General features: G+C 50.4%; 3 protein-coding genes across 3 annotated transcripts; all 3 read left to right on the forward strand.

The window, feature by feature from the left end:
- Nucleotides 1–1,213: 1,213 nt before the first annotated feature.
- On the forward strand, nt 1,214–10,478 carry LOC137143528 (butyrophilin subfamily 1 member A1-like). Its single transcript, XM_067533345.1, has 4 exons — nt 1,214–1,280; nt 1,335–1,682; nt 3,931–4,235; nt 10,157–10,478. Exons 1-4 carry the CDS (start codon nt 1,214–1,216, stop codon nt 10,361–10,363), a joined length of 927 nt encoding a protein of 308 aa, XP_067389446.1. The 3' UTR covers nt 10,364–10,478.
- A 3,133-nt stretch (nt 10,479–13,611) lies between these two features.
- LOC137143527 (E3 ubiquitin-protein ligase TRIM39-like) lies at nt 13,612–18,655 on the forward strand. The gene is made up of 4 exons (XM_067533344.1): nt 13,612–13,629; nt 14,113–14,133; nt 14,237–14,295; nt 17,958–18,655. Exons 1-4 carry the CDS (start codon nt 13,612–13,614, stop codon nt 18,520–18,522), a joined length of 663 nt encoding a protein of 220 aa, XP_067389445.1. The 3' UTR covers nt 18,523–18,655.
- Nucleotides 18,656–35,133: 16,478 nt separating this feature from the next.
- LOC137143526 (zinc finger protein RFP-like) lies at nt 35,134–45,147 on the forward strand. Its single transcript, XM_067533343.1, is given in 9 exon segments — nt 35,134–35,865; nt 36,193–36,288; nt 36,981–37,211; nt 37,606–37,628; nt 38,223–38,335; nt 40,111–40,131; nt 41,533–41,559; nt 44,411–44,692; nt 44,695–45,147. Coding segments are annotated over 9 exon segments (1,485 nt in total). The 5' UTR covers nt 35,134–35,445; the 3' UTR covers nt 44,967–45,147.
- Nucleotides 45,148–70,414: the final 25,267 nt, after the last annotated feature.

The raw sequence follows: 70,414 nt of genomic DNA on the forward strand, positions 1-70,414 counted from the left end.
TCTGCTTATTTTGTGTCCCCTTTCTCAGTGTGTCTGTACATGTGATATGTAGCTCTGTGGGTTTGGGATTGTAATCGATGCCATGGGGGAGGGTTACCCAATCTCCTTCAGGATTTACAATCCATGGGGTGGAATTACTTCTGGGACAGGTAACAGCTCCAGAGAAGTGCCACCCCTCGGAGAATTGCATCAGCTGGGTTTGACCAGGTCCCAGAAGCCCAAGAGAACAAAGATTTTTGGTATAAAAGCTGGATTTGAACTGACCAGAGGCCGAGATCTTGGGCTACAAAGTGACATGAGCTGGTAACCAAGAGGACAAAGCCTTGGAGCAGAGGTCCCCAAACTGTGGGAGAGGGGGTGCAGCAGGGCCTGGGCCAGCTCTGCTCCCATCTCCGCTCCAGCCCCGCCCAAGCTGTGGCCCCAGCCCCTGCACCCCACTCTTGGCCATGGCCTACTCTTGGCTGCAACCTGTGCCCAGATCCCAGGACCTGCTCCTGGCCAGCCCCAGCTCCCAGCCATGGCCAGGGTCCCAGCCCTGTTCACAGCCCTGGGCCCTGCAGTTCCCATTCTTGGCCCCAGTCCTTGTGACTACAGCTCCAGCCTCCACCCTGGCCCCAGCCCCAGCATGGGCCCTGGTTCCCAACCCCCAACTGCAGCTTTGGCCCCGGTCCCAGCCCCAGCTCCCATTTGCAGCTCCTGGGGGGGTGCAGACCAGTTAAGGGGGGGGTGGCACGACCCCAAACGTGTGTGGACCACTGCCTTAGAGAAAGGTTTGAAAGACTTCGGAACCTATCAGAGAGTCCCATGGGCCAGATGAGAATCCTTTGGTACAAACATAACATGCGTTCAGCCCTTTGATTGGTTTATGGTACGTCTCCTCTGTCAGACTTTTGTCCTTTAATGTTCTCTGCTGTGGAAGAGCCGTTTGGTTACTAGTAACCACTGGCAAACATGGTTCATAGCCCTGGGAGAGAAAGCAAAGTGCAGGTGCTGGACTTTGGTCAGGTCTGCTGGGAAAACCACACTGAATTGCACGGGGGCTGCAATCCAAAAATCCCAGTGTGGAGGGAGAGCGACGTGGGTCCCTGCCCATAGAGAGGTGATGGCTGGAGGCCTGAGGGGACAATCCTTGAGCAGACCACGGAGGGGGTCAGAGGTGCAGTTACCCCAAGCCTGTGACTCTCTGCACACACAGACATATCTGGGGCACTGCATGGGTACGTGGTGCTCACTTCTAACGCAGGGCGCTCTCTTACTGCAAGTCTTGCTGCTGAATTCATGCCACCCCAGCCCCTCCCCGATTTAATTTCCATTTATCATTGCACATTTCACAGCACAGTTCACAGTGACAGGACCTGACCGTCCAATCACTGCCTATGTTGGTGGGGAGGCCATCCTGCCCTGTCACCTCTCCCCCAGGATGAGCGCTGAGCGCATGGAGATGAAATGGTTCCATTCTGAGTTCTCTGCAGTCGTGCACCTGTACCGTGATGGGCAGGATCAGTATGGAGAGCAGATGCCGGAATATCGAGGAAGAACTGAGCTCTTGAAAGACGACATCGCCAATGGGAGAGTTTCCTTGAGAATACGCGATATCCGGCTCTCAGACGCTGGGCAGTACATGTGTTTATTTCAGTCCGGTGTCTCTTATGAAGAAGCTTTATTGGAATTGCAGGTGGCAGGTCAGTAATGTCTGCTGATGTTTTAATGTGTTAAACAGGGTAATAAGTGGAGTCAGAGGGTTCATGGCGAGATGCACGATTTTTCTCATTATGGTGGGTCGCTAGCTCTTCATAGAATCATAGAATATTAGAGTTGGAAGGGACCTCAGGAAGTCATCTAGTCCAACCCCCTGCTCAACCTCCTTCTCTGGGTAAAGTTGATTCTAGTTCACTGTTTAACATCAAGTTTTTCTAAGGTCTCTGAAATCCAGGCTGTGACGCTGGCTGAACTAGGGGAACAATTTATGATATTATTTAACATCAATATTTCAAAATTACAATAATTCATGATATATGCCATGTCAGATACGTAACAAAGGTTATAATTTGCAAAGTATGATGATATTGTTTATGTATATGTGTCATATTTGTATTTAAAGTTACGGATATGTTTGATGTATCTGTATTTCAACTTGTGCTGTGTTTCGGGGCGACAAAACTTTTAACGGTGAAAAGTTCCAGAGGGGTAGCCATGTTAGTCTGTATACAGCAAAACAATGGGAGTTCTGTAGCACTTTAAAGACTAACAAATTTCTGCGGGCATAAGCTTTCGAGGGCTGCAACCCACTTCGTCAGATGCATGCAGTAACAAAATGTTTTGGCAGTGAATTAATTTAAGGCTTGTCTACACATACATATGTACTGGTTTCAATGACATAGTGCAAAACCCTATGTGGACACTCTTAAATGGCTTGTATTAATTTAGCTTGAGTCGATTCCTTCTTGATTAAAGAGTGTTCACACAGGGGTTTGCACTGATTTAACTAAACCACTTTAACTAAACTAGAGCAAATTTGTTCATAGAACATGTTACGTGTATAGAAATACACAAGATCTTTTTAAGGGACAAGGCAATATGCCTCGTTTATTATGAGAAAACACAATTATGTTAATAGCTAATATCTAGTACCTACAAACACAAACACATAGACAACAAATGTTCTGCAGTTCGTCAGGTATAGTTACCAGTCCTGATCGTTGCTGGAGATCATAGTTTGAGTGCGAAGCTGGTGTTCGCAGCTCGTGGTGGCTACCTGGCCAGGGAAACCGGGCATGAAGGAGAGCAGGGTCTTTGTCGGGTGCGCATGAACCAACACTCTTTGATGCTATGCAGAATGTTACCCAAAGCTCTACAATCTCACCCATTCTTTTATACATTTTAATTTTGATGTGAGTCTTTGAGTCCTGTGTCACGCTGCCTCAGGGTTCCTGTGTGATCATTGATCACCAGCCAATTGCAGACATGACTTTCATCTTGTCTTGATTTTACTTTGTTCTTTTCTATATGGGGTGGATCCTCCTTCTTGCTTTTTCAGGGATTTGTTTGCATTCTTCAGCCATTAAGGTGGTACTTGCATTTCATCATCAGGACAGGCTGGCGTTGGAGACTGATCCTGTCACACACTCCTTTCATTCACACATCTCGTTCACACACCAAAATGAAATTACACAGTATACACCTAGATGGAGTTTCATGAAGAATGTAAAATGGAGTACATTATTCAAGACGGAGTTCCAATTTACAATATGGAGGCCCATCGAACATTGGTTACAATGTAATAGGACAAGTTAGTAAAAAGAGTTACTTTAGTTACAACAGCAAAGAATAGATACACAATATTAAAGAACAGATACTCTAAAAGCAACTTATAATGCCTATGAAGGAATGAGCTACTTAATTAGGAAAATTTCTATACAGACAGTTTCTATCATTGCTAATAATAAAAGCACAAGTGACTGAAAAAGTGGAAGGACAAAACTGAAACTGTGGAGTGACAAGAAGCAAGTGACTTGAAGACGGCTTTGTCAGTGGAAACTAATCCAACGCAGGAGCAACTTTCTTAGCGAACAAATTAAAGTGGCTCTACCAAGCATCTCTTAATACGCGCACAGCACAGTTTTATGAATGAATCACTTAGCGTGATTTTATGAATGAATGAGTGTATGTTATTGACATAGTAAAAAAATTCATTTGTACAATAAATTCAATTCAATTTATCTACCTGTAGCCATACAAACAGTCCAGACATTAACATTAATTCTACTGTATGTCAAATTAGAATCTGGCCAGTTTAGCTAATCAACCTCACCCAGGGGCTCACAGTCAATTACTAGTTTAATAGGAAATGGCTTTGATAATAGTGGAAAAACATTTTGCTCATTAGTGGGCTCTGTAGGATCATCACAAGTCCATTCATTTCTTCCACAGGTTTGGGCTCTGCTCCTGCCATCTCTGTGGAAGGACATCAAGATGGAGGGATCCGGGTTGTGTGTCGATCATTTGGATGGTTCCCAGAGCCCAAGGTGCTGTGGAGAGATCTCCAGGGGCAGCTCTTACCATCAGCCTCTGTAAACATATCCCAAGAGGCCAATGGCCTGTTTCAAACAGAGATTGCCATTGTTCTAACAGAGGAGTCCAACCGGAAAGTGTCCTGCTGTGTTAGGAACCCCCGACTCAACCAGGAGAGGGAGTCAGAGATTTCCATAGCAGGTCAGTGCCCGTCCAAGCCACACGTGGATAGACTGAGATGGTGCAGACATTGGTGGAGGGTATTTAAAATTGTATCTTCTCATTATTGGCCTGAACCTTCAAGGTGCCGAGTGCTTCTTGTAAATCCTGAGCAGCCTCAATTCTCTGTGGCTCCAGCAGGAGCTGAGGGTGTTTAGGACCTTGCAAGCTGGGCTGCCATTGGCCAGATTCTCAGAGCAGCTCCGTATCCGGTGATCATCTCTTCTCAATGAAGGTGGGGGAGGAAATTCTCCTTTGTCCCTGCAGTGCAGTGAGGACTATGCTGGAATTGCAAGGTGTCAATTTAAGAATGGGGGTTGGGGTTGGGTTTTCTAGGACCTGTTTGCAGGCTAGAGGTGGGCTCTGCAGCATGGGAGCAGAGTCAGGATTTGTCTATAGGAACAGTTAGTTCACGGGAAGCTGGGGTGTAAATCTGCCTCACTGTCTGTGTGGACCCTGCTACCTGCACTAACAATTCCATAGTGTGCTTTGATCTTGATTTTAGGTATTATTATCTACCAAACAACTTTCTTAATACAGAATATTTCATCTCTATAATAATAAAAATGTTGCAGTAGTAAAGCACTAATCATCTGAGGTCTCAAAGTGCTGCACTGCTGTTTAGTCTATGATATGCGAAACTGAAGAACAGGGAAGAAAATTGGCAGCATGTGACCTCCCGAAGAAAGAGAACCTATATGCCCACCATGCAGATAGAAGTAAGGAATTGTTTTCATCCTCTCTGTACAAGTACTACTGCGGAGAACGATTTGGAGGACCCATCTGAGGGAATGGATCAGAGGGAGACCCGTTTGATCAGAAGGCAAGGGATGCATTGTCCTAGGGATGGGGGAAGAGAAGGGTGATGGTGGTTGGGGACTCCCTCCTACGAGGGACGGAGTCATCCATCTGCCAGCCGGACCGGGAAGCTAGAGAAGTGTGCTGCTTGCCTGGAGCTAGGATTAGGGATGTGACGGAGAGACTGCCAAAACTTATCAAGTCCTCAGACCACTACCCCTTCCTGCTTCTCCACGTGGGCACCAATGATACTGCCAAGAATGATCTTGAGCGGATCACTGCGGACTATGTGGCTCTGGGAAAAGAGATAAAGGAGTTTGAAGCGCAAGTGGTGTTCTCATCCATCCTCCCTGTTCAGGGAAAAGGCCCAGGTAGGGACCGTCGCATTGTGGAAGTAAATGCGTGGTTACGCAGGTGGTGTCGAAGAGAGGGCTTTGGATTCTTCGATCATGGAATGCTGTTCCAGGAAGAAGGATTACTAGGAAGAGACGGGATTCACCTAACGAAGAAAGGGAAGACTATCTTCGCAGACAGGCTGGCTAACCTAGTGAGGAGAGCTTTAAACTAGGTTTGACGGGGGACGGAGACCTAAGCCCGAAGGTAAGTGGGGAAGAGGGACACCACAAGGAAGCAGAAGGAGGAGGGTGCAGTAGGGGAGGCCTCCCGATTCATACTGTGAAAGTAGGCCAATCGGCTACTTATCTCAAGTGCCTGTACACAAATGCAAGAAGCCTGGGAAACAAGCAGGAGGAACTGGAAGTCCTGGCACCGTCAAGAAACTACGACATGATTGGAATAACTGAGACTTGCTGGAGTAACTCACACGACTGGAGCACTGTCATGGATGGGTATAAACTGTTCAGGAAGGACAGGCAGGGGCGAAAGGATGGAGGAGTGGAACTGTATGTAAGAGAGCTCTATGATTGCTCTGAGCACCAGTATGGAACTGGAGATAAGCCAGTTGAGTGTCTCTGGATTAAGCTTAGAAGCAAGAACAATAAGGGTGATGTCGTGGTGGGTGTCTGTTATAGACCACCAGACCAGGAGGATGAGGTAGATGAGGCTTTCTTTACTCAACTAGGGAAAGTTTCCAGTTCACAGGACCTGATTCTCATGGGGGACTTCAATCACCCTGACATTTGCTGGAAGAGCAATACAGCAGAGCACAGACAATCCAGGAAGTTTTTGGAGAGTGTCGCAGACAATTTCCTGGTGCAAGTGCTGGAGCAACCAACTAGGGGCCGTGCTTCTCTTGACCTGCTGCTCACAAACAGGGAAGATTTGGTAGGGGAAGTAGAAGTGGGTAGCACTAGGCAGCAGTGACCATGAGATGGTCGAGTTCAGGATCCTTACAAAAGGAAGAAAGGAGAACAGCAGGATACGGATCATGGACTTCAGAAAAGAGGACTTTGGCTCCCTCAGGGAACTGATGGGCAGGATTCCCTGGGAGGCTAATATGAGGGGGAAAGGAATCCAAAGGAGCTGGCTGTATTTTAAAGAAACCTTATTGAGGGCATAGGAGCAAACCATCCCCATGTGCAGAAAGAATAGCAAATATGGCAGGCATCCAGTTTGGCTTAACAAAGAAGTCTTTGGCGAACTTAAACACAAAAAAAGATGCTTACAAGAAGTGGAAGCTTGGTCAGATGACTAGGGAGGATTATAAAAATACTGCTCGAACATGAAGGAATGAAATCAGGAAGGACAAAGCACAATTGGAGTTGCAGCTAGCAAGGGACGTGAAGGGGAGCAAGAAGGATTTCTAAAGGTATGTTGCCAACAAGAGGAAGATTAGGGAAAGTGTGGGCCCCTTAGAGAATGAGGGAGGCAATCTAGTGACAGAGGATGTGGAGAAAGCTGAGGTACCCAATGCCTTTTTTGCCTCTGTCTTCACAGACAAGGTCAGCTCCCAGACTGCTACACTGGGTGGCACAGAATGGGAAGGAGGCGAACATCCCGCAGTGCTGAAGGAACAGGTCCAAGCTATTTAGAAGGATTAGACATACACAAGTCCATGGGGCCGGATGCAATGCACCCGAGGGTGCTGAGGGAGTTGGCTGAGGTGATTTCAGAGCCATTGGCTATTATCTTTGAAAGCTCGTGGCAACAGGGGGAGGTCCCTGAAGACCGGAAAAAAAGCAAATATAGTGCCCATCTTCAAAAAAGGGAGGAAAGGTATTCAGGGAACTACAGACCGGTCAGCCTCACTTCAATCCCTGGAAAAATCATGGAGCAGGTACTTAAGGAATCTATTTTAAGGCACTTGGAAGAGAGGAAGGTGATCAGGAACAGTCAACACGGATTCACCAAGGGAAAGTCATGCCTGACCAACCTGATTGCTTTCTATGATGAGGTGACTGGCTCTGTGGATGTAGGGAAGGCGGTGGATGTGATATACCTTGACTTTAGCAAAGCTTTTGATACTGTCTCTCACAGTATTCTTATCAGCAAGTTAAAGAAGTCTGGGTTGGATGAATGGACTATAAAATGGATAGAGAACTGGCTAGAGCATAGGGCTCAACGAGTAGTGATCAATGGCTCCATGTCTAGCTGGCAACTGGTCACAAGCGCAGTGCCCCAGGGGTCGGTCCTGGGGCCAGTTTTGTTCAACATCTTCATTAATGATCTGGAAGATGGGGTAGATTGCACCCTCAGCAAGTTTGTGGATGACACAAAGCTGGGGGGAGTGGTAGATACCCTGGAAGGTAGGGATAGGATACAGAAGGACCTAAACAAACTGGAGGATTGGGCCAAAAGAAATCTAATGAGGTTCAACAAAGAAAAGTGCAGAGTCCTCCACTTAGGAAGGAAGAATCCCATGCTCAGCTGTAGACTGGGGACCGATGAGCTAGGCAGCAATTCTGCAGAAAAGGACCTGGGGGTAACAGTGGATAAAAAGCTGGATATGAGTCAGCAATGTGCCCTGGTTGTCAAGAAGGCTAATAGCATATTGGGCTGCATTAGGAGGGGCATTGCCAGCAGGATGCGGGAAGTGATTATTCCCCTCTATTCGGCATTGGTGAGGCTGCATTTAGAGTATTGTGTCCAGTTTTGGGCCCCCCACTACAAAAAGGATGTAGACAAGTTGGAGAGAGTACAGTGGAGGACAACAAAAATGATTAGGGGGCTGGAGCACAGGACTTATGAGGAGAGGCTAAGAGAACTGGGCTTGTTTAGTCTGCAAAAGAGAAGAATGAGGGGGATTTGATAGCAGCCTTTAACTACCTGAAAGGGGGTTCCAGGGAGGATGGAGCTAGGCTGTTCTCGGTGGCGGCGGATGACAGAACAAGGAGCAATGGTCTCAAGTTGCAGTTGGGGAGGTCTAGGTTGGACATTAGGAAAATGTTTTTCTCTAGGTGGGTGGTGAAGCACAGGAATGGGTTACCTAGGGAGGTGGTGGAATCTCCATCTTTAGAGGTTTTTAAGCTGAGGCTTGACAAAGTCCTGGCTGGGATGATATAGCTGAAGTTAGTCCTGCTTTGAGCAGGGGGTTGGACTAGATGACCTCCTGAGGTCCCTTCCAACTCTAATATTCAACGATTCTATGATATGCCCATATTACCTGTCGTGGAAAAGAATCACACACTGCTACATTTTAGAGTTGGATCAGGTGCAGCTTTAATTGTGACACACACAATCACATAACCATAGCTATGGGGAATACTATAGCCATAGGGAAAACCCAGGTGGCTATAGGGAAGTCAAGCAGCATGTCTGGATGCTGGGCAGATGTACTTCCCTGGCTACCGGATACAAAAGACTTATATAGGGGTTGCTTAGGTTTGTTTACATGTTGATCGTATAGTGGAATTTGATTAACAATTTATACTTAACAGAAAAGACAATCACAATGCACAGTGGGGCACACCAGACGCCCTCACAGGAATGCCCAATGAGTCACTTGGGTATACAATGTAGTTTTCAGGGACCCTGGTTAACTCCCGAAGATGGGTGGTGACACAATACTTGTTCAAATGCTAATTTGTATGGAGTAAGTTTCTATGGGGCCAGTAAGACACAGGGGGGCAGGTACTGGTACTTATCAAAACAGGTGAAGTCTGTTCAGACTTCAATAAGGCTTAAGGCTCATAACAGAGACTTGCCTCTTGGGTGTGGTTCAGAGACCTCTTGTGTGACTTTAACATCTTTATCCTAATTTCAGTTTCAGGCTACAACTTCAGGCCAGGCCTTCTATGACCAGTTTCAGACCAGGCATTCTAATAATCAATTTTATGATTATTTCTTTGATTCCACATACCTGATTGTTATGTTCACAGCATACACACCGAGAGTGGAAAACAAAACATAAATACTTTTCCTGGAAGTCTGCAATGTAACACTGCTTTACTTCGAAGAATCCAGAACTCTACCACACCACCGCCAAATACACAGAGAGAAAACGCAGGATGCTCCTTAAAACGGAGAAGCAGAACTCAGCCCACCTTGCTCTGGGCTGGCTCTTTGCAGACTGACTGCAGAGGACCCAGATGCACGCTCCCTACAGAGCCCCTTAGCCTGCAAGCAGGACCAGAAATCCCCTCAGGATTTAAAGCGACAGTTTGTAATTTTTACAGAATTTAAATACACCACACTGACCACTTAGCAAAGGACTCTCTAGTCAGCCATTGCTCCAGGGCCCAGGGAACAGGAATCTGGAGCAATTTTTACTCAGAATTTCAAAGCCCAAGTGTTGTTTTTATTAAAATCCTTCATTCACATATTTGGGGTCAGACTCTCTCATGTAGCTGAGCCTCTCTGAGCTCAGGGGAGTCGAGGTGTCAGGAAGCTGGTCACAGCTCTGATCCTGAGGGCCAGTCTGCACCGGCTGCAGCCTTGGGGTCAGTCAGAGCAGCCTAGGGAAGTGAGGGAACGACGTAGGCCGGGTGAGGATGAAGATGGATGCAGCATAGCAGAGCTCCACCCTCCCCCTCCCTGTCCCCAACACACCTCCTCCCATGAGTTAACCATGGTCAGTAAAAAGACTAAAGCTTGGACTTTCATTGGCTTAATAATAAAGCACAAGGGAGCCACATCTCACTGTGTATTTTCCTGTGAGATTCTTGTAATTGTCCTGGTCACCACTGTCGAGTGTCCTGCCTTCATTCTGCACGTGTTTGCTTCCAACTAGTCAATGACACTTTCTCTTGCAGAGCTGTTTTTCCCGAGGGTCAGTCCCTGGATGGTGGCTCTGAGTGTGATCCTGGCTCTCCTGGCTGTTCTCATTGCCCTGGCCAGTTACTGCTTCTGGAGGCAACAAAGAGCAAAAGGACTTGGTGAGAGGGAGAGACAGACAGACAGACACAGATTTAAAACCAAAAGCAGAGACAGGAATTAAGGGGTTTTTTTTTAATGTCTGGAGGAGTTTCAGGCAGTGGGAGCTGGGCTGAGGGTGAAGGGGGAGCTGAATAAATTGTGACTTCACATTTGAACCGAGAAGTGTCAAGTGGTTTCATCCCACCAAGGCACCCGATGGAATGTGACTCTGAGCTATTCCGTGGGGTCAGCCCCGCTCCAGCTGAAACACAAACATGAGGCTCAGTGAGCTGGGCTTGGAGCTCCGACACGTGTAACTTCGCTGCTTGCAGGAAAACCAGAAAGCAAAGTAGGAGGAGAGAAGGGGCTTCTTAGGGCCCAATTCTGCCCCCCAGTCTGTGCATGGATCCCCTCTTGTCCCCATCTAGGTAAGTAGAAGCTGTGGATAGGCAAAATAGTGGCTGTGCAAATGGAAAGGGTAACAGTTACCTTATCTACACTAAGATTTGCCCAGCCTGAGATCCTGCTACAGGAACAGGGCAATGAACTCTCTCCTGCAGTGTAAGTGCTCAGCTGGAGTTTTTTTCTCTGTTTCATCCTGCTCCCCTCCCCCTCCATTTCCGTGTAGCTCGTTCCTCCCCCTGCCCAGCGCAGGGTGATTGTTAAAGGGTGGCAGGGAAGTGCCATTTGCACCATCGCTCTGCTCACTCTGCTTGTATGTTCTGCCCCTTCCCCCGCCCTGGGCCTGTCGTGTCTGGTTAGACTGGCAGCTCTTCGGGGCAGGGACTGGCGACTGCTCCACATCTGTGCAGAGCCCAGCACTGGCCTGGCCTGGCCTCTAGGCACATAGAATCATAGAGTTGGAGGGGACATCAGGAGGTCATCTAGTCCAATCCCCTGCTCAGAGCAGGACTAACCTCAGCTAAATAATCCCAGCGAGGGTTTTGTCAAGCCTCACCTTAAAAACCTCTAAAGATGGAGATTCCACCACCTCCCTAGGAAACCCATCCCAGTGCTTCACCACCCTCCTAGTGAAAAACTTTTTCCTAATATCCAACCTAGACCTCCCCCCCTGCAACTTGAGACCATTGCTCCTAGTTCTGTCATCTACTGCCATTGAGAACAGCCTAGCTCCATCCTCCCTGGAACTTCTTTTCAGGTAGTTAAAGGCTGTTATCAAATTCCCCCATTCTTCTCTTCTGTAGACTAAACAAGCCTAGTTCCCTCAGCCTCTCCTCATAAGTCTTGTGCTCCAGCCCCTAATCAGTTTTGTTGCCCTCTGCTGGACTCTCTCCAACTTCTCCTCCTCCTTCCTGTAGTGGGGGACCCAAAACCAGATATAATACTCCAAATGCGGCCTCACCAGTGCCGAATAGAGGGGAATAATCACTTCGCTCGATCTGCTGGCAATGCTCTTACTAATGTAGCCCAATATGCTGTTAGCCTTCTTGGCAATAAGGACACACTTTTGACTCATATCCAGCTTCTTGTCCATTGTAACCCCAAGGTCCTTTTCTGCAGAATTGCTGCCCAGTCAGCCGCTCCCCTGTCTGTAGCTGTGCATGAGATTCCTCTGTCATAATTGCAGGATGCTGCACTTCTCCTTGTTGAACTGCATCAGATTTCTTTTGGCCCAGTCCTCTAATTTGTCTAGGTCACTCTGTATCCTATCCTTGTCCTCCATTGTATCTATCACTTCCCCCAGCTTAGTGTCATCTGCAAACTTGCTCAGGGTGCAATCCACCCCATCCTCCAGATCATTAATGAAGATGTTGAACAAAACCAGCCCCAGCACTGACCCCTGAGGCACTCCACTTGATACCGGCTGCCAACTAGACATCGAGCTATTGATCACTACCCGTTGAGCCCAATGATCTAGCCAGCTCTCTATACATCTTATTGTCCATTTATCCAACCCATACTTCTTTAACTTGCCGATAAGAATATTGTGGGAGATTGTATCAAAACTTTGCTAAAGTCAAGGAATATCACATCCACTGCTTTCCCCACATCCATAGAGCCAGTCATCTCATCATAGAAGGTAATCAGGTTGGTCAGGCATGACTTGCCTCGATGAATCCATGTTGACTGTTCCTGATCACCTTCCTCTCTTCCACGTGCCTCAAAATGGATTCCTTGATGACCTGCTCCGTGATTTTTCCAGGGATTGAAGTGAGTCTGACCAGTCTGTAGTTCCCCAGATCCTCTTTCTTCCCTTTCTTGAAGATGATAGCCAATGGCTCTACAATCACATCAGCCAACTCCCTCAGCACCTTGGATGCATTGCATCTGGCCCCATGGACGTCTGTATGTCCAATCTTTCTAAATAGTCCTGAACCTGTTCTTTCACCACTGAGGGATGTTCACCTCCTCCCCATTCTGTGCTGCCCAGTGCAGTTGTCTGGGAGCTGACCTTGTCTGTGAAGACAGAGGCAAATAAAGCATTGAGTACTTCAGCTTTTTCCACATGATCTGTCACTAAGTTGCCTCCCCCATTCTGTAAGGGGTCTTCACTTTCCCTGACCTTCTTCTTGTTACTAACATACCTGTAGAAACCCTTCCTATTACCCTTCACGTCCCTTGCTAACTGCAACTCCAGTTGTGTGTTGGCCTTCCTGATTTCACTCCTGCATACTCAAGCAGTATTTTTATACTCCTCCCTAGTCATCTGACCAAGCTTCCACTTGTAAGCTTCCTTTTTGTGTTTAGGTTCACAGAAGACTTCTTTGTTAAGCCAAGCTGGTGATCTGCCATATTTGCTATTCTTTCTGCATATTGGGACGGTTTGTTCCTGCGCCCTCAGTGAGGTTTCTTTAAAATACAGCCAGCTCTCCTGGACTCCTTTCCCCCTCATATTATCCTCCCAGGGAATCCTGCCCATCAGTTCCCTGAGGGAGTCAAATTCTGCTTTTCTGAAGTCCGTGGTCCGTATCCTGCTGTTATCCTTTCTTCCTTTTGTCAGGATCCTGAACTCGACCATCTCAGGGTCACTGCTGCCCAGGTTACCACCCACTTCTGCTTCCCCTACCAATTCTTCCCTGTTTGTGAGCAGCAGGTCAAGAGGAGCACGGCCCCTAGTAGGTTCCTCCAGCACTTGCACCAGAACGTTGTCCACAACACTCTCCAAAACCTCCCTGGGTTGTCTGTGCTCTGCTGCATAGCTCTCCCAGCAGATGTTAGGGAGAGATCTCCTCTTTTCTTGGTGACTGCTGGCTCTTTCATTTATCAGTTTGTTCCAATATCTCCTCTTCACATCTCAACCTCTGATCTTTATTTCCTGAAAAGAGCCACTCCAGGGCAGGTCTCTTCCCTGCACCCTCTGTGGTAAAAATGGATGCAATGAAATCAGTTAGTTTCTCAGCATTGTCCTTATCCTCCCCAGTTGCTCCCTTTATCCCCTGCTGAACCAGGGACCCATCAATTGTCTACAGACAGATTCTGGTGGACTGAAATGATTCCCTGGTATTTGTATTATATCTCAGGTCGTTCACTCTGCTAATTCCATTCTAGCCTCCTAATTCCCATCACACACTTCACCTGCTGCACTGCACGCTCCTTTCTCCTGGCTCACAGGGTTAATATTTGCCATGTGCTGAGGGATCCCTGTTTGGCTCTAACAACCTCTTGCACCTGGCCAGGTGGCCGGACGGGGTTACTGTATTTCTCCCCTCGCTGATGCCTTTGTTGCCCTGAGGGTGCCAGGCTCGGTTGCTGACGTAACCTCCAGGCTGAGTCTAAGGATTTTAACTTCCCTGCTTTAAGGCCTTTTTGACTCGCTTCCCCTGGTGAGAGAATGTGATATTGATGCGTTTCTCTTTGTTTTCTTTTTAGAGAAACTCCAGGCTGAGCTCAGTAAGTTCCATTCCCCCCAGTATCACCTTGTCTGACATTGTCTCCTGCTCTGCCTGTCTGTGTTCAGGGGCGTTCTCACCCCTCTGTCTGTGCTTGGTTGCAGGGTGGAGAATCGCCCAGCTCTACGCAGGTACTGTACATCCCGCTGATATTTTATCCAGGGTGAGACCCCTCCTCCCCCTGGGGGCTCTCTGCTCCCATCCCTGCACAAAGCATTTTCCTATGACATTCAATAGGCTAGAAGCAGCAATGTCACTGGGGCAGATGGAAAGGGGCAGACGACACCCGGGTTTATTGCAGAGCAGGTACACGCCCCCTTTGGGAAAGGGCTGATTGGTGAGGAAATCCTGACCCTGCTGTCAGCTGTCCAGGGCGGTAGCTGGTTCTGCAGGACGGACATTCTCACCTGTCCATAACTGGCACTGAGCTGCCCAGCTCTCTCTTCCCAGGATTTCCATGCTCAGACCAGTCTTTAGCCCACAATTTCCTTCTAGCATAACATGCCCAGACAGGAGCTGTTCTGTATCTGTGGGTTTGAGGCGAGGAAGGCCCTGTCCCCATTGCAAGAGTATGTGGGGTTTTATAACCAGCTTGACCCAATTACAGCAAATTGTGCACACACAGCACCTTTTCTGCCTCACAGCTGTGGCTGAGCTGTGTGTGTGTGTTTGTTCCCAGCATGCTGCCTGGCTGTGTGTGCACACTGGTGTATGCTGGGAGACTCCAGGGTATCTCCACCAAGGGTCAGAGAGTCCAGGGGTCCCTGCACTCTGGGGTATCTTACCACACAGAGCTGGGGGGGAAGGCAGGCCGGGGGTGACGGGGGAGGGACACCCAGGAGAGTCACACAAACACCACTGGGGGGCCTGTTAGGGTTTCCACATCTGAGGTCCAAAAAACCGGGACATCTGCCTGCTCCACATACCCCGCCTGTCCCCTCACCCTGGCACTGTCTGCCCAGCCCACCCCGGGAGAGCGCCCAGCGCCCACAGTCTCCTGCCCTGGGGCTGCCCCAGGTACCAACCATGCCAAGCAGGAGGTGACCCTTGGCAGTGACCCCCCACATCCAGTGCTTGCGTGGTGGTGAATGGGCCCTGCTAGCCCGGAGCTCCCCATCTCACTCTCTGCTCCCAACCTGCCCGTCCCCAAGGCTCCCAGACACTCGGACCAGGCTTCCTCCACGCCGGCACCACCACCCCACAGCTCCCCAAGTCCCACAGCCACGGACACACCTGGCACTTGTAGACACTTCCTACGTTAGCCCTGATCATCCCCCTGCCTGTGACACTGAACTGCTTCCCCTACGAGGTCCCCTCAGCGCTCTGCAGCCTGGGGAGAAAACGCTGGACATTTCAGGCCAGTCTGGCCAGGCGCAGGGAGAAAATCGAGTGTTTGGCTTTGGGAAAGTCTCATGTTGTAAACACAAAGAGTTCGTCTACATGGCCCGCAGCAGCAAGTCTCAGAGCCAGGTGACAGACTGGGGTTTGCACCATGTCATTAAAAATAGCTGTGTAGATGTGTCTGGGGCTGGAACTTGGGCTCTGGGGTGTCTGACATGGGGTCCCTCGATCACTGCCACTGTAGATGCCCCTTGGTGTCTAAATACTGACACAGGCCCTGGGCCAGAGTGTGAGAGTGAGAATGACTCTGCAGCCCAGTGGGTCGGGCCCCACTCGGGAGCCCCAGAGCCCAGACCCCTGCTCCAGTGACCCTGTAACTATTGATCCGTTACCATAGTGACGGGAGGGGTGACAGCCCCTGGCACAGCCGTGTCTCAGCTGTGTTGGTGCCCGGTGCAAACACCCAGTGTAGACACTGCGCGGGTGTGAGCTGGGATTGGCACCCGGTGCAGCTTCTCCCAGATGGAGGGGGCAGTAAGTGGGGAAATGCCCCCAACCCGCCCCACTGCCCCAGCCAAATTAGCAATGACCCCTGATCCCCCCAGCACCAGTTACACTCCCCACTCCCCCACTACCCTGCCCCCTCCCAGTGAGCCCAGCCCAGACACCCTTCCTATGCCCTGGGGGAGGGGCTGGGCTGGACAAGGGAAGGGGAGGGGAGGGGAGGGGAGGGGCCGGCTGTGGGGTTTGCCTGGCTGGAAGGTGGGGCCCGTGGGGCTGGCCACCATGGAGAGTCCCAGCTGTGCCCCCTGGGGCAGGGCTGCCCGGCCAGCGGGTGTGTGGGGACGGCACCGACCTGCTCTTAGCAACAAACCAGCCACACACGGCCCCAAAGCAACAGAGATTTCCTGGGGCCTGCCCCTCCCTCACCCCTCTCTGCCCCCTGGTGCCCACCCATCTCCTGCTCCCCCTCGGCCCCCTGGCTCCTGCCCCTCCCTTTCCCATTCCTCACCTCTGGGCCCACCTGTCCTCTGCCTCTATCCTCCCCCGTACCCCACTCCCCCATACCCTTTCTGATTCTCACCACCCCTGCCCCTCACCCCCCTTTGCCTCCCTGTCATGTGCCCTTCCCCTCCACCCACCTCTTTCCTCTGGAACCCACCCTTCCTTTGCCCCCTGCCCTCCTGGCACCAGCCTTTCTCCCCCAACCACCCTTTGCATCCTGGTGCCCACCCCTTCCTCTGCCCGTCCACTCCCTGATGACCCCCCCGATCACCCCATAGCACAAGCCCCTCCCTTCGCCCCCCCATGCCTGCCTCTTCTCTCCCCTTGCCACCTTCCCCTTCCCCATCCCCCACCAGCCACTACCCCTCCACTCCCCACCCCCCAGTCTCCTGGTGGCAGCCCCTCCCTTCATTCCTTTGCCCCCTGGTGTCACCTCTCTACCCTCACCCCCATCTGTTCCCTGGTGCCCACCCTTCCCTTGCCCCCATTGGACCCCCTGCTGTCCGTGCCTTCCCTCATCCCCTTTACCCTCTGGGTCCCACCCCTCCCCTCATCCACCCTCTTCCACCCTGGTGCCCACCCCTCCCTTCGTTACTCTCTGCCCCATAAGGCTGCCCTGTGCCACACCCTCTCTCTGTCCCCCTGTGCTCCCCTGCCCATCATCCCCCCCATTCTATCCCCAGTACCTGACCCGCCCCTCTCCCCCGTCCTTGCAGCCACCCCAACATTCACCCCCTCAGCCCTCCTGGTGCCAGCCCCTCCCTCGCCCTCCTTGTCACCTTGTCACCTGCGCCTTCCCACCTGGTGTGCACTGCTCCCACTGAGATCCCTCTGCCCCGCCTGCCTGCCCCTTCCCTCACCCCCTCTAGTGTCCTGGAGCCAGCTCCACTATTCATTCCCCCTCTGCATCTCTGGGGCTTCTCTTCCCCCTAACCCTCCTGACACCCACCCCTCCCATCACCCCACGGCACCTACCCCAGCCCTCGCTCCGGTGATCATCCCTACCCTAGACACCCCCGCTGCCCCTGGCTCGTGCTTCACTCTGTGCTCCTGGTGCCTCCCCATTCTCTTCCCCCTGCTCCTGATGCCTGCCCCACTCCTCCTCCCCCCACCCCTGGGACCTGACCCTCCTCTTCACCCCCCTCTGTCCTCCTGGTGCCCCACTTCCCTTCCCCCCACTGATCTTGTGTCAGCCCCTCCCCTTTGCCCCTCCTCTTCCTCTGCCAGCATCAGCCTGTCCCCTCCCCTGTCCCTGGGCTGCCCTCCCCTGCCCTGCCCCCACTGACACCTTCCCACCCACCCCACCCCCGCTCCTGCTCTCCTTCCCCTCAAGTTCGCTCCCATGGGCAGAGGGGCCCTGACTCCCCTTAATGGGAAACAACCCCCCCCCCCCCAGCGATTAACGGGGATGCAGGTTAATTTCCCTTTGATCCCCGTGACCAGCCCCTGCCCTGGCCCTGACTCTGTGACTCTCTCCCCAGTGGACGTGACTCTGGATCCAGACACAGCTCATCCCGAACTCGTCCTGTCTGAGGATCGGAAACGTGTGAGACTCGGAGACACACGCCAGGATCTGCCCAACAATCCTGAGAGATTTGATACTGATCCCTGTGTGCTGGGCGCTGAGGGGTTCCCAGGCGGGAGGCATTACTGGGAGCTGGAGGTGGGAGACAAAACTCACTGGGAAATGGGGGTTTGTAGAGAATCTGTGAGCAGGAAGGGGTGGGTCACAGTCTCACCTGAGGATGGATACTGGGCCCTGTGGCTGAGGTATGGGGAATACAAGGCCCTCACCTCCCCCTCGACCCCTCTCCCGGTGAGCGTCAGGCCCAGCCGGGTGGGGATTTTCCTGGACTATGAGGCGGGCGAGGTCTCATTTTACAATGTCACTGACAGGTCCCAGCTCTTCACTTTCACCGACACCTTCTCCGGGACGCTTCACCCTTATTTCTATCCTGGTCGCCACCATAATGGGGGTAAAAACGCGGCTCCCCTGATCATCTGCCCGGTCCCAGCCCAGGCCGGAGGGAATCTCTGTCCCTGACAGTGACACCCGCGGCAGAGACTGTCCCCTCCCAGCGCTGAGCAGCCCCCAGGCCTGTGCCCAGGGGAGGGTCTAAAGGGCATCACCTGCCCCCCCGTTACCCGCCCCTTAATTCTCAGCACCAGGCCCATCAGATGGGGGAGGGGGGAGGGGAGAGGGGCAGAGAAGGGGGTGGGGGGAGCCAGTGTGCTGGGCTGTGGGGTGGGGCAGCGTCAGGGGTGGATGCTGGCGGTGGGGATGGGGAAGGATCCTGCAGCAGAAGGAAGGGAAGAGCCCAGCTGAGATGAGGAAGACTCGGGGATATAATAAGGTGAGAAGGGAGAGGCCTCCCCCAAGGAGGAAGATCCCCCTGCAGAAATGACCGGGAGGGACGGGGGAAGGAGCCCAGTGAGTGGGACGGGGCCAGTGAGTGAGGGGAAGGTCCCGGCATTTCCTGCCCTGGGGCAGTCTCTGCCCATGGCGGGGAGTGAAATGGCCACAGGGGGCAGTGCAGGGGCAGGGGCAGGGGTGAGAGCACCGGGGCCCTGCTGTACGGGCCGCTCTGCGCTGCAGCCTCAGCCTGTGGGGGAGCTGGTCCCAGCGGGATGGGGGGAGGGTGGGGAGTGGGGAGAGCTGGGGGAGGGGATTTGGTAGCTGGGCCAGGGGAAGGGCAAATGGGACCCGCTCAGGGGAAGGAGGCCAGGCAGCTTTTCCTCCCTCCCCATGTGTTTGCCCCTCTCCAGTGCTGTGCGACAAACTGCTCCGTCCTGGCACAGGGTGATACTGGTAGGAAATACGGACAGACAGCTCGTGTCTTCTGCTGCCCCATCACACGTTGCTGCCCATCATCTTTCCCCATCCCCCAGCCCAGGGGTAGCAGATGGTGACAGACGGGATCAGTCACTCCTGTCTGAATTTTCTGCCTCTGTGAAATCTCAGTGTAAAATAGGGAGAGAAGGAGAAAAGAGAGATTGTTCTAAGTTAGAAAATGTTGCTATGCAAGGTGTAAGTATAAGAATATTATAAATTACATTTCAAGATTATTTCAAAAGCATTTCAAGCGTCTAAACATATGTTTCAAAATGGAATTATTTACCTTTATGTTTTTATTCTTCTTTCAAAACAACATTAAAATTCACCTCTAAATATCATTCCTTTGTATTTCTGCTGCGTGATTTCAGGAAATCCAAAATATTTCTCCTAACAAAACTGTCAGCTCTCTCTCTCTCCTTACTGTCTTGACTGGTTCCCTCTGGAAGGCAGGGCACATGCGCCTTTGAAAAGTAATAGGTGAAAAAAGATGACAGACTTAATTAAGTAAAATATTTCAATGAACTCACACAAGATTCCATATTAATATCCCAAGAACTTCTGCTAGAATTAATTGTTGTGATTTTAATCTTTCTAGTTACATATAATTGGTAATTAAAATATGACCCTCCCTTTCCTGTTCTCCTCACATCAATTAACAAAACACAGCCCCCACCCTCAAATGCTATTTTCCTATACACAGGAAGCTCTTCTACCTTATCCTTTCTCGTTTGTTTTTCTTTAGAAATATTATTTCCAGGCAATGTGCTGTGAGTATCCATTTTTTATTTCAATGAGCTCTTTGTGGTCTTGTTATCAGGACACAACAAATGTCGTTTGGTAAAGAAAGAGAAAAAACTTGTATTCCTTAAATGAGTCAGCACAAACTAACATAATTGTATTAAGGACCCAGGAACTTAAAGACACTTCTCATGCTGTTTGGTGAAAACTTCATCAGGAAACTTTTCTTCTCAGTCATACATCAGTCCAAAGGGTGATATTTTTGTTGTCATGTGACGTTTAGAGCACCCAAAAAAAAAAAGTTGTTCCAGGAAATTCATCCCAATTGCTCTGGGTTCTGTCCTCCAGCTTCTGGAATTCTCTGTAAAAATAGTGATGAATTGGTCTAATTCCTTGAAATTAGTGACTGAACCTAATTTCTTGAAGAGGTAGTTGAACGGAGGTATAAGGGGAGGCACATCACATGGCATTCCTACAAATGCTTCTTTTTTTTTTAACCTGGATGCAGTATGAACAGTTTCAATGCAGTTCAATTTTGAAGATTTATTCAAAATATTCAATTCATGGCAGAGCACCCTCTACTTACCTTCATTATTTGAAAATCCACACCCTAAATTACCTTGTGATGGATTCATTTGGCTTTTCATCCTGTCTGCTGGTTTCTAAGTGGCACAAGTTGGTGAAGGTACGTGTTTTTCCCAATTTTCCCACACAGGGAAAGGTTAAGCTGAAAATAGGTAATTTTTCCATAAACTTTCCTTCAGAAATACCTGTGGTCCTTTCCCTATATTCCACTGAAATTATGGGTCAGTTTTGGGGTTTTCTTATCCAATCTGATTGCATTATTACATGGGAAAATCTGTTGGTAAGCAGGTTAAAGTACAAACTACTTGTTGGTATATGAAGTGACATAAACTCTGTTGTCACCAACAATTTACAGCACAAACAATTTACAGACAATGGTGGGGATGTTCATTTGTAACTATCTGACTGTGGATGGGCTCCCCCATCAGCTCCTGGAGCCCCTGGCTGGCAGGCCCGCTTGGGGAATTAAGCAGCACATACAGTGCACCCGGCTACCTGCCCCAAGTGTCTTTATTAATCTTTATGCTCCAGGTACATCGCAGCACAGCAGCAGTTATGTGGAGCCCCTTCCTGCTGCCTGGCTCAGCCTTTTACACCAGACTCCCGACAGGCGCAAGTGATCCCCTCGACCCTTCCAAACCCAACCTGCCTCCGTCCCTCCTCCCCTAACTACACCCGCTGCCCTGCCTGGTTTTTTTTAAAATGTGTTTTTTAATAATAGTTAATGTCTCCACACAGTCACAGTCTAAGTTTGGGTCCTTTTCCAAGAGTAAATAAGTACAGGCCAAACGTCTGCACCTGTAACTTGCATAAATACGCTGTGCCAGCACCACGAGCCATAGAGGTCATTGCTGCTCTGTGCCCTCCGTTAGTACACATGTGCGCTGTGATAGCTGATTAGCGGCCTTATTGTGCAGCAATAATAAATCCAGACAACGATGAACAATAATCTGGCAGGGGACATGTCACTTGCCCATTTTGTGAGGACCTGGCCAGGATTTTGCACAGCTACACCCCCACCCGACCCAGAAAGGGTGTGGAACCTGCCGCCTGCTCCCCTCCCCCGAGGACAGCCACACCCCTCATGGGAGGATGTGCAATGAGGTCGGTGAGAAGCTGTCCCCTGAGAGCCAGGATCTCTTTGCGACTCAGTCCCCTGGCCCCGCTCAGGCAGACAGCGAACCAGATTCCTGCCCTGCAGCAACGGAGCCGATTCCCAGCCACAAACCCAGACTGGGACCAAGAGGCAGATCCTCAGAGGGAATCTCGGCATGTCAGTGTGGAGCTTTAATGTGTTTGTGCTACGCGGCCACGATAGCTTCCATCCTGCGGGCCCAGGGCTGCATCCATTTTTGGCACATGTGAGCTAGGAGGTTTCCAAATCTCCTGCCCACCCCCTCCCTCCTCGGCCCAGGCTGTCCTCTCATCCCCTGCTCCCCACACTTTCCAGGATGGCAGCTCCTCGGCCTAGGCAATCGGCCTCTGTCACATGTTAAAGCCCCAACCTGTGATCATTTTTCAGCCCACACCATGGAGGGCACCTGCCAACCTACCTCTCTTCTTTTCCCCTCCCACATCTGGTGGCAATAAGGAAATGAATCACTTAAAAGATAGTTTTATAAAGGCAATTTTTATAACAATTTCTATCAGTGACAATAAGAGCACAAGTGACAAACAGCAAAAGGATGAGGAGCAAGTGACTTAAAGACAAGTAACTTAAAGACAGCTTTATCAGTGATAGCTATATTTATAGCGAAGGGTGGTTTTCATAGCAGGCAAATGAAAGTGGCTCTATCAAGAAGCTTTTTCAATGAGCACAGTGTGGCAGTTTAATGAATGAACAGGGTTTATGAATGAGCATGGCTTTATGAATGAAGGCAGTTTCATGAATGAAAATCATTAATTTAGTAAAAAAATAATTTTAAAACCAATTCTGCGATATAATTTCTTTTGATTTCATGACTGTTTCCCTACAATTCCCCCAGCCTCCAAGGCATGATGGCAAACCCAATCAGCATACACACGGCACAGCCATAAATCCCAGCCTAGCCCTCCCCATGCACACACCACTTACCACCGCTGAGGTTCCCCAAGGCTGAGAAGCATCTCAGGGAAGGAAAGTCAGAAATCCATAAAAAAAAAGTCACCCAGGCAGGACCCTCTGCTGTGTGACACTTCTCAGGGCAGACTCTCACTAGGGTAAGCCGCCTTGACTTCAGCGCCTCCTGGGACTGACCTCAAAGCCTTCAGCACCCCTGTTCCACACCAGGAGCTTCCTGCAGTGAGTCCGCCTGAATAGGACTCCTGGGGAAAGCCTTATACACCCCCAGAGGGGAACGATGCAGCCCCGACGTCTGCAGTCAGCAGTGACTCTCAGCCAGGGGTGTAAAACAGAGGGTTTATTAGTGGTCCTGAACACAGCCTAGCAAAGTTCTTTGTTAGCACAGAACCCAGAAAGTCCCAGCTAAGTCCGTCTGTGTCAGACCCAGAGTGCAGAGCCCTGGCTCTTTCCCCGCAGTCCCAAACCAGAGTGTCTTGCTTCCCACAGCCCACCCTCAGTCACACCCAGTTGCACCTTCTCCATCCTTTCTTGACTTTCCTGAGCAAAACTGGTCACCTGCCCCCACCTCTCTCCTTGTTCTCCAACTCGCTATAGCCAGCTGGCTTCGTGCAGAGGTTGCCCCCACTCCCACCAGCCGTCAGTTGCTAAGATACAAAATACCCAGCCATTGTCAGGGGTCAGGCAGCTAGCCGGCAGTCACACTTGGTCCTCTAGGGGTCTCTGCAAAGAACAATCACCCTTGTCCCACCACCTGGTTATTCGTGCAACACACAGGGCGCAGCGAGGCATGTACACAATATTCACACAAAACACTAAGAAAATCCCCCATTTTATCACAAAATCCTCTTTGGAATCTGAACAATAACGGCTTGTGGGTTTGTTCCTATTCCCCAGCCACAGCAGTGGCCAGACCCTCAAGGACACGGCCTTTATCAGTGGCTGAGTGGCTGCTAACCTGGGGTGGGGGGAAGGAAAATGTGGGATGAAACATTCACAGACCTCAGAGCAGCCTTCAAAAAGTAAACCCACAAAACCAACGGGGGAGGGGAGGCTGCACTTGAGGGCAGAAAGGGGGAAGAAATGGAGCTGTCCAGAGAGATCCTGGGAGTGGCCAAAAGCAGCATTGCAGGCCAGGGACAGCGCTGCCATGGCACAAGACACTGGAGAAAGACAGAGCTGCAGAGACAACTCCTGGAGGCAACGCAGAGCCAGAACGCTCTGCTGCAGCACAGGCTGCTGTTAGACACCAGGCAACGCGGTGCCTCAGCCAGGACCCAGCCATGTTCTGCAGCCCCTGGGCAATACAGGGTCCTGGGAACACCAGCAACTCCTCCCTGCTGCACCCCCAGCAGTGTCCCCAGGCACCATTCCCGGCACAGGCCCTAGCTCAGGGCAGCCAGCACAGCTGCCTTTGGCAGCCCAGCTTTCTTGGGCATCGAAAATCCTGATAACGTCCAGCCTTGCCACTCAACGCTGGAAGGCCCAAGAACAAGAAGAGGCAGAAGCCAGGTGTCTGCTCACCTGGGACTCGAAGGCACCCCCGTTTTGTGCTGCCCTCCACTGCACTGTGTCCCTAAGTTCTTGCTTCATTATTGTTTTATTAAAGGTTCGTTTGTTTGTTCTATAGGTTGTTGTTTAATAATAAAAACTATTAACAATTCATTACTAAAGAGCAACCTACTGACCTGTTGGACTCTGTAAAAATCTAAAACGATTGATTAACCATTTATTAAAGCATCTATTAATCATTAATGAATCCCTTATAAACGATTCATAAATGGAACCTTAGGAGAAAGTGTGACCCAAGGAAAACGTGTGACCCACATAATAACGCAATGGGGTGGCCCCACACTACACTGGGGCTGGGAGGCAAGTGATAATTCCCAGCAGGTCTACCCTGCCCCGCTCAGTCTGAACTGCCTGCCAGTTAGAGTCAGAGGTTGCCCCAGCCCCATTGAGGAAGGCATTTACATGGGAGCAGAAAGAGAAGCTGGAGATGGGACCTTTCTTCTTGCTCCTCCCAGAAAGAAAGTTACCTCCTGCTAGGGTCACTTTTTCCATCAGTTGGAGAAGGGGACGTGCTTCCCCAGCCTCACTCTGCTCAGTGACAATATTATCGCAGGGCACAAACCAAGAAACCCAAACCAGCCCCCAGAGCCCTTGTCTGTGTTTGCAGGAGCAAATCCTGAGCCGCCTGCAGCATGTGAGGGAGGAGAGAGAAGAGCTCCAGGACTGAAATCCGACTGGGACAAGGAGAGTGGGAGGCTCCTGGTAGGTGCCCTGCCCTGCCCAGAGCAGACTGGGGAGCAGGCGGGCAGAGCTCTCACCGTGGCTGTGTCTGTTGGCTGGTGGTGACAGGTCTCTACAAGGCCGGGTGCCCTGAGCAGCAGCCTCTGGTGAGTCGTGCTGGAGAGGCCGGTGCAAAGGGCAAGAGTCTAAGGAGAGATTCTGGGGGAAGCAAGAGAAATTGTGGAGAGACCCTAAAGTGGCCGAGCTCAGGGCGTTCTGGCTGCTCGGCCTGTAGCTGGTTTCATGGGGCAGAGACCAGGTGCCACGGCTGTGGCAAACCCCCGGCTCCATCCCCAGGAGGAGCTCACCTGGCCAGGCTATTTACAGGATCCTGTGACTGTGAACAGTGGGTCTTCTGCTGGGTCTTCATCACTCGCTGCTGGGAGGAGCTAGGGAGAGACTTGCCTTGTCGCTAGTGCAGGAAAAATCCTCTGGGGACAGGGACTTCCAACCCGACAAGCAGCAGGGGAATAAAATGTGGTAAAAATAACAACTAAGGTTAGGGGCAGCCAGGGGCCCAGGAGGGGACAGCAGGTGTGAGAAACACCAGGAGAGTTTACAGCTCTTCTGTAGAGAGGATCAAGCCCCATCTGTGTGGTCTGCAGGCAGTGCCAGGATCTCAGGCTCACACTGCAGTTCCCATCCAGGAGGCTGCACAGAGCCCAAGGTGGGAATCTCTAGTCTCTCAGTATTTATCCAGGATCATTGAATCCAGCGGGTCTCTTTTGCCTTCTTCTCCCTTATTTATTTGGTGGAGACGTTCTTGGTGTGAAATCCCCATGGGAAGATGTTGCTCACCCTTGTAAGTTGCAGGAACACTTTGCTGATATTTTTTGCTGGCAGGTGAAACAGAAGTTCTGGAACTTCCCAAGCCGAATGTGACGGAGTCTGTGAAGATGAGTATGGTGAGAAGGCGACAATCCCAGGGTGGAAGGCAAGTGTCTGGCTTTTATCTGGAAAAAAATTTGGGTTCTGCATAGTCAAGGGTGAAGCCAGATTCTCTGTGCGTGTCTGACTTTTTCCTGTGTCTCTCACTGCCCCAACATCAAACTTCTCCACTAGTAATTTCACATGCAGGATCTTGGGCAGAATGTTTCTGGAAAGTTTGGGGCAAATCCAACAAGATACGATGGAGAAATAATGGGTCAGATATTGAGCATAGAGCATCACTTCTGGGACGCTTCCCTGACATTATTTTTGGCTCACGTTGCCCAGCATGTCTGCAGTAAAAACACCAGGGAATTTTAAAGGAGTTTTAAAAATTGAACTGTGTTTCCACAGTAATACACTATCTCTCTGGTCACTACACAGGCCTTGTCCACACACAAATTACACTGCTTTAACTCAACTAGTGTCGTTACAACAGTACAAACCGCTGCTGTGGATGCAGTTATATTGGGGTTTGTCCAGGTGGGAAAGTTACACCAGCATAAGGCAAGGTGAGAATTGAAACCACTATAGTTACACTGGTACCATTCCCCTGGTCGATGCTTTTATTCTACAGTGAGTGTCTACAGGAGGAGTTATACCCGTGTAACAAAAGCCATTTAACTACACCGGTGTAATTATTCCAGTAGAGCTGATGAAACTTTCCCATGTAGAAAAGCCCTCCCTATAAAGGTCGCTTGTACAGGTATAGCTATTCCCATAGGGAAAGGAAATGAGAGATACCAGTATGAGGGGCTCTATAACAAGAGAACTGTGTCTGTGCAGGGTTGCACTGATCTCTCTCTTTCAGTAGAAAAATCACCCCTGAAATAGTTACACCAGGATAAAAACTTCACACAGACCAGGCCTAACTAAAGGTGCATTTTTTAAACTGATTTAGGACAGGTCCACACTTCACATTTCAGTGGCACAGCTGCACCGGTGCAGTTGCGTCACTGTAGCACTTCCGGTGAAGTCGCTCTAAGCCGATGGCAGAGCGCTGTCCTGTTGGCTTAATAGCTACTGCCTCTCGCCGAGGTGGAGCTGTGTCGTGGGAGAAGCTCTCCTGCAGCCATAGCGCTGCCTACACCTGCACTTAGGTCGGTGTAGCTGTGTCGCTCTGGGGTGTGTTACACTGAAGTGATTTTGCAGCACAGACCAGCGCTGAGTTAAACCCGTGCAAATCCCTGTGTCGATTCTTTGTTGAATTGGTTAGAGTGCCTTGTAGTGAGCTTCATTCAGTCCCACTATTTGATGGCGGTGGGGACAGGGGAGTGTTGCCAGCTCCAATGGCTTCATCGTGGGTGTCCTGATAGCTGGTGTTTATGTTAAAGTCCCAGTTCCTGGAACCCTGCGATCAGCTGAGACCCTCGGCTTAGTTTTGTTTGTAAATGAAAGTTCCCAGCCCTCCTGGTTACAGAGAAAAGCTAAATAATGTGACCCTAGTGGCTCAGAAACCATGGCCAACACCAAGTCCCTCAGACTTGCTGGGATTAAAAGGACATTCCCTAGCTGTTTTCCAAATCTCAGGACTTGAGAGCCAGTCCCATGATTTCAGGGGCCTGGCTCGTGACGCTGAGCACTGGGGCAGGGCCACGCTGGCTGCATGGCACAGGCTGGGGGCGGCAGCGTTAGCCTGTCAAAACATTCATGGCCAAACGAACCTGGCACAAGCGTGTGCGGATCCCTCTGGGCCAATTGCAGCTGGGATGTGGGGGGTGTGAAGTGCATGGCGGGTAAGCGGCAAAGCTGTGTAACTTGCCCTGCTCGCACTCGGCGAAAGGGCAGAACGAGGGTGACTCGCTCGGCAAGGGGCTGCGGGCAGCGGAGGGAGAGGCTGGGAACAGGCGGGGGTGGAATAAAGCAGCCCCTCATCCTTCTGCCTGCGCCATCCCCAGCACAGGGCCATATTCACCCGGGGGCGCCAAACCCCTGCCAGTGACCCCGCTCTGCCTCAGCGCAGCTCCAGGCTGTCACGTCCTTGTGTCCCCGGGCCCAGGAAACCTTCCCCTACTGTAGCAAGCTATGAAGGGATCAACTCAGTGTGAGAAAGATCTAGGCCTGAACATCCCTAAAAAGATAAAGAGGCAGCAGCATTCTATCATAAGAGACAAAGACCATTAAGAAAACGGTCTTTGCAACACGAAAGTCATCGCAGAAGAGTTGAAAACCCTGCCTATAACTTTGGGGCATGGATACGCAATGTGAACATCCCTTTTCTGTAATTCGTACAGGGCCTAGCACCCTTAGGAAAAGTTACTTTATGAAAAAGGCATGCTGGATAATGCTGAACGAGCTGTCTGGCACACCAGAGAATACTGTGTGGTGTTACAGTTGTTGGCAGCCTCTATGTAAAGAAAGGCTTTGTAAATACTCTTATCAATTTGCAGGGTTGCCAGATACTTTTAACAATCACCAATTGTTTTCTACCAAGATGTGACAAAGTGGGAATATTCTGTAGAATTTTTATGGGGCCTGTGTGCACCTCAGTTTCCCCTATATTTTTCATGGCTATCCAAGGAGGAGGGGAAGAGAAAAGGGCAGGTTTGCTCTTGGAGCAGGCTAGGACATAGCAGTGATGTGTGAGTGTGAAAGAGAGCACACCCTAATTGCCTGAGCCTGAATAAGTCATTTAAAAAGAAAAAAGGACTGGCTGAGGTTGACCCAATGAATCTGGCTGATTTATGTGAAAATGGGAGAATCCTGTTCCTAATCCTTACCCAACCCAAAAGGGAAATGTTGCAGCAACAGGCCAGGAGACTGACTGTCTGCTAATCAGTGACCCAGGGAGATGTCAGTTAATTTAGGATCCACAGGCAAGTGACAAATGATGATCCATGTGCAACATGGGATTAAATTTTTGAACATATCTGAGCAAGCACATGTTTTACATGAGCCAGTTCTATGAAGTAGTTGTTTAAGGATCCATACATGATTGCTACTGCTGAAATTAAACCATCTGTCAACGTGGGCCAGCAGATGGGATTGTTGAGCTGCATTAAAAATGGTATTGGGAGGAACAGCAAATCAGCAACATGACAGCATCTTCATGACAGAACTCAAGTCTTTCAAGTAAGGTCAGGTACCAATAGCAACCTGGTGTAAATTGGAGAAGCCCTTCAGGCCTCTCTAACGTAGTTCAGGGCGACGAACCCTGTACACAGTTGCAGCAGAATCAGGGACGTAACAAAGGTAAGCTGTAAACCCCTTAAGCCATGCATCTTCACACCCCTGATTCTATGCAGATCAGCAACACGGCAGAAGCTGGTCTAAGGTTTTGTACAAACACTCCCCTCACTAGCAAGGATTTACAAAGATTAGAAGATTATTCTGTTCTTAAAAGGAGTAAGGCTTCATTAAATACAACCAATAATTTTCAAATAAAGCTATGAGTTTCCAAAACATCAAGTGTTTGTATATCAACTTTTCAGTCAAAACAGTTATGGAATCATTATGTTTCCATAATTAAGATCAGACATTTTAAATGCAAAATTCAATTCAAGAGTCTCTCAGATTAACTGCAGACAAGCTGTTTGCACGGTGTCCCCAAATTATCTGTGAGCTTTTAACAACTTTTCATTTTAGAGCACATGCATTCCCTCAATATTTGTATAAGGCTGAAAACCCTGCTACGGACAGCTTAAAAAAATCACTGCATCTACAGTGTTTTAGAATGGCTGTGTAAGACGATTTGTACATTATGTTGTACACAGACAGGTGGAGATACCACTCTAGAACTGTACCTGGGAATGAATGGTTCTACAGTGTCACAGGTACCTAGGTAACTGATATTTACCTTTACTTCCAAGGCTTTTGCTTTCAAGTTGTGTCATCTTGTTCAGGTTTTTCCGTTTCAATTCATGTAGAGCACATTCAAGTTTTGCACTTGTTTCAGTGCACTGAAAAATACATGCATAAGTGTTCAGAACAAATTTAATTTTACAATACGACTATTAGTATCTAACAGTACTTGCAAACCATGTCAATATTCCCTACATGAGGGTACAATCATCACTTGGTTGGCTAAGATGTCTGGAATAGCAGGAACAGACATCTCAACTGTGGTTAGCGGTTTAAAAATACAGAAGTTACAGGAATCAGAAAGGTTGGGAGATTCCCTAGATCAGGTTCAGCAGCTCCAGCAACCACTGGAATCTAGTATTAGGGGAAAGGCTCAGCCTGAGGCGGAAAATGTCACACTGCAAACAAAAGCTTTAAACGGATGAGCTGCAGAGCAAAGACCTGTGCCATACTCATGATAAGCAGCAACAGGAAAAATTAGTGGAACGAGGTTGCTGTTAAAAGAAACAGCCACACAGACAACAATAACTGCAGTGCTGGATCTGCAGAACCCATGGGAAACTGACTGACCATGCACATTGCCAGCAAGAAATGGCTTGCTTGCAGAAGGAACTGGAGACTGTGCAACTGACCAACAGCACAGCTTAGGAGAGCGGTGCTGTGGGGAGCATTGGAAAGGCTGTGCTCATCAGATTAGAGGAAAAAGGCTAACCTCAAAATAAATCAGGAGAACTTTTCTAGATTTTCCTATAGAGGTAATACTAATAGCCCAGAAAGAAAAGTGATGAAATCTTTCCTTTCAGGAGAAGCTCATCATAGATTCCCCTCCTGGAAAGAAGCAGTAGTTAAAGGAAAGATCAGAGCCATGTGTAACTCAACCCAGGTCTCCTTAAAACTTTTACCCTCCCAGAATTGTCACCCCTCTGTGCTGGGTCATCAACAACTTCATCGGCTTCCTGATGGGTCATATTTCTGCTCCTGGTCAAGGTGCTCTGCATGAGCTGCAATGAGTTTTTTAAAAGAGTGAATGGAGGCACCTGACTGGCCGTCCTGCTCTCTTTAAAATGAACACGGTTTTGTCAATTTCACTGATCACCCATTGGTCTGGCACTGGCTATTCAAAAGTCAGAGCAAGTTCCCCTCCCTGCCCCCTTCTTTTTTCTGGTTTTGGATTCAAGGGTTTGCTCCTTGTTCTCATTTGGATATTCACCAAGGAGTTTGGTTTCACTTGTAATGTTATTCTTTATTGGATTATTCAGATACTTTCAGGGACCTGCTTCTATTACCTGAGCCAAACACTAAGAGATGGGGCCCTTACACCCGGGGCACTGGGGCTATGGGTGGGCCAGGCAGCCTGTGCCAGTCCACCAGCCAAGCCATGCAGTTTCACATTGGAGGGATGGGGGGGAAGGTGGGAAGGCTGCAGTGATTCAGGCCAGTTGACCCAGCCAGGCAGGCAGTTTCACACTGGGGGAGGGAGGAGAACCTGGGAGGAGATGGTGACAGACTGTAGCATGGAGGTGGCAGCTGAACAGTTTCATGCCTGTGGAGTTTCTTGCTACCCTGAATAAACTGCATCACCCCCTCCCCCTGGAGATATACATTTCTTCTTAGTCCTAGGGATGTCTGTTGCATGGGTGTACAGGGCTGTGCCGGAGTCGGTTGGCTGGACAAGGGGACTGTGTGCAGACTGGGAAATGGCAGGGGACACCAGCTACCTTCCTCCCACTACTTGTAGTAGACAAGTGAAATGAAGAATGTTTCCTGGCGTGGTCCTTTTACACGATACATTTACATTTCACATAACATCGTCAGAGAATGGTACAGACATTGACTAATGCTGCTGCAGAGTTGGCATTGCCATTTGTCATGGCAAAGAATTGTATAGAAATTGACTAATGCTTGGGTGTGTGAGCTAGCCTAGAGTTCTGCATACGCCCCGATTTTACTGCTGCATTTGGTAAAAGAATGGCTCCTGGTTCAAAATCTGCCCTGTCCTCAAGCAAATGGGCCAAGTACAGACAGAGACTGCAAGCAACAGCAGGAAGAATGATCTGAACCCATGGATTACGCCTGTTGTAGGGGATGTCAATCTGACTGGCTGCGAACCTGCACTTTGTGCCCACCACGGGAGTCTTGTGCAGCATAGGAAGACAGAAGAGCACTAGAAAATGCTGTTCCATTCTCCTCAAACGTTTGACTGATTTGGGGTTAAGGTTTCCCAGCAGATCTACTTCTGCTTCAGGGCGACAGACAGAACCGAGAGTTGTTTGCTTTCCAGTATGCCATGCAGCCGTGGACATTTAAGGACATGTGGAAAGTATCAGAATTGGAACAGATGGCTTTGTTACAGTTACAGTGGGAAGAAACAATTGCGTACACTACATTTCAGAAGAATACACATCCTGTCCCGTCGAAATGTTTGCTACTCCATGCAGTGAGTGAGGCCCTGGACAGGTTGCCCAGACACTGAGAACTTGATCTGAGTTCTACAAGTGGTTTTCCCACAGCACTATCTGGCAACATAAATACACTAAAACTATACAGATCAACTGCAAAGTGCAGTCTCTGAAACATATACAGGCTTCCAACACCAAGAGACTATTTTACTACTGTTTCCTTCCCTCCTTGAAGGGATGGAATGAAACTGCACTTTCAATTGTGCAAAGAGGATGAGTGTTGCTCCAATGCAGACCTTTCCTATAGGTACAGTGAGAAGAACAAAGTTTAGCTGCAATTTGTGGCATTGGTCATTCAACAATTCCACCAACTGAGGCTTGGTCTACACTGCCAGCGAAATTCAGCAGCAGTCGACGGGAGATACGCAAGCTATGTATCTCCCATCGACTTCCTAGCTTCTACCTACCACAGCATCCCCACTATGCTGCACCGATGGGAAATGCCCTCACGTCAAAGCAGCGTTACTCTTTTTGTGGGGGTGGATTAACTGCATCGACTTCCGGATCAATCAAGCGGGTCTCCACTGCTGCTCAATCGATCCCACAGAATCGATCCGGCGGTGCCGGCAGTGCTGCTGTCAATATAGACATCTCCTGAGTCAGTTATTCTAAATTGATACAGAAAACACCTTCAAGTGTTTTTGTGCTCTTCAGATCATTGGTTGCTAGAGTTCTGAAGCCGACTTGCAGCCCATATCTGATGGAAGACTGCTCGGATCAATTTGGATGACAGAAACCGCCAACCACTTTCTGGTTTAGACTTTGGTGCAAGTATCCACATCATGGTGCAAGAAGCACAACTACAGGATCACGAGTGCCCTCAGCATCCAAGTCAGGGGCACAGAATGTCTCCTGTGAGCCACCAAACAGGTTCAAAGGAGGCTGCCGGACAACACTGCAGAATGGAGCTCAGTGTCCACATTCAGGTTCTGGGATTCTATCCCGTGGAAAGCCCCCATTGTCCTCACCACCACTGCTAAAATTATTCAAGGGCAACGTGAGTGAACTGGATGTTCAATACAAAAGTCCGTTAACTACGGCAAAACACGAGAGGACAAAAATGCCCTGCAGTTCTGGGTAGAGGTGAACGAACACTGAGGCAAGCAGCAAGAACTGCTTTAGGGAACTCAGTTCTGTCTTCGTTAGCAGTGTCACTAACAATGCAGATGTGGAGAGGATTTTCTCAGATGAGCATTATAACAATCTAAGCTAAGAAAGTCACTCAGACAAAAGACACTGACTAGTGCGTTACACTGACTGACTGACTAGTGTTACACCGACCAACTAGTGTTACACTGACCGACTAGTGTGTTACACTGACCGACTAGTGCGTTACGTGTTACACTGACCGACTAGTGTGTTACACTGACTGACTAGTGCGTTACATGTTACACTGACTGACTAGTGTGTTACACGTTACACTAACTGACTAGTGCGTTACACTGACTGACCAGTGCGTTACATGTTACACTGACCGACTAGTGCATTACGTGTTATACTGACTGACTAGTGCTGTTATGAGTGTTACAATGACTAGTGCGTTACACTGACTGACTACGTTACGTGTTGACTGTTACACTAGTGCGTTACGTGTTACACTGACTGACTAGTGCGTTACACTGACTGACTAGTGCGTTACGTGTTACACTGACTGACTAGTGCATTACACATCTACTACAGACTGAGCAGACTAGATATGTGCTCTGTTTTTATGAAATACATGAAAGAAAAGAGCCAAAAACACCCCCTCCCCCTTCCTACCTACATCACCAACCAGCCAGGAGTACTGATGCGCATCAGCAGAACCTTGCTCCTCACCCTCGTGCTAGTCACCTGGCCAGTGACTACCACGAGCACCAAGAGGCTGGTAACTATAACATCTGTGAGACCCCTGTGTATGTTTGTCTGTCTCCCTGTCTGTGTATGAGTGCCAATGAAGGTACCAGTTGACACACGTGTCAATGAAGTATACTTTATTAACAAGTCTCTGTATTTGCAATCACTAAGTAAAGCACAATATTGATATTGTTACAGTGTTGATCCTGTTGTCCTGGTGTTTGCACTATTGATACTATTTACCAAATTTCTGTGTTCACAATAAACGTGGCTTGTTGCCTTATCCCCTGAAAAAGGTCCTGTGATATTTGTTATTTGGATAACATTTGCTATCCAATGGAAACAAATTTTAGCCACTGCTCTGAACTGCTCCTTGGATCTCTGTTTAAGATTAATCCAGCTGACAATCCTACGGAGAATGCATGGGACCCCTCAACAACTGTTCAAAACTGATGGTGCTAAATCAGACAAATCTCGGGGCTGTGACTGAGCAGGTGTAACTTAACTCATAGACTCTGGGCCTGCTCCTACACCCGCAGAACTGAACTGCAGAGTTAATTCTTTTCCTATCAAATAAAATTGTGTAATAAGACAAACAGATAATTTAAAACCGAATGGATGTTAATTGGAAGCTGAATAAACCGGAAACACTTTAGTTATGCTGCGAACCAATAATTGTTAAAAGACAAGTCCTACAAAAGGAAATCCAGAAAGTGACCAGCAGTGGCAGACTGGAGCACAGACATTGTAAGCTTGGCGACCATGGAAAGAATTGAAAACCATCCCAGAAACACCCCAGAAAAATGCTCAGAGCTCTGGGATGTTTTCCTGGCAGTATCTCAATGAACCCATTAATATATGGAGGCCCCCTTGCCTCCCCCTGCTCTACACCCACTTCCTTCCTGCCCCATCTCTATCTCCTTCCTCTGAACTTTCCCTCTATTTGTTATTTTAATTTAATTTTTCTTTAACTAGTTGGATTTTTGGAAGCAAATTTTGTTTTTTTTTCGAAATTGTGGAATACAAATAATTGATTTACATTTTACCATTCATATTCTAGATATCTTTCAAATGTATCTGAGGTTACCTAGCAAATGGCTGATACATTGTGAGCTGTTAATGTGCTATGAGAAGTTTAGGTGCCATTGGTTATGTCTGTTTGTTCTGTGTGTGTTTGTAGCTATTTAAAAATGTAATAAAAACATAACATGACAAACCAAAGCCAGACCCAACAACTGCCCTGGCCCTGGCTCTGTCTCCCCTGCCCCGGGGCTGTGACACTGGCGGTGACTCGCTGCAGCTCAGCCCGGCCCGCTGGGAACAGCAGGAAGGGAAACGCCCCAGCCAGCGCCAGCCAATCCGGCTTCTCTGAGCTCAGGGAAGGGAAAGTGAAACTAACCCGCAGCGGCTGTTCCCGGCCCGGGCGGAGGAGCCATGGCTGCTGCCGGGGAGCTGGCCGGGAGCTTCCAGGACGAAGTGACTTGCTCCGTCTGCCTGGAGTATTTCACAGAGCCGGTGACTATCGAGTGTGGGCACAACTTCTGCCGAGCCTGCATCAGCCAGTGCTGGGGGGAGTCGGAGCCAAACTTCCCCTGCCCCCAGTGCCGAGAACCCGCCCAGCAGAGACACCTGCGGCCCAACAGGCAGCTGGGCAACGTGGTGCAGTTAGTGAAACGCCTGAGGCTGCAGGCGGTGCCGGAGCCCGAGGGGGGCAGAGTGTGTGAGAGACACCAGGAGGCTCTGAAACTCTTCTGTCAGGAGGATCAAACCCCCATCTGCGTGATCTGCAGAGAGTCCCGGGCTCACCGCGCTCACACCGCGCTGCCCATCGAGGAGGCTGCCCAGGAGTACAGGGTAGGGCGCAGTTATCGCCATGGCTGGGAGTTACAGGCCCAGCCTCTGCACTCACAGAGCCCCTGGCCTGGGTCTGAGCAGCCCCGGATTGGAACCTGGGAAGTGCCCGATCCCGGGACCAAAGAACGTTCCTGGGGCTGATGGTGCTGGGGAGGAGCCGGGCCGGGCCCAGCAGCTCTGCCCGGGGAGTTCCCTTGGAGCTGGGGTCAGTCACTTTTCAGTGGGTTGGAGAAGGGGACGTGGTTCCCCAGCCTCTGCTCAGTGACGATCCCAGGGCACAAAGCAAGGACCCGAACCAGCCCCCAGAGCCCTTGTCTGTGTTCGCAGGAGCAAATCCTGAGCCGCCTGCAGCGTCTGAGGGAGGAGAGAGAAGAGCTGCAGGGCCTGAAATCCGACTGGGACAAGGAGAGCGAGAGGCTCCTGGTAGGTGCCCTGCCCCGCCCAGCAGGTTTGCCCAGGGGCGCCAGCGACAGCAGCAGGGGGAGTCTCTGCCCTGTTTGGTGTCTGTAATTCAGGAGGGTGAAGGATTTCCAGGGTCGATGCAGTGAGGGAGTTTAGGGCATTTAAACAGCGCGGGGCAGACTCTGCTCTCAGGTACCTGGTGTAAATCAGGAGTGACCCACTGAAGTCAGTGGGGTTAGGGTCAGATGCTCTGTGACCCTGGTGTTAATTCCCGCTGAAGTCAGGGGGTCACACAGGGTAGCTGGGAGCAGCCTCTGGCTCTGCCTCTGTAGCACTGGGGGTGAGAGGAGACTAGAACTGCTGAATGTGCACAGGTGTCGCAGGGGGTCAGGGTGAAGCTGGGGAGACATTTGCTGCTCCCAGGGTTTGAGTGTCAGACATTTCCAGTGATGCCATCGGGTGTTTGGGCAGCAGCGTTTGCCAAGGCCTGGTCTACACTGAAATCTGTTGCTGGTACCGTGATGGGGTTTGGGGGGATGATTTTTGGTGACATTTTTACTCCTGGCCAGAGCCCTGGTGTAGACACAGTTCTACTGGCAGAGAAGTGACATGAAACGCTCTGTGCAGCCTGGACAAGGCTTTGTGCCATTTCCCATGATCCCCCGCTCTCCCCGTGTCCCTGCCCTGCCCCTGCCCCTCTCTGTGCCCCCCAGAGGCAGACGGAAGTGGAGAGGCAGCTGGTGGTGTCCGAGGTTGAGCAGCTGCGCCAGTTCCTGGCTGAACAAGAGCGCCTCCTGCTGGCCCGGCTGGGGGAGCTGGACGAGGAGATCGGGAGGAGGAGGGAGGAAAACAGCACCCAGCTGTGCGAGGAGATTTCCCGGCTCAGCGCCCTGATCACGGAGCTGGAGGGGAAGTGTCAGCAGCCGGCGCCTGAACTGCTGCAGGTGAGACCGTGTCAGACGCGCCCAGAGCCCAGTGCAGGGAGGGGACGGCCCCTGAGTCACTTGGGGCTCACAGGGTAACTCAGTGCAGAGAGCGCCTGGGGTGTCTTCAGGGCCTGGGGAGTCTGCAGGAGCCAGGAGTTTGGGCCATCAGGGAGGGAAGGAGAGGGAGGCTGGTGAAAGACTCTTCCAGCCCCAGGGCTCAGCTCAGGGGCCCGGCCGTCCCTGCAGAGCAGCTGGTGGGAAAGGGGCTCTGGGCACTAGCACAGGCTGCCTCCACCCCACTGGGGAGCAGCCTGTGGGGCTGGGGCTGTGGGAGCAGAGTGACCCGTCTGGGGCAGTGGCTGGGCTGGGCCGTGGGCACTGACTCTCTGCTCTGTCTCTCATTCCCCTCTAGGGTGTCAGAAGCGCCGTGAGCAGGTACGTCCAGGCTCGTCTGCCCCTCACACCCCGTTGTGCTGGGAAGAGGCTCAGAGACCTGGCTACAGACCCAGCCCCCAGATCCCCGACCGTGGGACGGTCTCACCCTCTGGATCCAGTCCCCCTCCCTCCCCATTGCCCTGGGGCAGCTGGAGCTGTGACTCTGTGACCCATCCTGGGGAGAGGATCGCCCCACAGCTGTGGGCTGGAGAACCCTCCCTGGGGCCGGTCTGGCTCAGGGGATCATTACTGGGGCTGAGGCCTGTCACCCCGAGGGCCCAACTGGGACCTGGACCCAGCTCTGTCATGACCCAAAGCCTGTCCCGTGTGAGGGAGCCCAGGGGCGAAAGAGCCAAGTGTCCCAGCTCATGCCTCAGAGGGGCCGTTTCCATGTCCCAGAACCCCCCACCCCATGGGGAGCGACCAGGCCCCTTGAAGGCTGAGAGGAGACACTGAGAAGTGGCTGGGCCTGGAGAATGGGCCCCTCTCTCAGCTCCGGGAGTGGCCCCTCCAGGCCCTCCTTTCTGGCTTTTGGGGGGGAGGGGAACTTAGGGCCGAGGAGGGAGAGGAATAAACACACTCGTGTCTCTGCAGGGGAGAGGAGGCGACGTCTCCACATCCGGTGCCCAAATCCCCTGAGCTGGAAAAGAGAATCCGGGATTTCGCTCGAGAGAACAATCTCCAGGGGGCTGTGACGGGATTCCTGGGTAAGGGACGCTCCGAGGGTTTCTCTCTTACAGTGTCCGGGCAGGGACAGGTGGGGGACTCCCACGGGGAAGCTGCGGAGCTGAGACTGCAGGAGGGAGGCCCCCGTTGGTTGGGTTGTTGTCAGTCCCTGAGTGTTCATACCGAGCGGGGCAGATCATTCGCAGTCACTGCCGCTCTGGCCTGGCCAGCTGAGCTCAGGGGCTGACTCTCCTGCAGCTGCTGCTGTTCAGAATTTCTGGGTGTTTCTCTCCGGCTCCGATTTGCTGCTCACTGCTCTAGATCTGCAGTTCAGCCAGCTGAGGTTGAACATGGAGCTGCCACGAGGATCCACAGGGCGAGAATCTGGTCTGTGGGTCCGTGGGCAATTGCTGCATCCACAGCCGCAGCCAGCACTGCTGGTGGGGCAGCCATTGATGGGCTGTGAGCTTGTGGGGCCAAGCACCCCTGGATGTCCTGGGTCCTGCCCAGAGGCCCTGGCTGGCAGGGCTCCCCACCCTTGGCCCAGGCAAGCTGTTTAAGGCCATGGGGAAACTCCTGGAGGCTGCCTTGGTACAAATGTAATTCCCTGACCTGCTGCTGGGTTAGACCCTCCCTTGTTCTTGCTTCTTTGCCTTGTCCCAGCCCTGTCCCAGCCCTGCTTCTGCCTTGGACCCAGCCCTGCTCCTGCCTTCCTTGACCCAGATAACCTAGTTCTAACTCCCAGCTCCAATTCCTGGCTCTGACTCTGGTTTGACCCTCTGCTCGGGCATTCGGCTCCTGGCTCTGGTTCTGGCCCTTGGTTCCATTTCTCAGCACCTGACGCCTGCTCTGATCGCTGTGCTTGGCTGCCCGTGTCCTGGCTCCTGACAGCCACGCTGCTGGGCTGTGATTGTCTCTGTTTGGAGGAGGGGAGCAGGGGGTTGGTGGATTTCTGAGCTCCAGGGAAGCTGTTCTGAGCAGAAAGGCAGATTTCCCATAAAGACATGGATGGCTGAGAACAGGAGCTTGGTGTGAAAGTGCCTTCCCCGCTGCAACTATCCCTGCGGCAGCGCCCTCCTGCTGGGAAACGAGAGAGTCTCCCTCCAATGTGCCCTACGTGGGCAGAGGGACAAGCGGGATATTTCTTGGGAACGTTGGTAGCTGGTCAGCGTGAGACACGTTATCACAGACAGACTCAGGCCAGGTTGTCAGCTCCCTGGTGTCAGTGGAGCTTTGCTGATTTACACCAGCTGAGCATCTGGCCCTAGTGTTGGAGCACCTTAGGGCAATTTTTCAGAGGTATTTAGGTGTGTGGTGGGATTTTCAAACACCCCAGAGCAGGCTAAGCACCTACCTCCTATTGATTTCAGTAGGAGTGAAGTGTCTGACCTGCTTCAACACTTTGGCAAATCTCCCGAGGTGTCTGTCTGCATCTTTAGGTGCCTAAATCCCAGTGAAAAGCTGCTTCTTGGGCCTTAGGCCTGGTCAGCACCAGAAAATCAGATCGGCAGAACTGTCTGTCAGAGGCATGAAAAATGCACACCCCTAAGTGGTGTAGTTAAGCTGACCTATGTCCCTGCCTCTCAGGGACGTGAGGTAACTGCACCGATGGGAGAACCCCTCTGTCAGCATAGGGAGCGTTTACACTGAACTGCAACACTGGGACATCTGTAGGGGTTTAAGTGTAGACAAGCCCTTAGTGCCTCTTCTCTCACTGGTATCGTATCATCTGGAAGCTGTGATGGAATGATTGTTAGCACTGGTGATACAGGGACTGTGATTCATTATTGATTTTTCTTTTTCTCTTTCCTTGCAGAGGGGCTGGCTGCAGAGAGAGGTGAGAATCCTGAGTAGCTGTTTTAGGGCAGTGTTACCCACACACTAGGGCACCCACCTTTTCCCAGTCTGTAGGGCTCCAGGCCAGCCCCGCCCTTTCCCAGTCCGTAGGGCTCCAGGGAAAGGCACCTACTTTTACCCAATTCACACTCTAGGGCTCAGGGTCACCCTTTCCCAATCCGTAGGGCTCCGGGCATAATTCTCTGCGGGTTTGCAGGATCTTTTACCTGTGAAGGAGCCTTACACAGTAATATCCCTATTCTCTATTTATTAATAATGACCAAACATAGTACACATGCTAAGCGTACAGGGCTGTGCTCACCAATCCTCATCAGGCAGGCGGACTTTCCCTGTTAGCCAGGCAAGGTCAGTCTGGTCTGGATTCTGGTTGCTGCATGTCAGGGTCATGCAGAGGATTCTAGCAGGTCTGATCTTGGGCGGTGTCTTGGAGGTGGATTCTTCTTCTTCCTTCAGGTCTTTCCTTCTTATTTTTCTTGTTCCTCTTTTCTTCTTCTAGCTGGTCTGCCTCTTGGACCCCAGTTTTTATAGTGAAACATGAGTCCTGCTTAGCTACACCTTAGCCAATCATATTACAAAACAAATCTTTGATCAATCTTAACATATTGCAAAATAATGCTTTAAGCAATCGTACCCAACCACCTTAACTGACCACACTTAGTTCTCTTAGTTATGTAACAGCCAAAAACAAGCAAAGAACAAACAGAAATCATTCAGATACACAGCAGAGAAGTGGGTCCCATACAGACAAAACAATAAGAAGTGTAGAGTTTACAACCACAACTGTTGATAAGTGATTCCTTGCCAGACAGATGCTATCAAACAACGTTTTCTTTAAGCATCTTAAGATCTGTTTCTTTATCTGGTGGTGGTCGGTACTATTAGGACAGTAGCACCTTCTTAACAGCCCGATACTCCATTGTCTGGATGTAATGTCAGGAGGGTGAAGATGTGACTGCATGCTGCTTAGCTTATGGCTGCTGTCTCTCCTGCTATGGCTGTTACTGCTTAGCCAAAAAACAAGGCCTCAGACCTTACAGCAGGGCACAGCAGCTGCTGGGAGCCTGTTCCCCTGTATGGAGCAGCCCCTGGGCTGGGCGGGTGTGCAGTGATCTGCACAGGAGAGAAACCCAGCAGGTGAACGTGGGACAAGAACATGGGACAGAAAAGACAAAACAGAGTCAGAACCTGTCCAGCCCTGGGCTGTTGTGAGACGGTGCAGAGCTGGGTGCGGTGGGAACAGGCCCATGTACCTGGCTAGAGCGGCTGCTACACCGTCAGGGCTGTTTGGTCCAGGGTCTGCCCCCGCCCCTGCACTGGACCCTGCTCCGGGTGCCCCTGCGGTGTGAATTCTCACCTCTCTCTCTCTGCTGGTTTGTTCCAGGACTCAGAAGAGCCCGAGGATTTGCAGGTAACTGAGGCCAAACCTGTGTCAGTGACTCCAGCCCCTCCCCTGGCAGAGATTCACTCCCTGCAGCTGCTCCTGGCACCAGCGCCCCGTAGTGCCCGAAACCTGGGCTCCCTCCCTGTGACCGGCCAGAGTCAGCACATCCCGGCTCCCCTCCCACCGGCCCCGGCACGGCTGGGCTCCGGCCAGTTCTGACCCCGGCCCATGAGCCTGTTGGGATCCTGAGCTTGTCTTCCCGGTGCCTCATCCTAGGGAATCACTGACCCCTGGGGAGCATCCTGTCCCCTCCCCCTGTCACCCTGTCCTGGGCAGGGCACCCCAACCTGTCACCCCTCCCGGGCAGAGTCCCAGGCCCTGAGAGACTCGCTGGCTGCCCCAGGCTGGCCAGGCCCAGGGTGTCCAGCAGGGCCGTTGGTGCTGGCGCCGCGCTCGCTGCCAGAGCTCCCAGCCCCTGACCCAGCCCGGCCTGTTGCCCAGCGCTGACCCCTCCCTGCAGGTGGGGACGCTGCTGCTCTGACGGCTGGGTCCCCCCACCTACCTGCTGCTGCCTCTGCTGCTGTGCTCTCTGGCCCAGCACGTACTGGGACCAGTGCGGTGCTGCTGGGGCGGCTCCTTCCCTTGGCACCTGGATTATCTGTGTCTGGGGCGAGTGGGCAGGGACCTGCTCAGAGACACATGCCCTGTGCTGCACCCAGAGGGCAGAGACCAGCCCGGGTCGGGCAGCAAAGTGCCACCGTGCTGGGATTAACCCTTTCCTTCCAGCCACCCCACCAGCCCCCGACCGGGCAGTGCCACTCGACTCCCCCTGCTCTGATCCCAGGGACCCACGTTCGGCGCTCTGGGGAGCGGCTCTGTGACCGTGTGGGGCAGAGTAACTAGGACACTCTGCAGTGGGGAAGGCCCCGCGCTGTCACGCAGCCCCTAGGGGCTGGGCAGGGAGCGTTATTACTGACATAGCGCCCACCAGTGAGCCAGGCGCTGCAGAGACAGAACAAGGGGCTGCCGGCCCCGCACGGCTCCTGGTCTGAGAGCAGACAAGGCCCAGCAGGGGGAGCAGCAAACTCTGGCTGGGTCGGGCAGAGGGTTTTGTAGAGACCCGGCTGGCTCCGTGCTGGGCCCTGGGTCACCCCCAGTTCAGCTTCCAGCCAGCAGGGGGCTCCATACCCCCAGGCGCAGGGCAGGGCAGGGGCAGCCTGAGGTCGGGGGTGGGGGGGCAAGCTCAGGGGGAGCTGGAGGCTGTGGGGCAGCGGGAGCAGCAGGGAGCTGAAACGGTGGGGCCGGGAGCTGGGCAGGAGGCACAAACCCGTGTGCTCAGCGCTCACTCCAGGTTCTCACTCTGGCACCGGTTCCGCTGGGGTCAGACTCCGCGGTGAGGGGCCCGCACAGCCAGACTGGGGAGAGCCAGGCTCTGTCTGCGGGGGGAGGGGCAGCAGCTCTGTTACATGGTGCCAGTTTCACAGAATTGCCATGGGGAGGTGCCCTGGGGCACCCCCTCAGCTGCCTCAGGGTGGCCTGCAAGCTCCCTGCCTCAGTTTCCCCTCTTCAGCACTCCTGAAATTATTCGACACAGACCAAAACATCTGAGACAAAAGTCCCCTGCTGGGGTTTACTTGGACTCTGCCCGTGGAACCTGCCCCTCCCTTTGCCCCCTGCCATCCTGGCACCTGCCCCTCCCCCAACCACCCTCTGCACCCTGGAGACCCCCCATCACTTCACCCCCACACACCCTGTCAGCCACGTCTTCCCTTTCCCCCTCGGCTCCTATGACTCCTATCCCTGCCCTCACCCCATCTGTGCCTCCCCTGTAACCCTGGCACCCACCTTTACCCTCCTCCCCCTCTGCATCTTGATGTCTGCCCCTTCCCTCTTTTCCCTGTTGCCCCCTGGGGTCTGCCCGTTCCCTCCCTCCATCTCCCTGTTAGTGCCCACCACACCCCTCACTCCCCCCATGCCCCTCTGGTGCCTGCCCCACCCCTCACCCCCTTTGTCCCCTTGTCATCTGCACCTTCCCCCGCCCCATCTTTGGTCCACCTGGTGCCCCCCACTCTCCTCGTGATCCCTCTGACACTGGGGGCTGGCCCTTCACCCGCTCCCTCTAGTCCTCTGGGGCCAGCCCCTCCTTTCACTCCCCCTCTGCCTCCCTGGGGCTCCTTTTCCCCCTTAGCCCCCCTGACACCCGCCCCTCCCTTCACCCCACTCTGCCCCCTGGCACCTGCCCCAGCCCTCGCTCTGCCCTCGGTGATCACCCCTGCCCTAGACACCTCCGCTGCCCCCGGGGTTCATGCCTCACTCTGTGCCCCTGGCGGCTGCCCCACTCCCCTCTCCCCTCCCCCACCTCTGGCACCTGCCCCTCCTCTTCACTCCCCTATGCCCCCTAGAGCCCACCCATCTCCTCATTCCCCTTCCCCTTGCAGTCCCTACATTGCTCACACCCCTCTGTCCCCTGGTGCCCCCCCTTCCCTTGCTTCCCTGTGCACCCTGGGACCTGCCCCTCCCTCCACCCCCCTCTGTGCTCCTGGTGCCTGCTCCTTCCCTGGGGCCCCCCCCCCACTGCCCTTGTGCCTGCCCCTCCCCCTCTGCCCCTCCTCTAACCTCTCCCAGCATCAGCCTGTCCCCTCCCCTGTCCCTGGGCTGCCCTCCCCTGCCCTGCCCCCACTGACACCTTCCCATCCCACCCCTCCCCCGCTCCTGCTCTCCTTCCCCTCAAGTTCGCTCCCATGGGCAGAGGGGCCCTGACTCCCCTTAACGGGCAACAACCCCCCCCCCCAGCGATTAACGGGGACGCAGGTTAATTTCCCTTTGATCCCCGTGACCAGCCCCTGCCCCGGCCCTGACTCTGTGACTCTCTCCCCAGTGGACGTGACTCTGGATCCAGACACGGCTCATCCCGAACTCGTCCTGTCTGAGGATCGGAAACGTGTGAGACACGGAGACACACGCCAGGATCTGCCCAACAACCCTGAGAGATTTGTTACTTATCCCATTGTGCTGGGTGCTGAGGGGTTCCTGGGCGGGAGGCATTACTGGGAGGTGCAGGTGGGAGACAAGACTCAGTGGGATCTGGGGGTTTGTAGGGAATCTGTGAGCAGGAAGGGGGAGTCACATACACCTGGGAATGGATACTGGGACTGGCTACTGAGGATGGGAAATACAAGGCCTGCACCTCCTCCCCAACCCCCCTCTCCGTGAGCGTCAGGCCCAGGCGGGTGGGGATTTTCCTGGACTATGAGGCGGGCGAGGTCTCATTTTACAATGTCACTGACAGGTCCCAGCTCTTCACTTTCACTGACACCTTCTCCGGGACGCTTCGCCCTTATTTCTGTCCTGGTGTCAGTGTTGGGGGTAAAAACGCGGCTCCCCTGATCATCTGCCCGGTCCCAGCCCAGGCCGAAGGGAATCTCTGTCCCTGACAGCGACACCCGGGCAGAGACTGTCCCCTCCCAGCGCTGAGCAGCCCCCAGGCCTGTGCCCAGTGGAGGGTCTAAAGGGCATCACCTGCCCCCTGCCAGCCCCCTCAGTTCTCAGCACCAGGCCTGTTCATATGGGGTAGGGGAGTGGTGCAGAGAAGGGGGTTAGGAGGAGCCAGTTGCTGGGCTGTTGGTGTGGGCGGGTGGGGGTGATGCTGAGGGGGAGGGGAGGGGACTGCAGCAGCAGGAAGGGAAGAGCCCAGGAAGGAGCTCTGGGTAATGTAACAAGGGGGGGAGGAGGAAGAGCCCCTGGCAGAAATGGGGGAGAGGGGGGGGGGGAGGTCCAGTGAGTGTGACAGGGACAGTGAATGGAAGGGAAGGTCCCGGCATTTCCTGCCCTGGGGGAGTCTCTGCCCATGGCGGGGAGTGAAACGGCCACAGGGGGCAGCATGGGGGCAGGGATGAGAGTGCCCGGGCCCTGCTGTATGGGCGGCTCTGCGCTGCAGCCTCAGCCTGTGGGGGGAGGGTGGGGAGTGGGGAGAGCTGGGGGAGGGGATTCAGTAGCTGGGCCAGGGGAAGGGGGGTGAGAGCCCAGCCCCAGAGATGTGTGAGCGAGGGGTCGGGCTGGGGAATGGAAACTGCTCACAGGAAGAAGCCCAGGAAGCTTTTCCCCCTGCTGCCCATGTGTTTGCAGCACCCCGCTGCAGTGCGACAAACAGCTCCCAGCACAGGGTGATACTGATAGGAAATACGGACAAACAGCTCGTGTCTTCTGCTGCCCCATCACACGTTGCTGCCCTGTCCCTTTTCTGGTCCCGTGTCCCAGGTGTAGCAGGTGGTGATGGATGGGGATCAGTCACTCCTGTCAGAATTTCTACCCCTGTGAAATCTCAATGTAAAATCCAGAGAGGAATAAAGAGAGATTGTTCTAATGTAGAAAGTGTCTTTCCTGTAACAAGGTGTCAATATGTTAATTTACATTTCAGCAACATGCCTCTAAACAGATTTGTAGAAATTGAATTAATATTTCTTTTTTGTCTTCACTCACATGTACATTGACATTTAACTTCTCTAAACAGCATCATTGGTATTTCAACAGTGTCATTTCAAGAAATGCAAAATATTTATCCTAATAAAACAATGATAGAACTGTCAGACCAGGTTGTTCAGTTCCATGTGCATCATAATGACCATGAGTTATAAACATCCCAAAAGTACATGTTGTGCAGCTGCTCTCTCTCTCTCTCTGCTTATTGTCTTCACTGGTTCCTGCTGGAAGGCATGACACATACACCTGCCTTCTGCAGGACTCACACTGCACCACTGAAAAGTAATATGGTGAAAAAATGATGTCAGCGAACTAACTGTGCAAAATATTATTTCAATGAACTCAGACAAGATTATAAAATACTATTCCTTGAACTGCCGTTAGAATTATTTCATGTCATTTTTATCCTTCTAGCTACTGTGATGGGGCATCTGCCCCAGACTAGCCACTAAGGGGTTAACAGCTGTAGAAAGTCTGTGCAGGAGGCAGCGAATTAGAGATGGGCTGAAAGGAGCAGCCAATTGGGGCCCATCAGGCACATATAAGAACAGCTGCAGGGCAGAGTAGGGTTAGTCAGTCCCTGGAGCTTGAGGTGGGAGAACTAGCTGTCTTGCAGGGTGAGGTTAGTGAGTGGTTTGGGCAGAGCAGTGCTGCAGGCAGGGGCTGTGGTAGCAGCTAAGGACAACTCTTGGCTGGCAGTGGGGATTTGCAGGCTGAGGCCCTGCACGAATGGTGCAAAGGGGGTTGAAGGCTGTGGGGAAGTGGCCCAGAGAAATGAGCTGAGAAGTTGAAGGGCATGCAGCAAGTAGCTGCCTTCTATAGGGTCCCTAGGCTGGGAGCTGGAGTAGTGGGTGGGCCTGGATCTCCCCCTTTGCCACTGGGGAAGTAGTCAGACAGTGAACTGCACTTGCCACTGAGGAAAGTAGCTGGAGAAGGATTTCAGAGATGTCTCCTGGCAGTGGGCAGCACATATCACTGCAGTCCTGAGAGAGGTGTGGGTCCAGGAACCAACCAGAGGATGGGTGTTAGCTAGCAGACCTAGACCCTGATGCAGTGGGGCATCTGCCCTGCACTGGCCAGGAAGGGGTTAAGAGAGCCCTTGAATAAGCAGCCAATGGGAAGGAGCTGTGGGATAGCCAATCAGGATCCAGGAGTTCAATATTAAAAGGAGCTGCCAAGCAGAACAGGAGCAGCCAATCCCCGGAGTTCCTGGAGGGAAGGCTCAGGCTGGCTGCTCTGCAGGTGGAAGGTGGTCAGCCCCCAGGACAGAGCAGGGGCTGACTGCTGGAGTTCAGCAGAGCAGATGCCCTGATAAAATGGTGGAGGAGGTGCTGGGGCTGCAGGGAAGTGGCCCAGGGAAGTCTGTTGAGTGGTGGTAGGAGCCACTGAAGTAAGTGGTGGAACCAGGGCTGCTGGAAATGTGGGGGGGGAGGGGCATGGATTGTGACTTCGCTGGAGGACTGGACCAGGAAGAGGGCGTTGGGTCCTGATGGTAGCGAGATGGGCTACGGGTGAGCCCGAGGAAGGGTGACAGAGCACAGGCTGTGGATGTGGGCGTCTGCTTGAGCTATTCCTCAGCTGCCTAGAAGGAAGCACCAGTCCAATGGCAAATAAGTGGAGAAGGGGTTGTATTCCTTCACTGAATAATCACAGATTAACTTCATTGCATTAAAGCTGTGGTCACGTCTCATGAAATTTTGTGAAACTTCACTGGGAAACCTTCCTTCTTGGCCATACATCAGTCCAAAGGGTGATATTTTTGTTGTTTGGGTGAGGTTTAGAGCACAGACTATAAAGCTGCTTCAAGAAATTCATCCCAATTTCTGAGTTTCATCCAGCGTCTTCTGGAATGCTTCTGTAAGAAATGACTGACTGGTCTCATTTCTTGAAATTAGTGAGTGAATCTATGAGCAAAGTCTGAGGGGAGGCACATCACATGGCATGTTTGATGACATCAAATGTCATAAAAGCACTGCAGACAATGTTCATTTGTAAATATCTGATGGTGAAGGGGCTGCCCCTTCCACTCCTGGAACCTCTCTGGGAATTAAGCAGCGCACACAGTCTCTGAAGCTGTACAGCCCCCTGGCTTGTCTGAGCACCCTGGATTGGAGCCAGGGAACTGCCCTATAATGGGACACAGCCATGTTCCTGGAGACATTGGCACTGGGCTGGACCCAGCGGCTCTGGGTGTTGTCTCCTAAGCGTTGCTAAGGGTCCATAAATTTACAGATGGTCAGTAAAAAAGTACAATTTTAACTGTCCGTAAACCTGTAAATAAATGAAACTGTCCATGAAATTGGGTAGAAATATTGTGTTTTGACACTGATTGTTGTCGTTCAGAATAATTTCCTGTATCAAAACTACACTGACCCTGCCTCTATCAATGTCCTGTTTTCTAGTATTGCACACGTCCAATGAACCAACTGATCAATTAAGTACAGCTAAAACAATTGTGTAATTCTAAATTCCTGGGTACAGAACAGTGGGAATAGGAACACTTCTGTGACATGAGTGTTTGATACTTTTAGTGATGTCAGTAAAAAGTTGACCATGTCAGTTTAAAAAAAAAAAAATCAACTTCAGATCTTCACATCAGCAAAAACTAAAATGCAAGGTTGGCAACCTCTGCCCTTAGAGCTGGGGTCACTTTTTCAGTGGGTTGGGGAAGGGGGACATGCTCCCCCAGCCTCACTCTGCTCAGTGTCGATATTATTACAGGGCACAAATCAAGGAACCCAAACCAGCCCCCAGAGCCCTTGTCTGTGTTTGCAGGAGCAAAGCCTGAGCTGCCTGCAGCGTGTGAGGGAGGAGAGAGAAGAGCTCCAGGGACTGAAATCCGACTGGGACAAGGAGAGTGGGAGGCTCCTGGTAGGTGCCCTGCGCTGCCCAGAGGAGACGGGGCAGCGGGCAGGCAGAGCTCTTACCGTGGCTGCGTCCGTTGGTTGGTGGTGACAGGTCTCTACAAGGCCGGGTGCCCTAAGCAGCAGCCTCTGGTGAGTCGCGCTGGAGAGGCCAGTGCAAAGGGCAAGAGTCTAATGAGAGATTCTGGAGGAAGCAAGAGAAATTGTGGAGAGACCCTAAAGTGGCCGAGCTCAGGACATTCTGGCTGCTCGGCCTGTAGCTGGTTTCATGGGGGAGAGACCAGGTGCCACGGCTGTGGCAAACCCCCGGCTCCATCCCCAGGAGGAGCTCACCTGGGCAGGCTATTGACAGGATCTGTCACTATGAACTGTGGGTCTGCTGCTGGGTCTTGGTCACTCCCTGCTTCGAGGAGTTGGGGAGTGTAGCCTGATTTTAAGTGTATTAGTAATTTAATAGGGTTATAGGTTTGCCAGTTGCTTGGATTAGAAGGTTCTTGTCCTAAATCAGGCTCCAGAAGAATTTTATAAGGACCCCTGGATGTACAACAAGAAGTTTCTTAGTGATAACCAAATTTGTATAATTTTATAAGTTTTATTAAAATAACGTAAAATGATAGACAAATAAGTGATATAGAGAAAATAAACAATTAAATGGATAATGGATAATACAATCTTAATTTTAGAGACTCATATAATCTATATATTTCTATGATATGCTTTGGATTCTTATACTCACACCCTTCCCTGGTTGAGAGAGATGTTTGATTCCTCAACTTTTGAGTAGAGGGGTGGAATGAGCACTGCTGGAGAGCTAAGAGCTATAAACTAAGACTACAAATAATACTAAGTATAGAATAAAGAAGAAATCTTAACACTAACTAAAAGAAGCTTCAAGCAAGAGTAGATGACGATCGTGCCAAACAGCTTGAGCTTCCCCTTCTTATACCCTAAGAATATGGGTCCTCCTAAGTCCATATTTGGATTGTCCACCCCCAAATTATTGGGGTATGCATACTCTGTAGGCTGGTAGGTTCATGAATATTAAGGCTATCCATGACATTTTACTTCCCATTTCAAAGATTCCATTACCTCACCTTTTATGCCTGACATCATTACTGTCAACACTTGTCTAGGCCAAAGGTCCCGAGTGTGTCTGCTAACTGCTAACACATTTAGGACAAACATGACCATATATGTCTTGTTTTTGTTATACCGTCAACACTTTCAACACTAGTTCCCAAATATGTGTATAATAATAATAACGTAGCTGTCATCCAGGATGTCCTGTAAGGTACCTTGAATTACAGAAAAAATATATGTAGGCACCCTGTACTTCAGGGGCCTTGGGACTTAATTAGGAGTTTTACAGTTGGGAAGATCCTGGGAGACTACAACTCCCATGATGCCTTGGGGAAAAGGAGAGAGACTCTTCCCCTTCCAGAGAGACAGAGAATAGCATGTGGGGGACTCCAGTTTGGTGCTAGGGTGGAGTGAGCCGAGGCTGGAAGCTGCTGCCTGACTGCTGCTGCCGGGATCCCAAAGCTGCTGCTGCTGCCTGCTGCTGGGGTCCTAAAGCTGCTGCTAAGAGCCTGCTGGAGCCTGATGGAGCAGGGAGCTTCGGAGGTTGGTGGCATTGCCCAAGCCAGGGCAGGGACTGAGCCTGGAGCTGCCTGAGGTGGGCCTGCAGTGAAGGTAGTGTGAGTGCGCCCGCCCTCCCCCTGTTGTTTGGGGCAGGGCGTGTAAAGGAAGGGCACTGCAGAGAGACTTTGACTGGGCCTGAGAAGAGGCAGAGAGAGAGAGTCCCTTCAAGCAGAGCCAGGACTGCAGACGGTTGGACCAGCTCCAAATCTCCAGCGTGACAACTGGGCTGAACTGGTACATGGAACCAACAGAGTGCTGTCTTCAGATCTTCAAGCACGCTCATGCAAGCAAAGGGTTAGGGCTCTGAACTCTAGGGAGTGTACACTCTGCAGGTGGGGTAAACAGTGGCAGTGTAAATGCAAGTTTAGACAAGTTTCATTTGTTTTCATACTATTTTATTAATTGATTTATTCAACTGCCCTGTGGATTTAACATAATAGTGATGTTTAATTTCAATCTGTTATGCCATATTTCTTTAAGTTGTTAAGTAAAGTTGTGTTAACTCTACTTTACGTAGATTGGATGTTTAGTTTGCATAAGTGCAATTGTTAAGTTAGACCTGTCTCAGATTATTATTATTATTATTATCAGACTAGGTTTAGTCCTGGAAGCTCCCAAGGCCCGCTATTAAGCGTGTGCAGGGGCCAGCCAGGTGGAGGCACCGCCAAGTTTAAATTCCTTTAAAAGAAAAGGGACTGCAGCAGGGGGGTGGATAGAGGATTCCCACCTATTCTACATCACCGCTGGGATACTCAGGATCTCCTTTGTTGTTAACCTTAGGCAGTCTTGAAGTAATCCAGAAATAGAAGGGGGTTACATATATATATATATAAATTTATAATTCTATTATAATCACACAATCATACTTAATCTATAAGAAAAGATACATATCTATATAATGCAAGCAAGAAGGCTAGTTCTATAGGCTACAGGAGAGACTTCCCTTGTCCCTAGTGCAGGAAAAAGTCTTCTGGGGACAGAGACTTCCAGCCCGACAAGCAGCAGGGGGAACGTGTAAAAATAAAAAAATAAAAACCCTAAGGTTTGGGTCAGCCAGGGCCCAGAAGGGGATAGCAGGTGTGAGAAACACCGGAAGAGTTTGCAGCTTTTCCATAGAGAGGATCAAGCCCCATCTGCGTGGTCTGCAGGCAGTGCCAGGATCTCCGGCTCACACTGCAGTTCCCATCCAGGAGGCTGCCTGGAGGATAAGGTGGGAATCTCTAATCTCTCAGTATTTATCCAGGATTGTTGAATCCTGCGGGTCTCTTGCCTTCTGGAACTTCCCAAGCCGCATGTGATGAAGTCTGTGAAGATGAGTATGGCAAGAGGTCGACAATCCCAGGGTGGGAAGGCAAGTGTCTGGCTTTTATCTGGAAAAAAAAACGGGGTTCTGCATAGTCAAGGGTGAAGCCAGATTCCCCGTGTCCCTGACTTTTTGCCTCTCTTTCTCATTGCCCCAACATCAAACTTCTCCACTAGTAATTTCACGTGCAGGATCTTGGGTAGAATGTTTCCGGAAAGTTTGGGGCAAATCAAACAAGATACGATGGAGAAATAATGGGGCAGACATTGAGCAGGACAGCACATCTGGGACACTTTCCTGACACTGTTTTTGGCTCATGTTGCACACTCAGGCTTGGCAACAGAAACACCAAAGGAATTTTAAAGAAAGTTTTTAAAATTGAACTGGGATTTTTTTTTTCCCTGCTCAATGGTTGGGGGAGTGTTCTTTCTGCTGGTCTCATAATGTAGGAATGGCAGGTCGCATCTTCGCTGGCTTTGTTAGAACTCTTGGGAAGGCTCCAGGGAGTTTTACTTTGAGCTAAACTCCTTCATTAAAGGGCTGCAGATGGTGAATCTCTTAGACGTTTTATTTACTCAAAATGTTCATTAGCTGTTAATGTTAAATAAGTGTTTGAAAATTCTGATTCTAAACCCTTCTTCCTCTTTTGTCTCCAGTGTGATTCACTAGCTCTCTAGTCACTGCACAGCCTTGTCCACACACACATTGTACTGCTTTAACTCTACTAGTTACAACAGTACAACTGCTGCTGTGGGTGCAGTTCTAATGGGGCTTGTCCAGGTGGGAAAGTATCTTACGCTGGTTTAAAAGTGAGAATTTGGTACCAGTGGAACCATCGTGGTTTATTCTGCTTGTTGATGCTCTTATTCTAGGGGGGCTCCTCTACTGACAAAACTGTATCTATGCAGGTTTGTACTGATTTAGCTTCTTCAGTAGAAATATCACCCCCTGAAATAGTTACACCAGGATAAAACTTTGTACAGACAAGGCCTAACTAAAGGTGCATTTTTTTTAACTGATGACTGGTTTAAGACAAGTCCACACTTCAGATTTCAGTGGCACAGCTGCACTGGTGCAGCTGCGCTACTGTAGCACTCCTGGTGATGATGCTCTAAGCCAGTGGTTCTTAACCTTTCCAAACTACTGTACCCCTGAAGCCTGAGTCCCACCCCCACGGGGCTGAGGCATGTAACTTAGTTTCATGGCGCCCCTGTGGCTCCAGGCAATTGCCTTTCTTGCCACCCCCAATACCAGCTCTGCACTTGCGACCCCTCTAAAACTCCAGGTTAAGAAACACTGCTCTAAGCTGATGGAAAAGCGCTCTCCCATTGACTTAATGGTTACTGTCTCTCGCTGAGATAGAGCTGTGTGGGTGGGAGATGCTCCCCTGCAGACATAGCGCTGCCTACACCTGCACTTCGGTCAGTGTGACTGTCACTCTGGGGTGTGTATTGTTACACTGAAATATTTTTGTGGCGTAGACCAGCGCTGAGTCATCCCTGTGCAGATTCTGTTAAATTGGTTCGAGAGCCTTGTATTGAGCTTAATTCAATCCCACTATTGGATGGGGGAGGGGAAAGAGGAGGACCCTGATTTGTTTGTGTTCCCAGCATCTCCTCTCTCCACTCCCCACGTGGGCCTGCAAAGCCTCAGCCTGTTCCCTCGGCCACGCACGCCCTGCGTTGGGAGTGGGGTGGCTCAGCCTGCAGCAGCAGCAGGAGACGAGGAACCAGCATGGATCAGCCGATCCCTTTGTGAATCTAGGCCCTAAATCCCACTGATAAATCCGGCCCTCCCTGATTTCCCACAAGCACTGACCAGGGTTAAGCATCACTGCGCATTGTCGGCTCTTTCACCGGGAAAGAGAAGCACAAGCAGCCCAGAACCTGGCTCCAGGCTCTCAGTTCACAGGCACCTGTCCCTGTAGCTCAGGGGAGTCTCTGGCCCCCTGCTAAGGCCCAATGGTCTCTACAGGGTGATGAGATGGGCCCCAAGGCCCACAGACTCCAGAGTCGCTGTCAGTCACACAGCCAGTCCCTGCTCTCTAGCTGGGGCCGTGGACGGGAGCAGCATTCAGCCAAGTCTGTGTCTGCTACAGCATGAGGGGAGCAGGAATCTGTCGGGGCAGCAGAGAGTCTGCAGCCCCAGACGCTAGGATGTAGGGCAAACTGCACGTCGTGTTGGGTTTCTACACAGAAACTTGCACTGGTTCATTTAACCCCTGAGTGGGAGCCCTTCATTCAACTTAGCTTAAACCTGTTCCTAATTCTCTTGCACTAACCCCCCAAAAAACTGCCTTAAACTGAAGTAAGCATGTCCCCAGAGGAGTTTGCACTGGTTTAATTATCCCACAGGCCAGGGAGGAGGGGTGGGACCCTAATGAACTCCCAAATGAACCAGCAGTTTTTAAAAGCAGGTCACATTTTAGCCGTGACTGGGTATATGGAGAGTCTGGATTGGCACCTCAGGCCGCAGACCCAGATTCAATTGCTAATATCTTTGTAACAGTGCATTGTGGGCTGGGGCCACGAAGGGGTATGAGGTTGTGTGGATCCTCCCCCTCTTTCTTTCCCAGTCTGTGGACAAACGGGGGTTTCAGAATTAGACATTTTTAAAAAAAGTTTGGGGGGAGGGGCTGCAGTGCAGGAATCTCTTGGTCAAGAAAGTGATCTGCCGAGGCATGCGCACTTAACAGGACTCTGAAAAAGTGACACGCCAAGAGAAACTCCTCGGCACCGTTAAAAGGAGTCTCTCCAGCATTTGGTGCTTGTTCTCTGCCCTCCTGCCACCCAAGCACCGCTGCTGGGTGCAGGCTCTGCTGTTCTGAAATGGGCTGGCCCGGACAACCCCTAATTATGGTCTTGCTGTGCACACGCTGGGTGGGATTAGGTAAAGCAGCTCGTTTGTGTGGTTCCATGGGGCTGGGTGTGGCCGCAGAGTGTCGGGTTCCACTGCTGATGACAGAGGAATGAGGGAGAGTTCCACTGCTGATGACAGAGGATGCAGGACGGATAAAGCACAACAACCAGTATGATTGCAAGCAGAATCATTTATTCCCCCTTGCCTCCCAGCTTATATACCTTTTTAATCATCTTTGCCTACAAAATTCACACAGTTGCTAATTGGCTATTATATGATTTCACCTACTTCACACGGGAACAGCTTACATATTATTGGTAGCTTCTTAGCTCACACAACTATCTTATTTACGACCTTGAACACTTTCTACTATCTAGTGGATGGCGGCCAAGTCCTAGGAACTCGCCGCCAGTGAGGCACCTGAGTGAAAGTGGCCAACTTCCAGCTCCTTGTAGGCAGCCTCACTTGACCCGGTGTCCAGCACCAGGCCTGCTGTAAGTGTCCACTTAGGTAGCCATCAGGTCAGGGTACAAATAATACACTCCCACAGCAGAGGGTCACAATTCCTGGGGTAGACACAATGGATTGACAGTGGCACACGTGAAAACATGTGAACCAAGCATTCTTGGCTCAATACACCACCATGCAAGAAATTGCAAATAAAACAGCCTCAGCCCTATGGTGCTCAGAGCAGCAGCTATTAGCGATTGTTTTAACTGAAAGAGAACTGGATTGTCTTCGAGCCAAAGATATAAAGGTTCTAATCCCCTATTAACAAAGCATGAAGATCACGTTTTTCTTCCTTATGTCCCCAAATGGTATAAACCTCTGGAATCTGATGTACATACATCCTCCCTACCAGGGTGTGTTACTATCCCAGCAACACAAGCTCAACAACATAGGCGTCAGCATAACCTATGGCCCTTTCTAGCTCTCCCAGTTCTCCAGGAAAAACATGTTTGGGCTCAACGTTTGGTGGGAACATACTTAAGAAATAAAGGGAAAGTCATAGATCAGCGCCTGTGTTCCAGATGGACACCACAACAATGGGTATGTCCCTCCTTGCCAGCATTAGACGAGCCCTGTTCTTTACAAAACAAAGGTCTGGCAACTTGCTATTGGGATGAAATGACTAATAGCACCGCCAAAGTGTACTAGAATAAACTAAGTTGTGTCTGTGTTATTGGATTAAAAAAATTGTTTGGGAAGGAAAGCAAAGGGCTCAATGAGTAGTGATCAATGGCTCCATGTCTAGCTGGCAACCGGTCACAAGCGCAGTGCCCCAGGGGTCGCTCCTGGGGCCGGTTTTGTTCAATATCTTCATTAATGATCTGGAAGATGGGTTAGATTGCACCTCAGCAAGTTTGCGGATGACACTAAGCTAGGGGGAGTGGTAGATACCCTGCAAGGTAGGAATAGGATACAGAAGGACCTAAACAAACTGGAGGATTGGGCCAAAAGAAATCTAATGAGGTTCAACAAAGAAAAGTGCAGAGTCCTCCACTTAGGAAGGAAGAATCCCATGCACAGCTATAGACTGGGGACCAACGAGCTAGGCAGCAGCTCTGCAGAAAAGGACCTGGGGGTAACAGTGGATAAAAAGCTGGATATGAGTCAGCAGTGTGTCCTGGTTGTCAAAAAGGCTAATAGCATATTGGGCTGCATTAGGAGGGGCATTGCCAGCAGGTCATGGGAAGTGATTATTCACCTCTATTCGTCATTGGTGAGGCCGCATTTAGAGTATTGTGTCCAGTTTTGGGCCCCCCACTACAAAAAGGATGTAGACAAGTTGGAGAGAATCCAGCGGAGGGCAACCAAAATGATTAGGGGGCTGGAGCACAGGATTTATGAGGTGAGGCTAAGGAAACTGGGCTTGTTTAGTCTGCAAAAGAGAAGAATGAGGGGGGATTTGATAGCAGCCTTTAACTACCTGAAAGGGGGTTCCAGGAAGGATGGGGCTAGGCTGTTCTCGGTGGTGACAGATGACAGAACAAGGAGCAACGGTCTCAAGTTGCAGGCGGGAGGTCTAGGTTGGACATTAGGAAAAAGTTTTTCACTAGGAGGGTGGTGAAGCACTGGAATGGGTTACCTAGGGAGGTGGTGGAATCTCCATCTTTAGAGGTTTTTGAGCTGAGGCTTGACAAAGCCCTGGCTGGGATGATATAGCTGAGGTTAGTCCTGCTTTGAGCAGTGAGTTGGACTAGATGACCTCCTGAGGTCCCTTCCAACTCTAATATTCTATGATTCTAAGTTTCAAAACCTCCTGTACAACAATGTATGTACAATATAACCATGATTCAGACACCCAATGCAACCAATCCACAAGAAAAATAAAATTAATGTGAGGAATATAAGCAATGTTGTAAATTTTAATTTTTCTTTAGAAGCTAATTGAACAAATTTGTATACATTAATAAAGGAAAATAAACAAATTAGCCAACTAATGAAAACTACCCAAACCAAGGCTCAAAATACAGTTTGGCTTTTCTACATCAGAGATTAAAAATATTAAAAGTTTCTGCACAGGCAAAAGAAATGATAATACACCATTGGTCTAATATTGTTAAGAAATGGGCACCCTCTTGGACATCTGCTTTAAATGTTATGTTACATCCTATTATCATTTTCTTTGGCCTGCTTGGTGTAATGTTTATTGGGATGTGCTGCATTTGTTGCCGGATAGAAAAAATGTACCTTAAGTTAAATTCACAGGCTCAGATTCTCTCTCATACGTTGCCCTTAAACAATTACATAAAATGTGACCTATTCAATACCTCTGGGTTTGAAGGGTCAAAAAGGGGATAATGTAGGGGTACATTCATAACCTCAATACATTTATTCATTGTTTTTAAATGATTTTTTTATTAAATTAATAACATACACTCGTGAATAAAACCGTGTTCATTCATAAAAGCATGCTCACTCATAAACCGATGCAGGGTACTCATTAGGAAAGCTGCTTAATAGAGCCACTCTCGTTCACTCACTATGGAAGCCGCCTTCGGTATAAATATAGCTATCACCGGTAAAGCTGTCTTTAAGCCACACGTCTTTTAGTTACTTGCTGCTTATCCTTTTGTTGTTTAAGTCACTCGTCCTCTCCCTGTCACTGATAGAAATTGTTATAAAAATTGTCTTTGTTGCTGCACAAAATTCCTGCACATGGCCCCCCCTCGCATTTCCCCATCCATTCGGGCTAACAGTCAACCCACGACCTGACCTTATTAGGGCGTTACCATGGACACGGCTATACCTTTGGCTCCCACGTCATATATGAGGAATGTAACTGACCAGAGGGACTAAAACTCCCCAGCAACCAGGAAAACTGCAAGGGTCCCCCGGCCAATCCAGTGCTGGCACGAAGCCCATATCATGTTCCTTGGCCAATCAGTTAACCCTTCATGTCCCATTTAGTTCATAAAGAGGGGTCTTTCCCAAGCCCCCTCGGAGAGCTGTATCGAAACCAGCCTGATCAGTTGGTCGGTTCTCCCCACGCACGTCTTCCCCCCGAGCGTGAACGAGTTTTGCCGGTCATGTCGAAATCGAATGTGTTATACTACACCTGTGTAATGGTGAGGAACTTTCTGTGTGTCTGTGTAAAATCTTTCTGTTTTGCCAGTAACTGTCTGTGTGAAATCTCTGTGTGTCTGTGTAAAATCCTTCCGTCTGGCAGTTAATGTCTGTGTGAACTCTCTGTGTGTCTGTGTGAAAGCATTCTGTCTTGTAATTAACTGCTTCTGCCACTGTGCCTTATAGTAACCGTCTGTGTGACCCCCCCCCTTTCTGTTTCCTGCAAGCACCTAATTGTCTTTGTAGCATAGTGGTAAGTGTCCCTGTCTGCTACGTGAGAGACTAGAGTTTGATTCCTGGGCAGGGAACCACTGTCTGTTTAATATTAATTTAGGTCTTTATAGTTAGTTGCCTGTTTAATATCTTTTTATATCAATTTATGTTTTGTGCTTAATTGTTTTTATATCCTTTTATATTATTTTATATTTTATACTTAATTGTTTGTTTAGATGAGTATAACTAGTTAAAAATCTATATTACTCCTGTGTTTATAATACAACACATTTATTCCCTAATTGACTCCTTATTGACTCTGGTGGATTGTTAACCTGTCAGAACAGTCTTCACAGAAATTGTCTTTTAAGGAACTCATTTCCTTATTGCCACCAATAGAAGTACTGTTCCTTTAAAGTAGTCGTTCCTTAACATTGTAACTAAATCACTCTCACAAACCCTGGGAGGCAGGCCAGTCCTCGCTTCCAGACAGCCCCCAACCTGAAGCTAATACTTACCAGCACCTGCACACCATATAACAGAAACACTAACCCAGGAACGTATCCTTGCAACAAACCCCGTTGCCAACTCTGCCCGCATATCTACTCAAGTGACACCATCACAGGTCCTAACCACATCAGCCACACCATCAGGAGCTCGTTCACCTGTTCATCGACTAATGTGATGTACACCATCACGTGCCAGCAATGCCCCTCTGCCATGTAGATTGGCCAAACCGGACTGTCACTACGCAAAAGAATAAATGACACAAATCACACATCAGGAATGGTAAAATTAAAAAACCAGCAGGAGAGCACTTCAGTCTGCCTGGACACTCAGACCCTGTCTACACTTACCTGCGAGATTCGGTGGCAGTCGACGCGTAAATCCCGTCGACTGCTGAGCTTCTCTTCTGTGCTCCGTCTTCGCTGTGCTGCTTGTGTAGCTGGTCTTAGTATGTCGATTTCTGGATCGACTGAGAAGGTCTTCACTGACTGCTCAATCGATCTAGATAAATCGATCTGACAGCGGTGAATTCGCTGCTGTCAGTATAGCCATAGCCCTAGTAACAGACTTGAACATTGCCAAACTTCAATAAAAAAACTTCAAAAACGAACTCCAGCACCAAACTGCAGAGCTGGAACTCAGATGTAAACTGGACACTATCAGACTAGGTCTGAATAGAGACTGGGAGTGGTTAGCCCACAACAAAAAATAATGTTCCCTCTTTTGACATTCACACTTTCTCGGCAACTGTTGTGAATGGCCTCATCCTCCCTGATTGTATTAACCTCGTTAACACTTGCCCTCCTCACTGTGATGTAACTCACCCATCCTTGCATGTGTATATAGACCTACCAAACTGATGTTTCCTTTCCACTTCATGCATCCGACAAAGCGGGTTTCTGCCCACGAAAGCTTATGCCCAAATAAATGTGTTAGTCTTCAAGGTGCCCCAGGACTCTCGCTGTTTTATTGTAACTAAAGTAACTCTTTTTAATTGCTTGTTCTATAACAGTCTAATCAACTTCTGACATGGCTCCAGATTGTCACTGAAACTCCATTTTGAAGAAGTATACTGCATTTTGTATTAACTAGTCTAAGTCTTGCTGAAAATTCATTTAGGCATGTATAATTTCATTTAAATATGTAAATGAGTATGAGTGATGGAATCAGTCTCCAGCCTCAGCCTGTCCTGATGATGGGGTGGAGTACAAACGCCAGTACCACCTTGATGGCTGAAAAAAACAGACAACACCCCGGAAAAGCAAGAAGAATCCACCCTAGAAAAAAACAAAAAAACCATTATAAGATAAAAGTCACGTCTGTGACTGGTGATCAACGGTCACACAGAACCCTGAGGCCGCGTGACACAGCAGGATCCACAGACTCACCTTAAAACTAAAACATATAAAAAGATGGGTGAAAATGAAAAGCTTTGGGTAATGTTCTGGTTAGCAACATCAAAGAGCATCGGTGCGCGCCCGACAGAAACCCTGCTCCTCCTTGTGTCTGACTTCCCTGGCCAGTTAGCCGCCACGAGCTGCAAACACCAGCTACAAACTCAAGTTGCAATCACAGGCTACAGTCATTACTGGGAATAATACACGATCAGCTGCAGAACATTTGTGTGTGTGTGTGAGGTATCAATTATTAGTTATGAATGCAATTGTGCTTTCTCATAATAAACGTGGCACATTGCCTTGTCCCCTGAAAAACATCCCATGTGTTTCTATCAGCCTAACAATATATCCAGCTTAAACACGCCATCTCCAGCTGTTTGGCCAATGACTGTGCTACCCCGACCCAGCTAAACTGTTTTTATTTCTCCAAATATTACCCAGATTGCCAAGGCCTATGGCAACACTCGGCCAGCAAATTTGAATTAAACACAGATTCCTTAGAAAAGAAATGGGAGGAGGAACTAGGCCAATGATTCTTTGCTATCCAATGGAAACAAATTTTAGCCAGTGCTCTGAACTGCTCCTTGGATCTCTGTTTAAGATTAATCCAGCTGACAATCCTATGGAGAATGTATGGGGACCCCTCAACAGCTGTTCAAAACTGATGGTGCTAAATCAGAGAAATGTCGGGGCTGTGACTGAGCAGGTGCTAACTTAATTCATAGACTCTGGGCCTGCTCCTATACCCGCAGAACTGAACTGCAGAACTAATTTTTTTCCTATCATATAAAATTGTGTAATAAGACACACAGATAATTTAAAACTGAATGGATGTTAAATGGAAGCTGAATAAACCTGAAACACTTTGGTGATGCAGAGAACTAAAAATTGTTAAAAGACAAGTACTACAAAAGGAAATCCAAAAAGTGACCAGCAGTGGCAGACTGGAGCACAGACAGAGAGATCATGTGATGATGTCACTGTCTCCCTTCTTCCACCTGCTAGAGATCCTGGCTATGCCATGCGGGGTCAGGCCATCCCCATTGTTCAAGCGTCTCCATTGTGTATGTGCCTCCTCTAAGAAGCCTCTGGGTTTGTTTTTTGATGGTCCATCAACACCTGTCTGGCCCTCCTTTGTTGCAACTGAAAGTCTAACTGTGGCTATACAATGAGAGCACATACAAGCCAACTGACATAAATGTTCAACAGATCAAGATTTTAAAAATCATCTCTTCCAAGGCGTGCACCAAATTTATCATCATCACAGCACAGTGGTGAATATGGGGGCCGTGACTCAGGGCACCGGGTCTCCTACAACCTGGGGAAGGTCCCTGCAGCCCTAAAAGCTGGGAAAACTCTGACACCTAAATCTGAGGTTTTATGTTCATCTTTAATGATTGGATGGAAAAATGCAAAATCTAAGGAAATTTTAAATTAATATTTGTGATTAGAGAGACGGGGAAATAGGTCAGGGCAATTGTTTCCCTCCAAACAGGGAAGAGTTGCGATTGTTAATGATTGGGGGGAGGGGGAACCCACAGGGATTTCACAGCCATCTGCCATAATTAGGAAGAAAATGGGGCAAAATCTGAATATTTGCTAACTGGAGAGAAAAGCAGCAAGAGCTGAGGGGAATGGGCATTGACATTCAACAGTCAGACAGTAAAGGGCAAAGTGGGAGGGGAGTTCAGCTCAATATTGAATAAATAACTAGAAAGTGCTGGTTGCCCCTTGCCCCCGGCCCTGCCAGTGACACGGGGAGCAGGGAGCCCTGGGCGATGCCACGTTAACAGGGGCAGGGAGAGGGGGTGAAGCCAGAAGATCCCGTGGCAGTTGGGGGACAGTTGGGTGGGGGGAGGAGCTGGTGGTTGAGGGGAGCTGAGTTGGGCTGAGGGGGCATCAGGTGGGACTGGGCAAACCGGGGCTGGGCAGTCTCAGTGGGGGACATGGCTCTTCCCTCCCCCTCCTGTGACCCAGCTGTGCCCTGTCTCTAGCACAGAACGGCCATCACATTCCTACCCAGGACATGGCTGTGTCTGCGCACTGGGGGAAGCGACCCACCCCCCCCAGGGGCCATTTGTCCTTAGCTTGTGGTGAGGGGAGGGGGGTGGGGGGGGGCTGAGGCAGCAGTTTGTGTCCAGTCTGGGTCAGGGGAGCAGGGACAGTGGTTCAAAGAGCAGCCCCTTGGAGTGGGGGTGACCCCCTAGCACACCCTTCTCTGCCCCATCTGGGTCAGTGAAACAGCCTGTCAGGGTCAAGCCAGCTCTGCCGTTAGCAGCTTGGAGACACAGTTCCCCAGACAGGGAAGGGTCCCGGCTCTGATGTTCATTAACTATGGGGTGAGTCACGTTCACCAGCAACATGCTGATTTTAATGGGCATAAAGGGGGAAATAATTCGATTCTGAGACAGGAGGGGAAAGTTGGTCACTGGGGAGTATGAGCCCTTTCCCCTGCAACCCCCAGCATGGACAGTGACTCAGGGCCACAGTTTCCCTACAAAAAGGAGAGGTTGTCGCCATTAAAACACATGAGGAAAATCCAAATCTGAGAGGATTTTTTTTATCAATAACTGATAATTACATGGGAAAGAGCAAAACCTGAGGAGATTTGACGTCAGTGATCAATTATTAATGAGATATAAGGGGGGTGGAAGCTATAGATAGACTCATGCCCAGTAATTTGTAAAATGGCCGTTCTTTCAAGCTGATCCAAAGAGCAAAGAATAATCGATGCACTCAGAACCGGCTCTAGACCAAATGGGGCCCCAGGCGAGGAGCGTCTTCGGTGCCCCCACCTCCATTTATTAAACTTTTGAATACTTATATTTTATTGCATTTGTAGCCCATTTCACAGCTTTGATGCACGATTTGCATGCTTGATTTATCCCTGTCATATAAGATGATCAATTTGCATGCTAGGATCTTTAAATTTATTCATGCCATATATAAGCAAATAAAATATTCATTTCCTCCAAGCTTATAGAAACTTTTTAATTTTAAGAATAACTGCAATGTACTAACATCTGACTGACTGACTGGCAACGCCCCATCCCTTCTGCACCCACAGTGATCTGGCTGACAACGTTCTAGGAGCTTCGAGGAAAATGTCGTTCTCAGAAGGTTCCACTAGATTCTACAAAGGTCCAGAACATTCTAGCAGGTTAGTGAAAAATGAATCAATGCTAAAAAGTAAAACAGCCTCCCGCGCTCGGCACCACAGGTGTCTGCCTGGGTCACCTGCCCCTAAAGCCGGCTCTGGGTGCACTGAGCCACTTTGGGCTTTTCTAGCTGCAGAGGAGAGGCCTAACAGGATCCTGGAGTTTTTCCATCCTGAGAAAGAACAACTCTGTTTATGTTTGTTTTTGTTTATTTATTTGAAGCTCCAGAAGCAGCAGGGCTGTTAAATCTTGTTTAAACTGACAGAATGAAAATAATTTCCCCTCTAAATTAACTGATTTAGGGGCAGGTTTCTAAAGGTATTTAGTCGCCTAAAGACATGGAGAAACGCTTAGGCTACGTTTATACAGATGGTGGCAAATTCGCCTCCGCCAGATCGATCTTTCTTGATCAATTGAGTGGTCAGTGAGACCCGCTCAATTGATCAGGAAGTCAACTGAATAAGTCCACCCCCTCAACTACTCACTACCCACTACTCTGCGTAGTTTGCATAACTCCTGTCGACTGCCGCCAAATTCCGCGGTAAGTGTGAAACAGCCCTTAGATTTTCAAATATGTCTAGGTGCCCACCTCCTATTGATTTCATCTGCATCTTTAGGTACCACATCTATCCTTTACATACTCCACGGGTTGGGATTAACACAACAAAACAAAAGTCTGAGATACAATCAGGTTTCATTTGCTACATTTTTGGATGTTATGAACATACCAGTTCTCCTATTGCCCACAGTGGGTTTTAGAAAAACTAGGGATTTTAAGACAACAATTTTTAATTTCTAAAATAGAGCAAAATGTCTTCCAGACCTCTTATTGGTCAGTAAAAGGCAAAAATTGTCACAAAGCAAACAAACAAACTCATCCGCAGGTCACCCTCATAAATCCTGGATGCATCATTTCACAGTCTCATGAACTAAAGCTCTGCCCCTGTCAAGATTAAGTTGAAGGCAGAAGGATTTGACCAAAAGTATGAGTTTGACAGAGCTCTAAACACACCAGTTAATTACACTGAAATATAAAATACTGCTGGGATGGATAAAGTGCTCGCACGAGATTGTGAAAATTCAGTCATAAATTTTAAGGCCAGAAAGGACCATTATGATCATCTAGTCTGCGTGACATAAGCTAGCGAATTTCCCCCAGTAACTCCTGCAGTGAGCCCATAACTTCCCACAGCAAATCCTTCAGAGAGAGAAAGTTACCTGCTTGGTTTTTTCTGTTGGTTTATTTTGGGAAAGGGAAATAGAGGCAAGGAGATCAGAGAAGATGGGTGAAAGTGAGGCTGAGGCAAAATTCGAGTTATTCAGGCTTCAGACAGCTGAAAAAGAGAGAGGAAACACCAGTTGGAGCAAAAAGAATTAGAAATAAAAGCCCAGAAGCAAGCTATGGAGTTCGGTCATATGCAGGCTCTGGAATTGAAAGCCAAAGATGCTGAGGTCCACAAACTCGCCATGGAGCAGAAAGAAAAAACCCAGAAACTGGCCATGGAGGAGAAGGAGAAAAGAGAGAAAACACCAACTAGACTTGCTGGAGAAGCAGAACCAGAACCTTCTTCACCACTGGCTCCCACCTCCCCAAAATCCACAAACAGGAACAATTATGTCCTGCTACCACAAGCCAGGTGACATTGCAGAGTACTTCACAACCTGGGAGAGGCTATATCTGATTCACAAAATCCCTGATGACCGGAAAATCCCCACTTTGATTGCCAAATTGACTGGTAAAGCTCTAGTTATCTTCAATAAGTTGCCCCTGGAAGATGCTTCAAATGATGCTAAATTCAAAGAGATGGTTTTAAAATAATTTTAAATCACCCCTGAAACTTACAGAGTGAAGTTTCGAAATCTTAAAAGAGATGTTAACATGAGTAGTGGATGTGACCTGTCCAAGCCTAGGGTAGCCACCTGAAAATGCCATGATCAGGGCAAGCTGCAAAAGGAGAGCAGATTCTTCCAGCACTGGTGGGTGACACTGAAGTCAGATTTTCCAACCAGCCACAGACAATGCTTCTGATTCCCCACACCGGTTATCAAGAAGCTAACACAAAAATATACACAGCCCCCTTTACTGCATTCAGTCTCTGGCTCCCAATCAGCCACTAGGTCCAGTAAAGAGATCAGTTATTTAAAACTCTGTGCTCTTTACCAAAAAGGTTCTCCTGACCCCAAAGGGTCAGCCCCAGTACCAGATCAATAGAAGTTTGACTCTTACCCAAAATACGACGCTGCCAACCAATCCTTTAGTAACTAAAACTAAAGGTTTATTATAAAAGGAAAGAAATAAACTATAAGAGAAATGTTAAATGATCAAAGCAATCATATACATACAAAATATTAGAAAGTCCATTTATATCAGGTTTATAATAGAATTGTGACATTTGCAGGCTTGTATAGTCACTCTGGTGAACATCCAGTACCTGGATGGGTCTCAGTCCTTTGATTCACAGCTTCAGTTGTAGATGAATTGATCCAGAGGAATGAAGACTAAATAGTCCATGTGCAGAGTTTGTTCAAATTCTCCCATGAAAATGAGCAGGGTGATTCCAGGCTGGTGCTGGGATCTCAATCTTGGGATCCAAACTTTCCCTGACAAGCTTGGACAGATTTGAGATAAAAAGGATCAGTCCCCTAGAGTCTTGTATAGATCCATGCAGGCTGACCAATACTTTCTTGACAGCAGGTATCTCCTCACAAGGTAATCGGCTGTTTACAACCATTCACAGGTATTCACTACTTAAACTTCAAAGAGAAACACAAACAATAGTATTGTTACATTCAAATTTCCATCTAAACGTTCATATGTTCCTTTTGAACTCTTAATCAATAGAACAGTGACAGACAGGAAAGCAGTTTATCCACATTGCTAACCTCTGACAAGAGATACGTAAATAACACCAAATAACTACCAGCAATACACCTGCATATCAAAGCTTTAGTCTATTTATAAGGAATGACCCTCACTACTAGTGTATTTTCCTATAATATATCTTGGAAGGTCAGAGTTGGGCAATGCAATCTGCTAAACTGCTTGACTGTTTCGGGCCTAGCGTCACAACCTGTGTTTGACTAAAACCTCCTTTCAGAGAGGCCCCAGTCTGGACTGGAAGACATTTGAAGGGCAAGTCCTACATTGGCACAGCTACGTCGCTGTAACGCTTCCAATGAAGATGCTCTAAGCCAACAAGAGAACAATCTCCTGGCAGCATAATTACTGCACCTCTGTGGGCACCATTACGGACAGCGCTTAGGTTGCTGTAATTTGTGTTGCTCAGGGGTGTGTGTCTTTTTCACACCCCTGTGTGACGTAGGTTAGATCAACTTAAGTGGTGGTGTAGACCTGCCCTGAGGGCTGGAGGATCCGCCACCTGGGGAGTTTGTTAATCACCTGCACTGTTCATAGTTGTGCTTTATTTCTAGTTTGAATGTGCCTGGCTTCAGCTTCCAGCCATTGGTTCTTGTTCTGCCTTTCTCCACCAGATCCCAGAGCCCTTTAGTGCCCCGTGTCTCCCTTCCCCTTCCTTTTGACAAACTAACCAGATTGAACATTTCAGCCTGTCCCTGGACGGCATTTCCTCCAGCCCTGCAGTCAGATCTGTGCCTCTTTTCTGCACCCTCTCCTGGGCGCAGTGTCCCAGTGTTTGTCTCAGCAGCGCCGAGCACAGAGATAAAATCCTCTCCCTGCTCCCTGGCGAGGGGGTGTCTGGCAGAGCTGCTTCCCTGCCCTTTCTGTCATTCCTCCTCTTCCCCCAGTCAGTTCCTCTCCCCCTTTCTTCTGTTTTCCCGTCTCCTCTTTCCCCTCCAGGCCCCTCCCTTCTCTTCCCCTCACCCTGTCACCGAGGAGGGCAGAGCCCAGCAGCGGCACCTCCCCTCAGTCACAGCAGAGCGCACCGGGCGGGGAAGGAGACACAGAAGCACTGAGAGCCCAGCAGCCATGGCAGCATCTACTCCACCAGGCAGTGGGAAACGCAAGGCTGATGAGGATCCGGACTCCCCGGCCACAACCTCTTTAGCCGGGAGCGGGCTGGAGGAGGCCATTTGTCGCATCTGTACAGAACATCTGACAGTGCCGGTGACTATCGAGTGCGGGCACAACTTCTGCCGGGCCTGCATCGCCCAGCGCCGGGAGGCAGAGGAGACACCCTCCTGTCCGCGGTGCGGGGAAACGGTCCCGGAACGAGACCTCAGGAACAACAGGCACCTGCGCCGCTTAGTACAAACCACCCAACACGTGGGGCTGAACCCCGGGAAGAGGAGAAGGGCGGCGGGGAATGTGTGTGCGGAGCAGGGGAAGGAGCTCGCCTGGCTCTGGAAGGAGGATGCCGCATCCCTGTGCGCGGACTGCGAAGTCTCCCCGGCGCCCCGCTCTCAGGCTGGGATCCCCACGGCACAGGCTGCACCAGCCCCAGGTCGGGGATGAGCCGCGATGACCCATTGTCCGCTCGGTCTGGCTGCAGGGATCTAACTCCGGCCGGGTCCGGGCTGCTCGGTGGCTACCGAGGGTCTCCAGCGCGGGGCTGATGTTTGTATTTGTTACCCCCCCTCCGCCATTCTCGTAGCAACACTTGAGCTGGGGGCGGCTTCCCGGGCAGGAGCCGGAGAAGCTGAGTCCGGGGCAGGCAGCGGCCGGTGCGGTGCCAAACTGTGCCCGGCAGCGTGTGACCGGCTCCGCCTCCGGCTCGGAGCTTTCGCTGCCTCTGCTGCTGCCGCCTCTTCCCAGCCTCTTCTCCCCGCGGCTCCCCCGCCCCGACCTCCCGCCGCTGCTGCTGCTGCTTCGCTTCGCGCCGGGTCCGGCAGCCCCTGCTCCGCTTCCTCCTCCCTCCGGGCTGGTTTCTTCCCTGCTCTCTGTCTTCCCCTTTCTTCTCCGTCCTTCCTCTCTTCTTCCCTCGCTTTTCTCCCCGCCCTTTCCTTCTTTCCTCCCTTGCTTTTTTCCCCCTCTTTTGTCCCTCCCCTCCCCTCCCCTCCTGTCTTCTCCCCCCCACTGATCGGTGCTGCCTTCAAGGGGGGTTTCCCTGTGTCCTCTCCCCCCCCCCCCCAGTCAGTCAGTGCAGCCCGAGGAGCAGAGACACCCGGGAGCTGATTCTTGGGTTACTTTTGTTCCCCCCATTGCCCCGTTAGAGAAAGTCCCGAGTCCTCCCCCCCCCCCCGACTGCGGGGTCCCCCTGGCTAATTTCCTTGCAGCAGACTAAGGGGGGGGGGGTTAGTCCAAGCCAGGCAAGCCCAGCCTGGCTAGTGAGTGAGCCCCAGAGCGGCCGGCGAGCGGAGCGGGCCGCGGTGTCCCCCGGTCTCAGGCTGCCCCGGCCGCTGCCCATCGGGCTTTCACGCCGGCGGCCGGAGCCGGTCCGCGGGACGCCGCCGGGTGCAGCAGCGGCGCTAACCGCCCCCGATGAGCCTGCCCTAGGGGCGCCCCAAGGCGACGGGCGAAGCGGGGCTGCCTCGCCCTGCGGCGGGAGGAGGATGCTGCTGCGGCAGGGCGGCCCGGCCGGCGCCCCCCGCCAGGCTGGTGCCCAGGGCCTGGCTGCGGAGCTGCTGGTGTCGGTGTGTGACTCCGGGCTGGGAAGAGGGTTTGTGCCTGTAAGTGCGGCGCACCCCCGGGCAATGGGCACTGGGGGGTTTCACACGGTTTTATGACATCATCGAATATTATTGCTCGTTTCCTATTCCTCCTTTCAGGGGGAGGCGAACACACCGAGCAGGTACCGGGCGTGCCTTTGCCTTGTTCATTTCCCGCACACCCCGTTAGCTGCGCTGCAGAATTACCGCGCGAACAGCCGAGCTGAAAGATGACGAGAATGTCTTCTCTGCAGGAGTGAAGATGGGATGTGCAGGGGCAGGAGCCATTTCTACTGGACGGCAGGAGCTCGGAGATAATGACCCGGATCTCACATTCAGCAGTGCCTACCCCAGCGCCCAGAACTCGTGAGTCAGCTCCAAACACATGACAAGCCTGGCTTACAAACATCACACGATGTTCAACACACACAATTGTGCCACCTCAGTTTTGAACTTTTAAGGAAATTCCAGCCAGCCCATTCCCCACTGCCTGCCTCCACAATGTGTGTGTGGCCTTTCAGGATGCAGGTCTGGTCTTAAGAACAGGCATAGAAATGGGAGCATCTCCTGGAGTTGGGTATTTGCTCAAATGGTGGAGGTGTTGGTAGCTCTCCAGGTTTGTGTTCAGACTGCACAGGTGGGGCTGGTCACAGGTCTTCATGTGTAAAGGCCTAGGCTGAGATCATGAGATTAGAGGCAGGATGGTCCAGTGGTTACAGCAGTAGCCTGCTGTGCACAGATGTCCTGCAGGACGTTGTGTGAGTTACTTAGGGACAAATTATTAAAACTGTTTAGGTGCCTAAAGATGCAGATTAGCACCTAGTGGGATTTTCAGATGTGCCACATGCCATTGATTTCAATAGGAGTTAGGCACCTAGTTGCTTTTGAAAATCCTAATAGGCACCTATCTGAATCTTTGGGTGCCTCAATCTGTTTAGAAAACCTGTCCCTCTGTGACTCCGGTCCCCATCTGTACAATGTGGATAATAGTAGGACTCTACCTCACAGAGGGGTTGTGAGCATTGGTTCTAACTAGGGAGCTAGATAACTGACAGGCAGATTTCCACATTTTCTGTGATGACCTAGATAAACCCCGACTGGACTGAAGTAGCTCTGGGTGAAATGTTCGTCCATTTGGAAGGCAGCATGAGACTTAGACCCAGCTGAGAACCTGCTTATATCCCATTTTGAGACTCTATATGGGACGTAAGGGCCTAGGCCTTGTGCTGGTCCCTGTGAAGAGGAGAAGTCCATCCTTTCTGAATGATTCTGCAGTGAAAGAGAGCTCTAGATGCCGTGGGGCACTCAGAAAGTTGTTCTTTTTCC

The sequence above is a fragment of the Emydura macquarii genome, unplaced genomic scaffold (assembly GCF_026122565.2).
Source record: "Emydura macquarii macquarii isolate MOO-44397 ecotype Brisbane River unplaced genomic scaffold, CSIRO-AGI_Emac_v2 contig_3341, whole genome shotgun sequence".
In the NCBI taxonomy this organism is placed as follows: Eukaryota; Metazoa; Chordata; order Testudines; family Chelidae; genus Emydura; species Emydura macquarii.

Excerpts from the sequence above, each read along its gene's own strand:
- LOC137143527 (XM_067533344.1), top strand. Across the intron at positions 14,134-14,236 it reads GAAACTCCAGGCTGAGCTCA|GGTGGAGAATCGCCCAGCTC; the intron begins GTAAGTTCCATT and ends GCTTGGTTGCAG. Across the intron at positions 14,296-17,957 it reads CCGCTGATATTTTATCCAGG|AGTGGACGTGACTCTGGATC; the intron begins GTGAGACCCCTC and ends GACTCTCTCCCC.
- LOC137143528 (XM_067533345.1), top strand. The coding sequence starts at position 1,214 with ATGGGTACGTGGTGCTCACTTCTAACGCAGGGCGCTCTCTTACTGCAA. Across the intron at positions 1,281-1,334 it reads AGTCTTGCTGCTGAATTCAT|CACAGTTCACAGTGACAGGA; the intron begins GCCACCCCAGCC and ends CACATTTCACAG. Across the intron at positions 4,236-10,156 it reads AGTGCCCGTCCAAGCCACAC|TCAATGACACTTTCTCTTGC; the intron begins GTGGATAGACTG and ends GCTTCCAACTAG.